The following is a 72,089-nucleotide window of genomic DNA, read 5'->3' as shown; positions in this document are numbered from 1 at the left end:
TATACGTTTCAAGGCAAAAAATCACGAATTATTCCGAATCATTCAAACATTCGTAAGTATTATACGTGTTGCCCTTCAAAAAGTCAATTCGCGAATAATTTGGCGAATTGCTAACAAGGCTCTATATATAAAGAGAGTGATTTTGAGGAATGCAAAGTGCATTCTACGTGAAATCAATTGGATCAATGGTTTCGAAAAACACAAATGGCATACCATTTGAAGTGGCGCAGAAAAACAACAATATGTCATTTGGCGCCATTTAAAGTGGAGTAGTATTGTTTGTGTCCCCACCAAATTTGGAAGTATCAAACTACTCCAATTGGAGTGGAGTAGTATGTTTCACACCATTGGTTGAACAATTAGTACTTTGTATCCTCATAACACTGTTTTTTAGAGGAATGTGGATAGGGAGTTCTTAACCATTGGACTCAGCCTAATGTGTGATTCAATTCTTCTAGTATGATTTGGCTTTTTCGTGAGCTTTGATGTTGGATGCATGGTCATATGTGAACTGAAGCCTTATTTTTTTTAACTTTCAGAAGTTGGAGAGCATGCTATTTGTAAATTGTGCCACTGCACAAGTTTATGCCAAGCAACTTCCTCTGCCTAAGTTAAACTCCAGTAGGCAACAATACATACCAAATTTTATAAAGTTAATTTCAGAATTGAGTACACTATCTATACAAAGTTACAATGGTGTAGTCCAAAGTTTTACTTACACACATTGTACGTGAAATAGTATTATTAGATTAATAATTTAACTCTTATGAGTTATGATAATCAAAAAAAAAAAAAACTAGATGGTTGGAATGTAGGAATGTTGGATGTTGGAATAAGTATCCAATTAGTGCGATTCCTTTTTTTCAAAATGGTACTAGACATGGATAGCGGGTTATGATTTCCCTATTAAGATATCAAACAGATTTTAGTCTTTTGGTTTGCAGAAAGTTACAAGAAGCAATTAAACTCTGTCTAACTACTTTAAAGATGGAGAATGGTTTTGTGAATAGTGCTCATTTCCTATTATATTCTATCCGGTTTCAAATATTATCATCATTGTTCAACATATAATTGTGTAATAATATATGTGAAAGAGGGGTAAAATTGTCTATTTATATAGTAAAATTCAGACGCGGCTCTTTTGATTTATCATATTGCTCTCAATTTTACAAGCAATTACAAGATTGCCACTGACCGAAAGTTAGATTTTTGTGTTGCCTGGGTCAATCTAACTGACCGTACATGTGGCGTAGACACATGCCAGTTAACTAGTTCGGGTAAAGTACAAACACCTGGTCAGCGAAACTACAAAAGGGATGAACAACTATACTAGAATATTAGACGCACATGCATTGCATTCCTCTAACAACTTGACGGCTAAGTATCAGAGCGATTCCTTTTTTCAAAATGATACTAGACATTGATAGCTGCTCGTGATTTCCATATCAAGATATCAAACAAATTTTATTCTTTTGGTTTGCAGAAAGTCACAAGAAGCAATTAAACCCCATTCGTAAAGTACAAACACTTGGTCAGCAAAACTACAAAAGTGGTGAACAACTGTACTAGAGTATTAGACACACATTGGCACATGCATTGCATTCCTCTAACAACTAGACAGCTAAGTAAAAAAATTCTTTTGATAACACAAGTTAGAAATATCTCAATTTAATTTGATAAATGTACTCATTTACTTGTTGGGATATTATTTGGTCTTTACAAAGCCAATGAACATTTATTATTTATACATAATGATTAAATACACAAATCCTATTATTATGCAAATTGGTGAACTAATATCATATGATGAAACCATAAGTTTCATATGTAATAGAATTAGAACAATTAAGCATATGAAGAGTCATATGTTGGAGATTTGATTGTATCTATTTACCTAAAATGCTCACAATTATGGGTGAAGTCGGATGCTTCACTTATACGACTGTAATATACATAACTGTTATATGATAGGATGATGATATCTCTATCATTTGAGTATGACTCTAAGTTTGTATATTGGTGTAGTCACATGACTGACACTGAGGGGATCGAAGTGAGAACACACTATAAATTCGTTATTAAGGTTAGTGTGCAAATCTCACCTCTACCAATTAATCCCTAGACTTGAGGAATTGTGAAAATTCATTGTCTCAAATTTATTACTTTGAGACGTTAAAAAGTAATATCTATTCATAGACTAGACTTGACGTTTTGGGTAATGAATGTAGGATGTCTTGAATCACGAATTCTAATAAAAGATTCACCACTCTACGGAGTTATGTATTAGGAAATTGTGACATAACTAATTGAGCTCAAACCCGGCCGGAATCAGAAATAGTTTCTTAATACTCAATTAATGTTGAATGTCACAATGGGTCATTTAGATATGATGGGTGTGACAATGAAAAACATATTCCCAGTGGTCTAATTGTGAATACAGGTGAGGTAGAGGGACTTAAATTTAAATAATGGTAGGAAAAGACTTTCTTGATAGTTCCATGGGCCTTATTATAAATATGGATTTGTTAATATGCATTTTCCATATTAAAGAGATATATATTAAAAGGGACTTTTAAATAATTATATATTTCTTCATAATTAGGCAAGTAGGCAACAGTTTCACCAATCAAAAATAGTAAACACTATTTCCCCTAAATTATTTTACTTTCATTAACACTATACATTTATTCACGAAAAAATAGGGAAAATGGTGAAAAGATAATTGCACAAATACGAATTGAATACAATCAACTCAAAATCAAAACTTAAAGTGTACCTTCCACTACAGATGCAAATCGGGAATACAAATTTGTTTTCAATTTAGGGTTTGAGTCTGGTGTTTCATTATGGGGTTTCAATTTAGGGTTCTGGAAAATTGATGAGAGAAAGCCTCATATTAGGGTTTTACGGTTGGAGAGAGAAAAGGTCATTTCGGACATTACACTTTCGAGAGAGAATATGCTATTCAAATTTACAAAATTTTAAGAATTTTTGAATTTATTGGGTCCCACAATAATAGATGTTTTCATCAATTGGCATTATGATAAGTGCTCAAAAAGTGCATTTTAACCCTCGATTATACCTCTTATTTAGCCATCTTAGTGAACTAACAGTGCTTGTAAGTCATGTTTTATGATTCTACAGGTGAAAAAGAGAGTTTTGTAGAATATTATAGAAAAAGGGGCAAAACAGAGCAATTTGGAGCATTAAGGATCATATGGGAAGCCCGTGGACAATCATGGAGAAAGCCAAGGAATTGAAACTATGAAAGATATGACTTGGACCTGTTTTAAAGCCTATTTGGAAGCCCAAAGCAAAAGGATTCGTTGCTTGGACCAAATCCGTAAAAGAGGAAAGAAAAATGGAGCAAAAGAGGAAACACAGACTCTTGCGTCTGGGACACAAGGATAGTGCGTCCAGACGCATGTACCGACACTGTAGCCACCTCTTTTATAGTTTTGGAAACAAAGTTGGAATCAGAAAGAAGTTAATTTGTAATAGGAAACAAGCCACGGTTTGAGATGCTTCTAAAGCTCATTGTAACCCCTATAAATAGAACACCTCAATGCCAGTTGTAATTTGCCAATTCATAATATTCTTGTCTCCATAACTTGAGGCAGAGAGATTAATAATAAAAGATTCGGTTTTCACTAGTCAAGTCTTAATAAATTAGTCTTTCTAGTCTTATGTTCTTCGACTCTTCTTCGTCTCGCTCTTCGTGTTCTTCCTTCTTCATGGAAGGCTAATCTTCTCCTTCAAGGGAGAAGATGAAGTCGGTGCTTAGGGTTCGATAATTCTTCTGGTTCATGGTATCCAATCAAGTTAGTTCTTTATATTTTTAGTTATTAGTTTCATTGCCCACACCAGGGGATGGAAGTATAGAATAGGATTTATGTTTTGCAATATTAATATCGTGATAGTGTTCTTTACTTGTCTTCTACACTACTACATAATGACACTTATACCACTGTTTTTAAGTGTGGTATAAATATATTTACCACTGTTATATAACCGTGACAATAGGTGGTGTGGTATATAATAATAGCAAAACTGTGGTATATATGTTTAACGGATACCACGGTTTTTCAAAGAACCGTGGTTTGTAATTCCCATTATATACCACGATTGTCAACATAACCGTGGCATATAAGCTATTGAAACCGTGGTTTATATTAGTGTATGTGGTATATAATTATACTAAACACTACGGTTTATGCCAAACCGTGGTATATATATATATATATTTTAAATAATAATTCTAGTAACAGTCTTCCACTTAAAAACCGAACCTGCATAACAAAATTTACACAGCCTACCTACATACAACATTTCCATCTTCCCAACAAATTCCAAAATGTACAATAAACTATCAAACATTGCAAAAAAAGATAATAATAATCAAAAAAAACTTCCATTTATTTTTTGAGTGCACTAAGAAAACAAACTTCAAATTCCTTTTCATAAATTAAAAAGGTAAGACTCATAAATTGAACTGGAGGGGTCCGAACATAGCTAAAACTCATCCTCATTCGCCTTCGAATTTGAAACACCCCATTTTCCCGGATGAATTGAATAATATCGAAGTCGAACACCGTCAAGTTCATCTTATGTGTATGTATGTCTCCTTCAGTTCTAAATTTGTTATCTAGATGAGTCAAAACACAACATGTGGAGTTACTATATAAGAATAAAGGCTAAGTCGTTGAGCCAAATAAAGTGTTTTTCAAAACTTTCAATACCTTATTTTCAAATGATCCAAATTGAACAAGCTTCTACTATTTCCCTCATAAACTTCATTGTATAATACCCACACTGTACCCACCGGTTGATATAGGCCCTAACATATAGACTCACAACATATGTAAACATATATTTTTCAAAGAAAAAGACAATAATGTGTAGGATTTGTTTACCTTGATCTTGTCCCACTTCAGCAGAACTTGTTTCCCATCAACCCTTTGCAATGTGAGGACCGCACTTCACAATAAGATAAATGCAAAATATTTAATTCACAAGGTTTAGAGACAACCAATAGAAACTAAGCTACGCTCTATTAAGCGAAACATGATTCACTCCCACATAGTTTGTACATACGTGTTTTCACCTCACACATGGTCGCCAAGAGGTTTGAGAATAGATGAATTGAAAGAGAATCAAGAAACTATAAAGATTAAAGCAAAACACCACCGGGGTAAAACAAGTAGGTCCCTCATCGACGATTTACTCCATCCATAAATTAACATTTTTTATGGTAAGGATGATCAATGATAATCATCAACTTGACACATTATGAAACAAAAGGAATAAGGTGGTTCGCAGATCTTCAAAACCAAATTAATATGAATGGAAAACCAAGAAAAAATATATCAATCATTTACTTCCTAAGTTGCACCGCAATAAAAAAAATAATATCGTAGGGGTGTCCTTACCGAGAGTTGATGTAGCTTGCCCCTTGCCCAAAAGATCCCCGATGAGTGAGTGTGGAAATTCAATTACCCGTATTTACAACAACTCTTTAAATCCCAAAAGACCATTGAAATGTAATAATACACGAACTTTGACCCGATTGAACCTGCAAAGAACCTCTTTTCTACCATGACCCTTCACAGATCCTTTGCTATCACCCTATCGAAATTGCATTTCCTCAGATAAATTAAATATCGTGTAGAAAATTAAGCTACAATTGACAACCCATACCAAGCATCCCCAACAAACATAAATGCCAGGCCGATGGATGTGCAATATCTGTTGCATTCCAACTTCCCACCAAAAGAACTGTCAAACATATACCACCATCAATGTCAAGTCACCAAATAGAGAGTCAGCAACCTGCCCATTCTCAAGTACTGGCACTTACTAATGTGGAGGACTAAACTATTTCACCAATTTAAGACTTTTAGATAGCATACTTTCCATAAGCAATCCCATTTCTATGTTAATCCAGTGCTACCACATACCAAGCAAATGACACAAAAAGAGGACTGAATTGTATTACCATAAATAGTACTTCTAAAATTTTAACAAAATCGGGTAAAAGCACTGACCTCACCACAATAAAAATTGATGAGTTAACCACTGAAAAACATAATTTGGCTACAGAAAAAAAAAATGCAACATCAAATACCAACATGAGCCTGGATACTTGCACGGTATTTGAATATAAAAGAACCCTATGCGACAGGGCAACAACATCAACTACCAAAACTAATCAACAGAGACAAGGCAAGTTTGAACGGCCAACTACCCAAACTTGTAACAATATGAATAGCTTCTAACACATGTTTACAAAAGCATCACATGTTAATAAGATTGTGCCAATTTTAATAGTTACCTCACCCTTCCTTGATATCACACAATGATAGTCACCAAAGATTTGCAACAACAACACATTTGTTCTAACAATTGCAATACAAGTTGTGCTTCTAGAAGTTGGCCCGAGAAATCTGAGTGGGAACCTGCAAAGTTTATTAAAAAGCCTAGTAATTAAAGAACAAAGGTGTGGCAACCAAGGAATAAAAACCTCGCAGATCTCACTTCAACAAGTTTAATAGTTACCTCACCTTTCACTACCCCACATACCCCACTGAACTGCCATTGCCAATGCATGTGACATACTCCACCAATTCATCAAAATATAGACACTAAATGACCATATGGCACATCTACACATTAGCAAAAAAAAACTAGCATAACATTGCTTCTACATTCAAAAAAAAAATGACAAGCATCATCAAATTTAATACCACCATTACCTTGATGTATTAACCACAAGCCCAACATGTTGTATACACATATATACTTTGTTTAGAAAGAGACGCCCAAGAGACCCCCTCCTTCCTCCTTTGTTTGGGCTTTAAACCGGCAATGCAAAAACTTTCTTACGCTTTGCATTGGCAAGAGAGTAAGATAGGGGTAAATATACTCACAACCCTTGTCAATGAAAATAACATTTTCTCAAGCACAAGGATATTCATTCAATAATTTTATATTTCCTAGATAAACAAATAAGAAATTAGGTATGCGAGGTGTAACACATTACGCTTTTAAATCATAAAGGAAGACGAGATAGAATTGGAAATTAACAACATGTAGAAGCCAATTTGAAGTAACTAAGTGGTAAACAAGCCAATGAAAAATAAGCCTTGAACCATCCGATCCAAATTGGTAAGTGATAGGCAACAAGGCAAATAAAACAACAAAGATGAGACTAAAAGCTAAAATCGAAGCTACAAGATGCATATGTCCGCAATCATGCTATACTATATATATTATTACTACTATCTATCCACTTCCAAGATGTCAACCAACTATTTAGTAAAGACCATAAACCGACCAAACAAAGGCATACCGCAAAACAAAAATCGCTCCAAACAAAGCAATCGAAGAAGTTCTAACATAAAAGACTAATCTAACACAAATCATATAACCATGAATGGCATAGCTTCTATTAATGATGACTAAGAAATAAAAATGCTACTTATAGAAGGCCAACTATGTTCCAAACTTATTTAGTTACCAATTCCCAACCCATAGTTGCACACAGAAAATGGGAACTAATAGTAAGCCCCTCCATAGAAAGAAACAAATTTGTGAATCACTCCTCACATGGCCCATTCTCCTTTGTATAGTTGAATATAAAAAAGTTGAGTATATGAAATGACCAGTTAGCATAAACCATTTTTCTATTAGCATAAACCAATTTTTTGTTGAATCAGTTTGTATATGTGAGCGGGCACCCAAGTCTTATCAAGTTGCAATGGTCTAATGGATCACTTCAAACCATAGTTGAAAAGAAAAGGCATTCTCAATTTTTACGCAACAAGAATCGCCAGTAAAGATGAAGTAAATCATGATTTTCCGACTTCAAACAACCATAAGTTTGAAATGCCCATCCTAAGGGAGAAATATCAAAGCAACCATTGTTTTCGGACCAAAATAAAAGTAGGCTTACTACCTTTTATACAAATGCACCGAGGTTCACTATGAGCACCTCCTAGCTTACTTACCGTTAACAAAGCCTCCTCATTTGTTTCCCGCTTCTTAATTTAGCAAGAGTTAAATAAATAAACTATCTTGACAATGACACTTATAACTCTACCCATTACCCCTATAACTACCCTCTATAATATGCTCGGCCGTTGCTTTTCGAAAACATTACTATTCGAACAAACGGAATGAACACTTCACTCTCCTCAAATACAATTGAGAAATACAAAACATCATGAAAAGACATGAGAAAAGGGGATAGGATTCTAATAAAAACATTTACATATAAAAGAGTACCTTTGCAATTTCCATCCATCTCGAGAGGCATTCAAGTTAATCTCGAATCAACTTGACTATCCGCTACATCGATGGGTATGCAACTTTCGATTTGGGAGAGATATTAACGCTTTTCCACAAAAGTCGGGACCACCCAAATGCAACTTTAGTACAAAAGTCGATATCAAAAAAAAAAATTTATCAAAGTGAATAAACTAATGTCTTAAATTTTTCACTGCAATTCTACCACACTCCTTCACTTCTAACTTTACCAACAAATTTTGACATTGCAAAATTTAGAAATCAAGACAAAAAGGGCATTCATTTAGTCATGGCTACATGGGACAAGAAAACTTTAGGTTTGAAACCTCGCCAATTGGGGCTTCAAGGTAGGCCATGAATTAACAAGAAAAGAAAAAATCAAACCCTACAATTCCCACACATTAATATACCTCAACAAATTGCTATAAATCAACAAGAGATAAAATAGAGTTCAAATACTTTACATATTTCCATAAACAAAAAAGATAAATCAAGAAAGTTATTTTCCTTGCCCTATATAATCCTAAAGTTTGGAGTGACGTAAAAATGGAAATTTGCATGAAAGGGGTAAAATTAAACTAACCTAAAAAAATAACCCAAACCTTAAAAAAAAAAAAAAAAAAAAATAGTCCTCATTTTAACTTTTACAAACAATATTATCAAAAACCAAAATCCCTAATTTATCAAAATCAAGCAATAAAACAATGTCAATCAGAAATAGAACTCCCGTGAAGGGGGATAATTAGGAGTCAGATAGAACCATGACTCAAAGAAATATATCTTATTAATCACTTAATTGAAAAGGGAGAAATCGAGGAAGAAATCGAGAGAGAAGATGATTACTTACCGTGGCGGTCGCAAGGGCAACCCTTTCCTTCTTTTTGTTTATGTTTTCTCTTAGATAAGGTAACGGAATGCTAATTGTCATTAATTTACTAACGGCCGAGTAAGTGTTACAAATGAAAAAATGCAATTGTTAGAAATTGCTTCATCCGTGTAGTGGTTCCAAAGCCCGAAATACACCGAGGAATGTAAGACAATATCATAAAGTGCATAATCATTACTTCATTAGAAATGAGTCGATGAGTGTGACATCAAACGATTGAAAAGACTCAATACATCTAAATCTCAAAAGCTATATACCTCGTAGACAAGGGATCGGCCTTGATAGCGACATGGGTCGCGATCAATTTTGCGTAACGAGTTAGCAATCTATCAATTCCCTATTCAAAACGCATAACAACTAGAAACATAATATACCGTCCGTGATTTCAACATCTTCGCCAAACAATAATTGAGTAGCGCACCACACGGCAACCACCGGTTGCAAAACCCGGTTTCAACTCTAAAGAAGTTTGCCACCGCATACTCAAATCCCAATGAGTTCCATAACGTAAGAGCGCTTATACTAAATAACATCACCGTAAAAGCCATTGCAAGATAGAAATACCTTGAATGTGCCACGCGGTACCTACAAAGACGACAAAGACAAGATCAAAGACCCTCGCCAGATAGGGTAATCTCTTAGTCCCCATGACGGCCGATATAGCCTGGTAAAAACAATAAAATTTAAAACTCAATCAACAAGAAATTTATAAACCCTAGAAAACGAATTCAAGAATTACAAAACCAAAATAGCGAAAGACTAGTAGTGTAATTCTTTAAAGTTAGGAAAGTATTCTTTGTGTTGCCCTTGTAAAGTCCCTCAATTATTCTTAAGGGTATTTTTGTAAATTTCATATCAACTCTAGGGCGCTTTCAGAATTGGTCGTCGGGTTTTTTTTTCACCCATAATGTAACTTATCGAACTTAACTCCGACTCATAAGTCACGCTAGGTAAGCGATCCATATACCTAAAATTTGACAAAAGGCCTAAGGTTAATGTTTTCGCCGTAAGGCGGTACGAAGTTAACGTACTTTACGCCAGATGAAGTTATTATTATAGCCTGGAGAGATAGATAGAATATGGAAGATTAAATTTAGCGGGATGAGCCGAGAAATAATTACGACGCCAAAATTCGTTAGTGGTTAGAGTCTAAGTAGGGCGTTAAGTCTAATCAGATATATTGGGCTTGGGCCTAAATATATCGCGCCCAAAAATAGAAAAACCCGAAATCGCGAAAACACAAAAATCGCACTTCATCTTCCCCAATTTTCGCCCTTTCTAAAACCTAGGAGAGAGAAAACAAAGTTCTCTCAATTCCCCATCGATTTTACTTCAATTCTTCACACTCCCAACCTAGAAACAATAAACTAAAGTAATCTCCATCGAAATTCGAAATAACTGCCGAAAACCGGTGGAATCGCGGCGGCAGTTGGGGTAGTTCCTCTTCAATCGATTCAAACCAAGAATTAGAGCATCCAATCCTTAGAAACTATAAACCCAAGTGTGCAGCTTCGAAAATTGAGTGGAATTTCACCGTAGTTCCGCGAAAGGTAAGTTAAATTCGTTTCAAATTAATGTTTAGATTCAAATTCAATAGCTTGAGGTTGTATTTGATGAGAGATATTGAATGGGGTTGTATAATTCGACAAGAGCTATTTGGAGAGGAATGGCTTAACGAAATCAAATCGAAAATTATTGATTAAGGTCAGATCGCTACTTTAAGTTTTTAATTTGCTTCAATCGATAGTTTAAACTCATTGCAATGGAATTGATGTGTTACTTGAAAATATTGAACTGGTGGTGTGTGTTTCTTTAAAGAGCTTCGGTTTGGAGAAGGAGAGTCGCGATTTGGTGGAAGCCGTTAAGCTAGAGTGATTTTGTGGTCGACTTGGTAAGAATTTGATTATTCAATCCATTTCGAAAGCAATTCATGTTGATTTATAACCGCTTAAGACTTGAATGAGTAATGAGTGAGGGATAAAGAACACCCGATATTATTGTTAGAGTTAATATGAATCGGGCGGCTGGATTGGTCAGGTTGAAGTTGAAATTTGAGACCGGAAAGTAGGATGGAATAGGATTGGCGCCGATATGAGGGGCCCGCGAATGGCCTAAATAGTCGTAGAGACCGCGTCAGTGAGAGCGACAAATGGCCCTGTAAATGGCCTCAGAGTAATCCTAAACCAGTAGTTAGATGGAAAGTTATCCTAAACCAAATTCTTAACGCCGAGAATTCTTCTCGACTTTACACTAGATAAGAATTCCTCGTTGTTCGATCAATTCTAATAATCGACGATTTGTATATGCTATTATAGGAATGAATTCGGTGGATCAAAGCGGGATTGATTCAGCTTTATAGAGGGAGAACGGAGCTTGCTAAGGTAGGAACCTACATACCAATATATAGTTTCATGCTTTTGATTTTCATGTTATGATTTGAGTTGTTTAAAATGTTAAGAAATAGTTTTTGCATTGATCAACCATGCATGTATATATGCTATTCATGTTTTGCATCAGAAGTTTTCCTCTATATGAATTAAGTATATGGATAGCTTTCGCGGAAATGGTTTTCCTCAGAAAATCGGGTAGCGAGGGATTGTTTTCTCAAAAAGTGAAAACCGGTTTTGGGGAAAGGTTCGCCTCTTTCGTGTCTCGAAGGAGACAGAGAGATGGATTTTGTAACGCGGGTATATTACCCGGTTGTTTGTAACTAGGTGCGAAGTTCGATAGATGGTCGAAGTTATTTACGATGATTCACCGCTTGGGAATCATCTATTGTTATTTACTATGACCGCCCGCTTGGGAGTCATAGGTTGTTCGCCGCCGATTTCGAAATCCGTGAACTCACACCTATATAATCAACAGCTTTAAAGGAAAAACTAGATATGTAACTAGAGTATTTGAAAATAATCGGAATAATGGTATATATATATAGATATTACTATGTTTATCACGAGGAGATTTAGAAAAGGAACCGTAATTCCTATAAAGAAGGAACCGCTGTCGTTTTATCGAGACGGGGCAGCAGCTTCATTTCAGATTCCAACCGTAGTGTACACCTTTCGAGGTGGTGGCCACCTTTAAAGGGATGCATCAATCGATGTAGTCCGAATTCCTTTCTACTTTTCTAGATAACCATGCTTGAAGATCACCGTTTGATGGTGATTAGCTTGAGTGGGGTTACATGTTACCCTCGATGAGGTTTAGGCGAGTGAGAGTTTAGTCCACTCGATGTGTGTCGATCCCGGCGAAACGGTTGACCACCGTAAGTTAGGTGACAAACATCGTATGGGGGGGTCGTGGTCCACCAGGCCCACCGAGCCCTAAAAGCTTTGGGGATTTTGTGTGTAACGAACACAACAACGCATTTCAAAAACAACTGCATGGTTCACACCGGAAGTATCGAACCGAGATTGATCGTGGATCAATGACCGTGAATAACCTCACCATTCTAATAGGATGCAAAGCCACAATAGTTGTATGATGATTGTGAAAACTCTATTTTATATATCAATGAAGCATGTCGAGATGATTTCATCGCTAATTCTGATGTATATATACATAGTCACAATATTTGAATACCATTATAGAAACCCCCGCATGTTTTAAAAGTTTTCTATAAGTAAACTATTTATCGCTATGCGCTTCTTCATCGGCATAGTTGTTTGCTTCATCCTACTTAACATTTCGCGAGCCCCTGGAGGAGGAGGGTTTCCTAACCCTAGTGATGACGGGTATGGTGATTTGGGAGGATTTCCCACGCCGATTTGACGGCAGGCGAGTCAAGTTTATATTTTGACTTATTCTTTTGTTGTCAGATATAATGAGCCTAGCTCTTTTTCTTTGGTCAGATAGAAAGAGACTAGTTTCTTTTGTCAGATATATAATCATTTTGATGTAATAATCGATTTGGCAAATCCGCTTCTCCTTGTTTTGTAGTTATATCGCCATATCCCCGTAGTAGTTAGAGTTAAGTGTAGTATATATGGTTGTTGGATGTATGTATGGTCGAGGAATGAATTATAAGATGTCCGTGGTTTATAGACAAAGTTATGACACAGTTTTGTGGTTTACTTAACGCCGATCAAACAAAGGAAACTCACAAATTTCTAACCTGATAGGTGTCTCCGCCTCGAGATTCATTCCACGCCCCTGATGTGTGTTTGGTCTCTGGCTGACATTGTTCTAGATGGGTAGCTCAGGGAGGGCTACCTAGGGAAAGTATTCTTTGTGGTTTGCCTTAAGTGGTGATTCATCAATGACCGCCTATTAGGAAGACCCTCGATGCTACTCTCAAGAATACATCAATGGTCATTACATAAAAGGAAGGAAAGATATTAATAACATAAACATAGGAACAACCTTTTAGAGTTATTCGTTAACGATATTTTCAAGAGGCATCACTCGATTGCTTTAATCAGAGTCTACTTGTGAGAACAACCATAAAGCGTAAGGTCGCAGATCAAAGGTATCGGTGGATTCTAATCTCTTGAATTCCCTCTCTTATAAATTATCAATAATTTAGTTAATTTAGTTTAGTTTAGCATTAGAATCTACAATCTCTACAATCATAGTTTTTAATCCTTCAACCCCTTTCCAAATCCTCGCCCTTCGTGATAATAAAGCACTTAAAAGAGGAATAATATCCTACTCATCCTTTACTCATTAAGAGATAATTAGGTTTTGATACGCTTCTATTTTGTTCAACGATCATAATCCATCATCCATCTACATCATCCATATACAATCTCATACACACAAAACGAACGCATGTCAAATGGCGTGGCTACCGTTTTAAGTTGATTTTACTTAAGTTTTCTTTCAAGACTAGAACTTTGGATCTTGAAGTAATTTTAGCCGCATCATCCATCCTTTTGAGAAAGAGAGAAGTTTGAAGGACATCTCGAATACATGATCTACCATCCAAGTTAGTCGAATCTTTATTCTTTTTATTTCATTCTTAGTATAGTTGCATCATAGTTTAGTTTTATTGTTTTCTAGTATAATTGTATTTAGGACCTTTTCAACAATTGAAGTTGCAAGCCAACACAGTGAAACATCGAACTCTAGTGTTTCTTGTTTGTTTCTTGACAAACGGACTATCGTCTGTGGGAAGTGGTATTTAAGCAATCCTTGTGATTCACCATAACCCTAAAAGAGGCAGCTTTAGACAACGGGCGAGATACCAGCTGCAAAGCCCAACCCAGTTAAAGGAAAGTAGTTTTATTTTATTTTTTAAAATTGAAAAAAAAAATTAGTATAATTGCATTTTAGTATAATTTAGAATAGTTGCATATTAGTTTAATTGCATTCAAGCATAGTATGATAGTTTTTCGTCATTTCGATAAAGATTTTCTAGTGTATGCCCCCGTCAGTCCCAATCGTCGTCCCAGAACACAACAACAAACACAAGGTTCAATAACCAACTCACAAGAATACTAGATGAGATTGATACAATGGCCACACGAATGATGGAGGTGTTGTGGATCCCAACAATGGTGAAGTTATCCCATATGTGCAATGAGGGAAGAAGTCGAAATGATTTCTATTCGCCAATCATCGAGACCCACCCAAAGAAAGATTGTTTTTCCAGAGATGCATCTAAACCCGGTTTGAACTTAGAGCATCGCGAATCTCTATGCTTCCAAAGTTCAATGGTTCGCATAATGTTCACCAGATATTCACATGAACAAATTTCTATCAATTTTGAGGACTTTCAAGAACCAGAATATCAAAGATGAGAGCATCAAGTTGATTCTCTTTCCACTCTCACTCGAAGGTAAAACCTCCGAATGGTTAACTGCATAGCTGATCAATTAAATAAACAACTGGGAGAAGTTGAGAACGAAGTTTATGAACAAGTTCTACCCACCCCAGAAGATAGATGTCATGCAGCAAGCCATCAGCAATTTCAAAGGGAAGGTGATTGAATAATATCATCAAAGCTGGGAGAAATTTAATAATCTGCTAGTCTCATGTCCACATCATGGTTATGATAAGAAATAAGACCGCTCTCATTTTTTCTTTCGAGGACTTTCTACTATGAACAAGCAGATGATTCAGTCGATGTATCAAGGTAAGTTTACATCATTGGATGGAGAGGAAGCCTACAACTTTCTTGAGAATTTAGCTGAAGACACTCAACAATGGAGTACTAGTAACAAAGGCGTAGCTAGAGTGGAAGGGGTCCCGGCAATTTGGTAACCAAGTTCGTGGAAGACCCGTGATCGCTTTGCTATCAATTATGGCAAGCCCGGCTCGACATGACTTGAAATGTCAACAAGAAGTTTGATCAGCCTCTATGAATCCTCCAAAAGAAAACAATTTCCAAGCTAAACCTCAGCCATCCAAGCCTTGTTATGTCATCTGTGAGCTATGTTCTGATGATGGCCACACCACTGAAGAGTGTTCGTACTATCTGGATACTAATGCAGAGGCATGTAGTATCAACTCTTTTGGAAGAAATAACTAGTTCAATCGAGATGTAATTATTGGAAGCCACAAAATACAAATCGGGAAGAATTTTCCTCCGTGATTCCGTATCAACCAATATCGGTTCCAAGATCGCCAAAGAACCATACGTAAATCGCCAGTCATATCAGAACTAGCAATACCAAGCCAACACAAACAGAGAGTTAGTACTAGATCTTATGAGTGGATACATTGCCCCTATGCCTCAGTCGAGCAAAGCAGTTATCCTACATCTGGAAGAAGCTATCACCACCATTGTCAATGAGTTGAAACAGACAAATCAAAGAACCCAGAAGTTGGAGGATAACTTTAGTGTCATTCAAGGCGAGATAGGGCAAATCACTGTCGCCTTGACAGAGAGATCGAAAGGAGCATTACCAAGCCAGCCGAAGCCAAATTTGAAAGGAAGAGGTGTTTTGCAGGTGGATAACCTGGAGATTACTCAGTCGAATGATCAAGTTAATGTTGTCACCACTCTGAGGTCAGGCAAGAAGGTTGATAACAAGATTGTCTATGAACCAGGGAAAGATTCTATGGAGCTTGAGGTAACTTATGTTCCCACTATCCCACCCAATTCTAACATTCCAAATATATCTAGTGTTGTACCACTTGCTGAAAAACCTGTTGCAAAATAAGTTGAAGGAACTACTGTGGAAGTAAGTAAGAAGAAGCCATCACGAGTGACTCCACCTGTCACTCCACTATCTGTTACCAAGCCAACCAAAGTCGAAAGAAAAGAACCGATATTGAAGAATCCGCCAGTACCGTTTCCTTTTAAACTAGTGAATACCAAAAAGGATGACCAGTACAAGGAGATTTGCGATGTCTTTCAGAATTTACAGATTATTATCCCATTTCTGACCGCCATCAAGCAAGTTCCCTCGTATGCCAAGTTCGTGAAAAATCTAGTGAAGAAGAAGACCAACATTTCAAAAGAAGCTTTTATCGCTCAAAGATGTTCATCGTACCTATAGAATCTAGAGGTTGTGAAACTGAAAGATCCTGGAAGTCCCACTGTTACATGCAAAATTGGAGATTCTTAGGAGAAGCAAGCTTTATTAGATTTGGGTGCCAATGTGAATCTTCTACCATATTTTGTCTACGAAAGTCATTTGAAGGATCTTAAACCGAATCGATGTTACTTTATAGTCAAGCGATAGATCGCTGAAGATACTTAGAGGAATCATTGAAGAAGTCATAGTCAAGATCGAAGATTTCTATTATTCGGTTGATTTCATAGTACTCTCTTTACCGTAACCTACATCCGGTAGGCGATACCAATCATTCCGTGTTCTTGGCCACCGCAAATGCACTCATCAACCATCGAAACAATAATATGACGTTATCCTTTGGTAATACGAGAGTCGAGACCAAGATTGTTCACATGTTACGCAAACCACGAGGTGTGTGGCCGTGAACGAGGTATGCATGATCAAGCATTAGCATAGATTATCCGACTCATTCATATCCCATCGACGAATTGTTGAAAGCTCGACGCACTCAAACCGTGGAGGAACTTAGTGTCCAGGCAATCCATGCGATTTTGGATTCATCACCTGTCATGGATGACAGCAAATTCAAAGAAAATTTTGAATTACCTATGCCTGATGGACCATCTAAATAGCTTAAGAAGGAGTCACCTAAGCTAGAATTGAAGCATTTGCCGTCTACACTCAAGTATGTTTTCTTGGGAGATTTGGGAACCTACCCAGTAGTCATTGTATCAGATTTGACTGAGGAGTATGAATCCAAGTTAGTAGCACTTTTAAAGGAATAAAAGACAGTTATAGGTTGGACAATTGATGATATCAAGGGGATCAGCCCTATGATAGTTCAACATAGGATTCATTTGGAAGAGGATTCCAAGACTTCTAAGCAACCACGAGGAGGCTTAATCCAAGATGAAGGAAGTAGTTCGAGAAGAGGTTGTCAAACTCCTTGACGCCGGCATTATCTACCCTATTTCTGATAGTCAATGGGTTAGTCCAGTTCAAGTTGTGCCGAAGAAGTCCGGAACCATAGTGATCGAGAACGATAACAATGAGTTAATTCCAACCAGGATTCAGACTAGATGGAGAGTTTGTATCGATTACAGGAAGCTGAATAACACATCGAGGAAAGATCATTTTCCATTGCCTTTCATCGATCATATGTTAGAAAGATTAGCTGGACAAGCTTACTACTAATTTCTTGATGGTTACTCAGGATATTTTCATATCCATATTCACCCTAAGGACCAAGAGAAGCCCGCATTCACATGTCTATTCGGAACATTTGCCTACCGTCGTATGCCTTTTGGTCTATGCAATGCACCGGCCACTTTTCAGTAATGCATGATGAGTATTTTTGACGACATGGTGGAGAAATACATGAAAGTTTTTATGGATGATTTTTCCATTTTTGGATCATCTTTTGAGGATTGCCTCCACCATCTCTCCTTAGTCTTTAAACGTTGTTGCGATACCAACTTAGTTCCGAACCGGAAAAGTGTCACTTCATAGTAAAGGAAGGGATAGTCTTTGGTCACCAAGTTTCAAAGGAAGGAATTCTAGTAGATCGAGCTTAAGATTGATATTATAAAGGATCTACCCAAGCCGAAATTGTCAAAGATATCCGTGCCTTCCTAGGTCACGCTGGATTCTACCGGCAATTTATCAAAGATTTTAGCGTAATTACAAAGACTACCGTCACATCCGTTAGGGAAAGATGTTGTTTTTATTTTGATGAATCATGTGTCAAGCTTTTATGAAGTCAAGGAAGCACTCACTTCAAATATCATCATTCGTATACCGATTGAGTCACCGCTTGAGATCATGTGTGATGCATCCGACTATGCCGGGTGAGCAGCTTCTAGGACAAAGAGATAAGAAAGTGTCGTACGTGATCTACTATGCAAGCAAGACTCTAAATGGAGCTCATATTAATTATTCGACCACTTAGAAGGAGCTCTTGGCCGTTGTGTATTCTCTTGACAAATTTCGACAATATCTTATAGGTTCAAAGGTGATTGTCTATACTGACCATGCTGCCTTGCGTCATTTACTCGCTAAGCAGGATGCCAAGCCAAGATTGATCCGATAGATACTACTTTTACAAGAATTTGATTTGGAGATACGTGACAAGAAAGAAACATAGAATGTCATTGCTGATCACCTTTCTAGATTGCTAGTGGAGAATGAGGAAGACAACTTACAAATCTGTGAGACTTTTCCTAATGAACAGTTGTTCAAGATATCGGCACCCATGGTACGCCCACATCGCGAACTATCTTGTGACCGATGTGGTACCGCTTGATCGAGGAAGCAAGAAAAAAGTTATTCTACTTAAAGGCCAGATATTATTTTTGGGATGATCCATACTTATTCAAGAAGTGTTCGGATCAGATTATTCGAAGATGCATCCCAGAATCGGAACAGGAATCCATTCTATCATTCTGTCACGATCAGCCTTGTGGAGAACCCTTTGGCCCACAACGTACTGCAGATAAGTTATTACAAGCTAGATTATATTGACCTACTCTTTTCAAAGATGCAAATGTTTATTGCAAAGCATGTCCGAGATGCCAATTTTTTGGTAAGACCTCAAAAAGGTTCGAGTGGCCTCAACAACCGATCCTTATCTCAGAAATCTTTGATGTATAGGGTACTGATTTTATGGGACCGTTTCCACCTTCTTTGGTTACACCTACATTCTACCGGGTTGTAGACTATGTTTCAAAGTGGATTGAAGTAGTTCCTACAAAGATCGCCGATCATAAAGTCATCGTGGACTTTCTAAAGAGGAACATTCTACCAAGATTTGGAGCACCGGTGAGCCACCATCGCTGATAACGGTTCTCACTTCAGAACCAGATATTTGGGAATCTTATGGCAAAGTATGGAGTAATTCACAAGCTAGCTTTACCATATCATCCTCGACTAATGGTCAAGGAAGTTTCAATAAGGAAATCAAGAGTATTCGAGAAGACAGCTTAATCCTTCTAGGAAAGACCGGTCTCTTAGACTCCAAGATGCACTATGGGCATACATAACAACATTCAAAACACCCATGGGATGTCACCCTATCGCTTGGTATATGGAAAGGCATGTCATCTACCCGCTTGAAGTTAGAATATAAAGCCTATCAAGCGTGCTGAAAGAGATGACTTTCACCTAGATCAAGCAGAGAAAGGAGGAAGCTTCGTCATCGCTGAATTAGAGGAATCGGAAGTGATGCTTCCGATAAGTCAAGGATTTACAAGGATAAGACTAAAGCATTACATGATAGAAGAATTCAAGAGAGAATTTGAACCCGATAGAAGGTTCCCGGTCTATAACTCTCGCCTAGAAATTTTCCCCGAAAGTCGAGATCTAAATGGATCGACCGCTTTGTAGTAAGACATGTCACACCTTTGGAGCTATTGAAGTAGAAGACATAAAGAGAAGGACTTGTTTCAAAGTCAACGCCATCGACCAAGCCTTTTCCTCGAGTTACCTACTAGAGACGCAGGAAGCCATTTTTCTCAAGGATCTAGTTTATCGGACCAATCCAAGCGGAAAATCGGATAAGTTACCTACACACCTTAAAGATTACATTCTATGTCTTGTCAACCCGCACTCGCCTAGTTTAAGTTTTTGCATAAGGAAGTCAAGCGTCGTAAGCTTGACTCCTTAGATCTCATTAGCATAAGTGCCACCGATAGCGGGGCCCCCGATTTTCATAACTTTATCCTTTCGGAGAGGAGTTGCAAGTGACTGAGTCAAAGTCTCATCACTCTAGTAGACCGAAAGTATAAAATGTCTACGAGAAGTTAGCATGTTATTGATGATAGGGGTTATATACTAAAAGCATTACTTTTGTAATAACTCTAATTATTTATATTTTGAATGAGAATCATATGGGCAAATATTATGCATATTATATATGTTATTAGTTATATGCATGTGTCTAATCCTTTATGTTGTAGATGATATGGTGTGTGGTGACACACGTAAGATCATATCATCGCATCTTTATAAAGTATAAGTAAACGCTCACAACCTAGATGGATTTGGACAAACCATTAGTAAGGTTGTAGTATAATCCGGTATTAGTCTATCTTGACTATAGATTACACCAAGACACTTTGTGTATTGAACGTAACCAAGTGAGGTTATTTCTCTTTATATCGACTATATAAGAGAACAAACACCTTTTTGTTATTATGGATGTTTGTCCTCTTAATCCGTGATATAATAACAGCACTTACGCATATCATTGTACATTGCTTTAAATCATTAATGAGTAAGATTCATTTGTGAATCAACAAACTCGATGGATTGGGTAATGACATTGTATGTAAGGTGTGTTATTGATTATAGAAGGAATCGGTCCCAAGAAGAAGCTCGGGCTGATGATGTCCCTTTGAGGAGCTCATAAGAATTGTCATGTAAACCCTGCAGGTGGATTTGATCTGACATGACAATGAGGTTGAGTGGTACTACTTAAGGACATAAGAAGTTAATTAATGTAGTTGTTAATAACTTGACTTAATCAACGGACATTCGATATCTTAAACACGAGGAGATCCACAAGCATATAATATGGAGCCCATAAACGTAACACGTAATTTGGGATTAGGGCGGTAGTGCAACAATGGCCTTTAGTGGAATAAGCCATTTGTTGACGGACTTGGGCCGTATGTTCTGGGCGAACATGGGAAGCCCAATCCCGTCAAGAGACCCAACCCTAATTTCTCCTCATGGTCCCTGTTGTAGCCTATAAATAGAAACCCTTCTCTCCTGGCCGAATTCACTATTCATCTGGATTGAAAAGAGAGACAAGAAAAGATTAATCCAAAATTGGTTCTAGCTTTGTGAGAAAGAAGGGGGTTGGTAGATCGTTGTCCACACAATGTCCAATCTATTGAAAGGAATACAACAGAAGATCAAGAGGTGGCTGCTGATTTCATAGCTATTGGACTCTCGAGTTATCTTAGCCGATTCTAAAGGTAATTTTTTTAACCAAACCGCGGACACCCCTTTATTCCACAAGCAAGCATGGGTGTTTCCCGGTTCGTAGTAAATCATTCGGCGAAACCATAACGGTTCCTACAGTTGAGAGATCAGTTTTGAGATGGAAACCCAAGTGTTCACCACCTGTTAGTTTGTGGGATTTACTCCCCATTGACTTTCAAAGGAAGATAATTTCTATCGCTCGTGTAAGGTTCGGTAAAAGTTCATTTGCACATAAGAGGAGAGTGCGTAAACTACTAGGTTGGTGTAAGAATTGTCATTCTAAAACTTGTCCTGGGTTACAGCCATTAAGAGAAAATTGTTGGTACAAGGTATACTTTTGTCAATCACCTGCTGAAAGAGATCAGAAGAATCCCTACAAAGTGAAACCTAGTGGATGGCAATACTAGTCTTGAGGATCTGACTATAAAGGACTCAAAAGTCTTGAGAATCTGACTTTAAAAGACTCACATTACGTCTTGGGGATCTGACGTAAAAAGACCTACCTCCTTATCATTCTTTTGAAAAACTTTCGTTTCAATTATTCCGATCACTTCATTTCGTGTTTCATCTATTTCAAAAATTGTTGTCACTTCGTGTCAAAAAATTTCAAAATATCCTGAAATTTTGATTAGGAACCCATGCTTGAAAGTCCGGTAGTTTTCAAATTAATGTTAGGATTTCCTTTTCCATTCTGTGTTTATTTATATTAGTGTGTTATTTTTAATCTTAAAAAAAAAATGTTTATATGGGTTTGGGCCAAATCAATTCACATTTCGGCCCAACAACTCTAGGACGTATATGATTGCAGACCGAAGCTTTATCCGTGACGCATCAACTCCCGACCCGATTGAAGGAAAAGAATTACGCTTTTTTTTCCGTTTTGGTTGTCGTTGTTCGTTTTCGTTTGTTTGATCATTATGGAAGCCTTAAGAGAGATACATCCGGAGTTGAAGTTCGGGAATTTGTTCGAGAAAGAGGGTCTCTCGACACACTTTGGGAATGACATCTCGACGTTAAGTTAGGATGTGTTTTTGTATGACGAGAGCGACTCGTATGATGAGGGTCTAGTTAGACAGTTTTTTGGTGTTGTAGACCGTTTCATACCAGAGACGAGTGAGCTTGTGTTGAAGTTTGAGACAGAGGAGCTTAAGTTGATGAGGGAGATGCTCCAGGAGTTCACCCAGATTCTGATGTATGAGGGGGATGAGACACCTGTACTAGGAGGATTGAGGGATTACCATGGACGTCTTGGCCCACATGCAAAGGTTAATCGATTGGGCTAGACGAAGACCACGTCACTGTAGAAGAACCAGCAGCTAGCATACAGATGGCATTGTCACAATGTAGTAAGCACGGTGAGTGAGAACACTTCATACCAGCCCGGCCTACATTTGCTTTGGATGTTGATGACTAGGGACATTAGGATCTGTATGTGTAGATTTATTCTTGGAAGGCTGGGGAATATGAAGACAAAGAGGACGGAGCATTCTAAGATAGCACTCCCGATCATAGCCACCAAGATCATGGTAGGCTTAGGATTTAGATCAGTTGCTCGGATGAGACTCGAGAGCTATGATTGATAAGTGAATAAATGTTATATATTTATGCTCAATTCTATATTAGTTAGTTCGTTTAATTTATTCGTTTGATTTAGTTAGTGTATTTTCAATGATTTTGCAGGAATTGAAGTTAAGTTGATTAAATGTGTCAAAACTAACGAAAATGCATGAGTTCGAGATTTGGTTGGCTAACATTGGTTTTACTGTTCATGGGAGGTGTCTCGAAAGAGGGTGAAATGGATTATTATTTGGATTTGGATCACATTAGGATAGTTGTTCATTGCATTTGGATCGTTGGATGGACCTTTGGTTGGGTTTGGAATATTGGGCCCAACTAAGTAAAAGATGACACAAAAGAATTAAAAGGATTTGGGCCCATGGACTTAAGTAGTCACGTGACTAACTTGATTTATCAAGATTTAGTAGCTTATGATCTAATACCCCTCAAGTTACACTAAAACCAGACCACCGAATCAAAGGATTAGTTTCCTTCCTCCTCCGATCCATTTCACGAACAGACCCAAAACCCATCGAATTCTTGCGACAAAATCAAACCAACCAATCAAACAAAATCAAAGCCCACACTATATTTAATCTAACATCCTTTCAATAAATCTGCACCATCTGATCACCCATTGGATTAAACCCTCAATTCTAATTCCGTTTTGGTATGAAAACAGGACCGATTCTTATGAAGAGTTGTGAGCAAATTAATCTCGAGGTTTCTAATTTGATTGCAAGTCACCACCGAACTCTGAACTTTCTAATTGGAATCAAACTCTTGGGGTTAGTCCAATAAATAAACAGCGGAGACAGAGAGTTGAGGTAGCTCCCACAACACGTAAGAACGTAGAAGTCAAGAGCGAGAAGAAGGAAGGCCAAAAACTTGTCTTTTATTACATGAGTTTTTCTTTACCTTACTTTAATTTTAGTTCTATTATTATCATGTGTAACTAAACTCTGTCTAGGACGTTGATGAAACTTTAGATTATTGTTTGTGTATTGGGATTGATTTTGATGATTTCTAGTTGGTCTAATATCGTTCTATTCTTTTAAGTTCGCAATTTGATAGCAAGAATTTATCTTTCATATAGTATGTCATGCATGCGATATAGTTCGATATTTGTCGTTATTGATTAAGCATGTTTTAATTGTTTGTATCAAGTTTAGATATTACTCATGCCGTAAAAAGATGAGTAATCTTTTGAGTTTGATCATTAGTGCTGAACTTTTAGAAGATACATGTTTAGTTAAGAGTTATCACGATCATATCATCGAGAAAGCAATTGATTCTCATCGATAATGTTACTCGTATTAAATCTGGAATATTAAAATTACTCCTAGAAATATAAACAGAAGTCTATGGTGGATTCAGTAGTCCTAGAATTCTCTCCATTGAATTTCTTAATTTAATTTATTACCTTCGTAGAAATTAGTTAATTTTAGTTAATAGTAATTCAACTTCCATAAAAAGAATATTGTCCGAATTAGTTAAGTATAATTTTAATACTCGTTTGTCCTAAATAGCAATCCCTGTGGGATCGACCCGTTTGCCGCAACTATTTTCAACGATAGTCCGCAACTTGCAGTTTAATTATAGGGTTAGATTAGTCTATTAATTTAGACTGACTAATTTCCTATCAATGATCCTAGGAGTATTTTGGCTACGAGGACCCTAGGAGAGTGGAGCTCTGACTACTTAGAGGCACAGGGACAACCGACGTACCCTGTAGCTGCACCACACCCTGCTGAGTATGATTTTGGAAACATTGCACCCTATCGAGCTATAGAGGATCAGAACATGAGGGCTGCTATGATACATATGCAAAGGGGGATGCAATCATTGTTTAAACAGCAAAGGACTACCGCAGCAGAGACCAGCCATACACTTTCGGGACTGACAAGGTCAATAGGTACCCTGGCTGGTAGTGTTGACGAGATTAGAGAGCGGGTAGTCAGGCTGGAGAGTCGACCGAGAGGTAGACGAGCATATAGAGGACATCGTAACGTCAGAGGCTGCCACGAGTAGTGTTTTTGAGCATCGTTTGCTCAGTAGGATTAGTTTCTTTAATAATCCTGTATTTGTTTTGTTTCTTGAACTAATTGTATTTGATTTTCTCTATTTTGTGAGCTTAACATTTATATGATAGGGAAAGATCAAAATATTGATATTCGGCATCATTGGTAATATCCTACTTTTTTTTTCTCATCCATTTCATTTACTTCTTTATACATTGAGGTCAATGTATACATAAGTAGGGGGAGGGTGTACTTGAGAAATGAATTTCGAAAATTAGTTTTCAAAAACAAAAATATTTTTGTTTCTATATCAGTAGCATGAGAAAAATGAATTTTAATAATGAGTCCGGAATATAGATTCTATACTGCTTAGTGTTGAGTTTGATGGATAGTTGATATTATTGATTTCATTACCGCTTAGACTATTTATTATGCTCGGACATAGTTCTTGTTGATATAATTCTTTATCAAGGCACCACCATAGTACTTGGTCAGTTTTGTATACTTTTGCTAGAAAAGAGATTTAACCCCTAGTAAACTGGAAGTATATTTTTTAGACTTAGCCCGTGAGACTTTAGTTTTATACCCATTCATTGGAGAGTTCTTACGAAAAAACCGAGTCTGCGTGACTTAACATCTTTCAGTTCTTTATTTCGTTATAATATAGTCTCATTATTCATTGATTTGGTTAATCACAAAGTGACATCAACTGGGGAGATAGCCATTAGGTCTTGTAGTCTAGTCGAAACAGAGAATCATACTGATAAGTCAAGTAGGGAACCCATTCAACCTTTATCCCACCTAGTAGGACCATCATGTTAAACCCTTTTGAGTCTTACAATAAGCCATTTTCTTTCATAAAACCCTTTACCCAACTCCAGACAAGGAGTATAGCCAAAAACCTTTATCAGCCATACCCATATGTTTCTGAGAATACAAAGGGTACAAGGAGGAAGAAAGAGCCCAAAAGGAAGATTACAAGAAAAATACCAGAGAGATACAATAAAAACCATAATTCTATTCCAAGTGAAAGAAGCTAGTGGAAAACAAGCATATCCAGTACTAATTAAGGATATACCACTGAGCTAAAAAAATTTAAAAAAAATTTAATTAAAAAAAAAGTTGAACGGAATGAATGGAAAAGCTAAGACAAAGGAAGAATTTTCTCTGCAATACAGAATTTGAAGAAATCTTCCAAAGAAAGAAGCAAAACCTTTAGTGTTTTCAGAAACAACCTTTGAATCTTTTTTACCTTTTCTTCATAAACCAATACCCAAGCCAAGTTAAACAACCCATGACTTATAACTACAGTATGGTACGAAGTCTAGAATAGGTGAGAGGATGCTAAAGTGAAGGACCCGACACTTCATATGTGATTGACATTTTTTCCATGAGACTACTTTCATTCAGAAGTTCGTTTTTCAAGGTAGTAAGTGGGATGTTCATATTCATTATTCTTTTCTCCACATACATGAGGTAAAAAAGTAAACCATCTTCTGAGAGATTCTTTTCTGAGAGTATGACCGGTGAAGATTGAAAGTCGAGATTATCCGCCTATGGTAAACTAGGGATTTTTTCTTTTGATAGAGAGTATAGGAGATTGACCGAAACACACACATAAGCCTTGATTGAGACTTTTGTCAATTTTACTATCTCCCATCATAATCTATGAGTCTTTTGCAAAGAAATGTAGTTAAATGCAATGGAGACCGCCTGTTGAAGTAAACACTAAGTGGGTAAAGAATTTCTCTCTCCGAAAAATACTATCATTCTTGAACATGCTATTGATTGATTTTGTGGGTATATCACCGAAAACATTCACGAGACTATAACTCGTCCTTTTTGGGGAACTTAAAGGTTTAAAGTCTTGTTTTTCTTTTGTTTTTAAGGTAAATGCAAAGTCAAGAAACACTAAAGTGAAGTTAGGATTTTCTTTTGTTTATTAGGTAGTGATTTCGATAACTTATCTCTTTTTATCTTATTTGCTAAGAGACTAGCAAAATGCTAGTTGGGGGTTCTTTGTGATAAGTGCTCAAAAAGTACATTTTAACCCTCGATTATACCTCTTGTTTAGTCATCTTAGTAGACTAACAATGCTTGTAAGTCATGTTTTAGGATTCTACAGGTGAAAAAGAGAGTTTTGTAGAATATTAGATAAAAAGGGGCAAAACAGAGCAATTTGGAGAATTAAGGATCACATGGGAAGCCCGTGGACAATCATGAAGAAGACCAAGGAATTAAAGCTATGAAAGATGCGACTTGGACCTGTTTTAAAACCTATTTGAAAGTCCAAGGCAAAAGAATTTGTTGCTTGGACCAAAGCCCGCAAAAGAGGAAACCCAGACTCTTGTGTCTGGGACGCAAGGCCCATGTGTCCAGATGCATGAACCGACACTGTAGCCCACCTCTTTTACAGTTTTGAAAATGAAGTTGGAATCAGAAAGAAGTTGATTTGTAATATGAAACAAGCCACGGTTTGAGATGCTTCTAGAGCTCATTGTAACCCCTATAAATAGAGCACCTCAGTGCCAGTTGTAATTTGCCAATTCACAATATTCTTGTCTCCAGAACTTGAGGCAGAGAGATTAATAATAAAATATTCGGTTTTCATTAGTCGAGTCTTAATAAATTAGTCTTTCTAGTCTTATGTTCTTCGACTCTTCTTCGTCTCGTTCTTCGTGTTCTTCCTTCTTCATGGAAGGCTAATCTTCTCCTTCAAGGAAGAAGATGAAGCCGGTGCTTAGGGTTAGGTGATTCTTCTGGTTCATGGTCTTCAATCAGATTAGTTCTTTATATTTTTAGTTATTAGTTCAATTGCCCACACCAGGGGATAATGGAAGTATAGAATAGGGTTTATGTTTTGCAATATTAATATCATGCTAGTGTTCTTTACTTTTCTTCTAGTAGTGTAGTTATTTAGAGTTATGGAAGTATTCTTTGTGATCGATCAAAAAATATTTGTAGAAGTATTTCTAATTGCATTTGGTAAAATTGGTGAAATTCTAAGTTAAAAGGATTCATGCAAATTTTTCCGTGTCCTATTGGCCATAAAGAAACACCACTTCTAGAATCGATGAGTGTTCACTGTTATTTACACTATTGGTATACATACATACTAATCAACTTGAACTTTATCAATGAATCCAGTGTATGTAGTTTAACGTTTACATCCTCGCACCTTTTGAAAGCATACTTCAAAATGGGTATCAAAGAAGACAAAATTTGAAATAAGTAGCAGGTAGACGTCAAAGTAAATTGAATGAATAATTCGAACTTTAACTTGAAGAATATGAAGCCTTAGATGAAAACAAAAAAAAATCAATAGAAGAGAAAGATTGTTCATTCATTTGTACACAGAGTGTGAATTAGATGGACTGAACTCTCTATTTTAGTGATAGGATGATATTGCTCTCTATTAAGATGTAATTATTGTATAATGCGTATTCCAACTTTAACATAAAAAAATGTTAGAAGTACCAAGCAGAGTACGTAGTTAATTATTTAAGCAATAGCAAATTGCACGATATTATGACTATTAGAATGACACAACAGTCTAGACATACCAAATTATGCAATACAACTCACTTACCCTTCTATGATGGAAACCCTAAACAACATAATGCAAGCAAGTCCTTCCTTTGATCAAATCAAATGTCAAAATCTAAAAAATTCAAAGATACCCCAAGATCATAATCTAGATTATAATTCACAATACAATAGCAAAATAACAGATTTGCTTCAAAAGAGTTTATAACAAACATAATTCAAAAAATAAGGAAACCAATAATAGAATAATAGAATAATTTACCTTATTGAATAAATCCGAATGATTAGAACCTTAAAATTTGCTCCCTAAGCTGTGAATAAAGTTTAATAAGGATAGATGATATGTTACCTTGAGCACAATACTATAAGAAATTGAATTGGTTGAGATAAGCGTTTACATATTGCTCATCAGAAACTATGTTCTTATTGTTAAAATAAGGTGGTGCTGCAACAGACAGACCCACCCAAGGTAGCATTGAAAGGCAAAGGAAGGAGCCCCCCTGAACCCATCATCTAGCCATCGAACTTCACCCACATACTCCGGAACGAAAAAAGCTGATGGAAAGCGATGCCACACACTTCCAACACATACCACGGAAGCTGCAAAACATATATTTGGTCGGAAACAGTTAATATTGGTACTTCCAAATTTTATCTGGTAGCAAAAGCTTTAACTTTCATAGCTAACAGGGTACTAACCAACTCCAACATCTTCATGGTGCTCTAAATGCTTGTAAGCCTCCAAAGGTGCAGAGTAATCATGGATCAATGAGAAAGTCCGGCAATGGGAGGCAGCTAGTATGAGACCAAGAACAACATGTCTGACGACCTTAGCAGCCTGTTTCCACAAAGAGTGAAACAATAAGCAACTATATATTGGGTTCAAAAGAAATATCTTAAAAATCTAGGAAAACCTCACCGTCATAGTCAGGGATGTCAAATTTGGAGCATACTTATCCCGAGAGAAATCAGGAAAAGACTCAATGACAGCTGCAGCAGCCACACAAATGAGCAGGTATATGGGATAGAGAAACCTGCAATATGAATGAATGCAAAAATAGTAAACTATAAATCATTTTTGTTTCTCACATCTTGCCTATCAAATGTCACAGGCACGGTTCAAGGATCACTTAAACATTGCAGTCATCGGATGCAGGCTGCACCACTATTCTCACTTTGATATACGATTAACAAATGGCTGTCTGTCTGTCTGTCTCAATTTTCCAACAAATGGAGCCTGTTAATTAACAAATGGCTGGCTGTCTGAAAGCTACCTGAGCTTTTACTTTTGAGACACTATATAAATCCCCTCTTCATCGAGTCAGGCTGAAAAGGCCTCGTTCTTCCTTCCTGGAAAAAGGAGTGTACTGTCCTATTCTCCCGTTTCGGATGCCTCAGCTGCTTTGTATGATTCATATGAAGCAATCGGATAGATCCAGATTCCTCTGCTTCTACGGGGGATTCAGATGTGGATTCTGAAGAGATAAGTCTGCATCGCTGAAGGTTAGTTTTGCTCAGTGTTAGATCTTCTGAAAACCATCTTTCTATAGGAGCCTTGACAGCTTCTGTCGCCTTGGCTCTTGATTCAGCTGGTGACTCTTTTATAGTAACACTATTGAATGATTTACAGTAAAAGGTCCTGTGCCATGAAGAGGGTAAAGGAGATTGTATATTCAGGTTGTACCAAGACCTCCTATGCCACAAATCATCCTTGAACTCAATTTTCCAAATTGAGCGCCAACTTCCATTGTTGTGGAGTGCACAAAAGGGTTAGAATCCGAGTAAATCGTTGAATCTATAATATGCAAGGATGAATTTTTACTGCAATAGTAAGTGATGGCCTAGACAGACCTTAGAACAAAATGACATATTGGACCAAAATATGTCTCCAAAGCTGGTATTCTTAAAAGAAAAATTGGTATAAACACTGGTAAGGAAAGATTTGATAACTCTTATTTTAGGGTTGCCGAGAATCTATCTAATAAGATAGGGTTTTTTTTCCCGCTATAGGACAAAATTATAATAAAGGACGGTACAGATCATTTCTAGCATGATCTAACAGTCGATATGTGCACTAATTTTAATTGTTAGAATCGGGATTGTTAGAATTGGAAAACTGACAGGAACAACTCCTACTTGGTTTTTCTGGGATTTGTTTCCATTAGGTCACCATATCAATTGATCTCCGAAGAAACACAAATCTTCCGATTTTACATTCTCATCAGTTCAATCGATGACGGGAACAACTCCCACTTGGTGTTATTGGGTTTTTGTTCACGTCAGGTCGCGGGTTCAACTCACGTATCGCGATTTTTATATTTTTATTTTTTTGGAGAATTAACTCTACCAGCTCAACCAATTACCTTTCCTAAAAACCCTAACCTTCGTCACTTCTAAAGAAATAGTTTTAAACCATCAGTTCTTCCCAAATTGGCGCTGCCCCAAATCTCATCTCTTGAAAATTAAACGATATAATCTCATCTCTCTCGAAAATCAAAAGGAAAGCACTTGAAACCATTATTTTAATTTTGATTTTAACCTTGGTCAGATTCAAATTGTTTAACGCACTTTAATTTCATTGTTTAAGAAATAGGGTTGTGTCAAATTATGATTTGTATGTGTCTTTTGTGTAGTTGGGTTCCATTGCAATTGGTTTGAAGAAGGTGTTGTGCTTGCTGTCGAAAAACGCATTATTTCGCCATTACTAGTAAAGTTAATTCATTGGAATGGTTTTCCTTCCTTATTGAGCTATAAGGTTAAATTATATAATTTTAAGTGAGATTGGGGATCTCTGTGTATGTATGATATGGTTATGGACTAATAAGTTTGGAAAGTTTTTTAGTATAAAAATAAGTTGATTGTTTCATTCAAAAAGCACGAAGATTGAATTTGTTTCATCAGTCTGGTCTTATGGGAATCCCCATGATTCTAGGAGTTACTGTTGTTTGCCACACCCTTTAATAGTGAAGAAATAGTCGAGTCCTACCACACCTAGGACTCACTGATCTTATAAGCTTTAAGCTTTATGTGATTTAACCACGGGTTGGGAGATTGCAGTCCAAATTTTATTTTGCTGAGATTTCCATTAAAATTTATGATAAAACATCACTTTTATTATTTGTGTAAGTTGATTTATAGTCTTCTTCAGATCATTGGTGTTGAATATATTGTATTTTATCCCAAGCGCTTTAATAAGTTGATTTATAGTATTGGTGTTGAATATATTGTGTTGATTATATTGAGTTTTATCCCAAGTGATTGATGTCATTGAATGTTTTCTTTTCTACCTTTTTAGTAAGCTTGAGAGTGATGTATTGAGAGAATGTATCACCCAGATCGTGACTGCTTTAAAGGAAAAAAAAAATGAAAATTTGTGGAAACAGTTGAACTTCAGGTTGGACTGAAGAACTATAACCCACAGAAAGACAAGCGTTTCAATGGTTCTGTAAGCTTCCCCATATCCCTCGGCGTAAGATGAAGGTCTGTATGCTTGGTGATGCTCAACACGTTGAAGAAGTAAGTATTGGTGTACTTGAACAGATAATTTTTTATACAGAAGTAAATTGCTCATGTGTGTGTTATGACTTATGACAAATTGTTTGAGATGCGGTTCCATTAATTATATGTTCGAGACAATTTTATTTTTTTTGCTTTTTTTTTAAGGACAACTGCTCTAAGGTGAAATTTTTGTGTAGAACTAGAATTGTGCCAATATATGTTCTATGGATATATGCTATGCACACATTTCTATCGCATAAATCACATTTGTTGTAGTTTTGGTTTGGGAATGACGGTACTGGGTTAGGTATGTTAAAGAGGATGTGAAGCCTCATTTTATTTTTGGTTTGTGATTGAGGTTGAACTAAATAAGGCGTGGGAGGCTCACATGTAATATGCAGAAAATTTAGAATTTTGTTAAAGTTATTTGACTTGGGGCCACGTATACTTTTGATTCACAAAATGGGTTGGATACGAAGGTGGAGAAGTCAAGAACGCAATTGAAGGAGAGGAAGAGCAGAGCTAAGGAGTTGTGGAGTTATTGTAATTTCAAATATGTGGTTGTACAAGACTCCCTATTTCACCTTTGGCATAATTCTTATGTCTTTTCCTGTTTTGCTGACCAAGGCTGAGGATGTTGCCAAGAAGAAGTAAAGGGGATGATCAAGATGTGTCTATGGCGCCTGTTTTTGTTGCATTTGGTTTCATTTTCTTTATGAATAGGAAAGACACGAAATTATAGTTTTGGTAGTAGAGCCCATCTGTTAATTCTTAATTTTAAGGTTTTGCATAACCATACCATCTCAATATTTCCAAGTAAGTTTACTCTTTTGAATTCCATTTTGAATCGCATTATTTTTTAACTTCAATAAGAATTCAGTTATGTTTGTTTTAATTCACTGGGTTTGATTGATTGAAATTTGTACGTAATTGATTGGAGATGAGGTTTTGTTTGAAGGTGTAGGTAGTAGAGATCGTGTACAATGAATATAAGTAAATGAAATGTTCATGGAAGCTACATTTGAAAACCTCATTACATATTTGTATATTACTATAATTTTTTCTATTGTTGTCAAGTTTCAAGTGAAACCTAAATTGAGGTCTAAAACTAGAGTTTCCTTTTGTTGTCAGGTTTCTTCTGATTGCAACTCAAGAGTGTAGTGTTATCGTCTAATATAGATATTAGATACCCAGTCAGGTTTGGATATAGTAGGCTTGCATGAGATGGAAACTGGTCTAAGCCTACGTGACATTCTAAAAGACACGATTAATATCAACCTGATGAAACCTGATGGACTAGATTGTATGTTCACAAGACCTATGCGCCACAATTTGGCTCCTGCTTTAATCTTGAGCTGCCAATACCTTATAACTGGAAGGTGCCTTAAAGCGAACGACAATGCTCATAATGCATTTTAGGAAAAAAAATTATATTTATACATTTATTTGACACGTACTTACTATATGTCCTCACTTTATCATACAACAAATGCAAATACTGGACAATGCAATTGCACAAAAATGTGTCGAACTGTTAACCACTTAACATAATACAACACTCCCTATACTAAAATCGACCATAAGGGAGAAAATTAATTAGTTTTATTGGAGCTTAAAACCGAAAGAAACCCTACTCAATATACATATGATTAAGTGAAAAAACCATAACAACCATGCGATCCAAGCTTGATAGGATCTGTTATTTCATTGAAATTGGGTCCCGGCAATCCTTCAAGTGCGAAATCCATTGTCAAAATTAAGAATTGGGATATTTTCCTTTTAAGAACTAGCCCTTTTGTAAACAAAATGCTAAAGGTACTAAGTCTGGAAAAATCATATTTATGTGGTTTGCTTTCATGTACCAAGTTAAATTGCTAAAAGTTTTCAACAACACGTTAGGAAGTTCGTATAGTCATTGTTATGTGTTATGTGGCGCATTTATCCATAGGGGAGGACAATAGTGTGTAATCATATGAAGTTGTTCTAGGACTTCCATATCAATATCAAGTTAGTATCAAGTGAGACGCATGAAATGATTATGAAATATAAAACTATTAGAAATGGTTATACCATTGATCCATTGCTATATGGAGATAGTCTTTTGAAGAGTTATTTAAACGCAATGTATCTTGAGTGCCGACTGGCACGGGCATCAACTAGTATTGCAATATGCTAAGGTTTCACATGGAGAAGAAAAAATAATATTTTATGCAAAATACTTTTTCAATAATCAACACTCGCTTTGTTGGTGATCCAATTGGACTCAGAAACTTAGACAAATCATTAACGTTGATATTTGTTCGAAAATCTCACTTGGATTATGGGTTTGGTAATCTTTGGCCTTGTGGTGTTTGTACTTCCGGTATGGAAAGCCAGTATTGGCATTAGCTCCGTGTCTGGTTTCATACATCTCCCATTCACTCACTCAAGTGTGAAAATCAAGTTTACTGCCTTAATTGGATCTCATTTAAAATAAGGAAAGGCAACCTCGTCTTCTTCCTCGACTGCCCAATCGAATTTTTTTTATTATTAGCGGAGGTTTTCTACTTGTTGCACCAATTCATTGCAATTTGCCTTGGCAAAGAAGTGTGTTTAATAAAGACTCCCAACTTTCCTCACAAAGCTAAAGATGGATATTATCAATGAAGAGAATTATTATTGCTCAGTTACTTACAAATCGTTAATCTTGTCACAATGGCCTAATCCAATTTCAAATTATAATTGAAAAATCTATAAACGATTGATGTAACTCAGAAAAACCATAACTGTTTTTCATACCTGATGAAGGGATTGCTAGAGCATGTTGGATTTTTTTTTTTTCCTTTGAATAATAGGGGTGGGTAATTGGAGTTGGCTCCGTGAATTGAAGAGTGAAGAGGGTAGGGTTGTGGAGAGAGACTTATTTTTAAGAATTGGCAGAGATATTTCGGACAAAGCCAAACATAAGGGTTCGGAGAAGACGAAGGGAAGACGGAGTAAACCCAAAAGATAGTTTGTTCGCCTTTATTTCCGCTTTAGTATGCTGATTTATCGTAATTAGTTTCCTCAATTGAGGAGAGAGAGAGTTGTATTTTTCATATTAAAATCCTATTTTTCTGTTGATTTGGATTTCATCCAGAAAATAAGCTATCTTGCATGTATACTGAAAGATTGTTTTCTCAAGCTGATTTGTTATTTGAGATATTTGAAAATTCTGGATTTTCTCAATATTTGAGATGGTTTGTTTAGTAGTGGTGAAAGTCGTGACTGTTTTTGGGCTACCATTGCTGTTCGAGTCAAAGACTAAGAGAGACAACCATGGCTGGTACAAGATGAATTCGTTTTTTTTTTTTTTTTTTTTTTTTTTTTTTTAAAACTAAAATGTGAATTAGACTGAGTGAGTAGCAAGTTTCTCTTGTGTGATGTGGCATTAGCCTATTGGGCTGTTAGCCAGATACAAGACAGTAGCTGTCCCGCTACCACTACTCCAAGATTTTTCATGATGAAATTCTTTCATGATTCTCTACTCCGTTGTCTGTTTTTCCATCAAAATGGTTCTCGAGGGTGAGAAAGAATTTTCCTTTCTTTCCTGACTTTCCTCTAAGAAAATTCTCTATGTGCAGTTAGCATGATTTACACTTCAGATGGTTGTGCTGTAAAACACTAAGCACAAGCAAGCTGTTGTCCAGAAATTCAAATACATTCTATGAGACGTGTACTTAGTACTTTGACAGCAAATTGCATAAATAAGAAAATAAAAAATAAGCAAATTATTTGCCTACAGATTCTAATCCATTGAAAATAGGAAACTTTGAGCTCTGGTCAGCATAAACCAAGGATCAAACACAATATTACCTCGTATAATGTTCAAAGCCCGTACCCAGCTTTCCCGCCTGCTGAAGATTTGATTCCAGTACTAGGGGTTGAAATCCAAATTCAACAGCCTCAGGATCATATATGAAGCAACACTCCCACATCATCATGGCGTTCATTATGTCTTTCTTGTGTTTTCCAGTCATTCAACAGTTCGATTTATTTGGTGTCACCCAGATAGGCTGATACTTAAGAGGAAGAAAATCATCAGAAGTAAAGAACGACTCAATGCCCCCATCATCCAAGTAGAAAACACCATTGTCTGTGCAAGAATCGAGATTTGGGCCATATCCAAACCAAAAGTACGACCAAAAATCTTCATTGAAATAGATGGAATTCCCTTCAAATCCTGAAACACTATTCGCAGAGATAGACATGCCAGAGTTTCTGCCCCAAAATAACATTTGATCACCCAAGCTTTCCACCTGAACCCACTGGAGAATACCATTTAAGTCTTGAAGTTTATAAACTAAGAACAGTTTAGTGGCGAATTTTGCTGGACCTTTAGCGAAGACAATGTTGCGAAATCTATAGACCAGCAATAAGTCTCCAGTCTCCACATGATTCCACCAAGTAGTTGGTGATAAGTTCAGCCATACGTTCATTCCTTTCCATAGGCAAAATGTCCAATACCTTAGGACAAAACGGTTCTGATTCAGATAACTCGAAACAAAATAACTTGTTCTGCTTGGTTAAACCATACAGCCTTCCCTTATGGAACAAAAGATCTTGAAAATGCACTTCATCTTCTTCTTCATCAGGATCCCTAACTATCCAGTCTTTAAAATAAATATGTTTATCTTTCTCCTTGTCAATACCAAAAGAACACCATTCCGCGTCATGAGGTCTACACACCTCAATAACCTTACTACAGCTGCCTCTTGCTGCAACTACATACTGAGAAGTGCCTGGCACTGATGATACAATAGCTTTTTGGAAATAGTAACGATAATCCTGACTCTCCCTAAAATATGATCTGAGGTATGATGCCGCGCGGTACATATTGTTGTGGAAGACTGATATGAGTTTGGGACAAGGAATTGAAGAGGAAATTACTCTCTTTATTGGCCATTACCAAGAATCCCTGTGAAGAACCGCTGCGGTGACTCTCGCTTGCTAAGGTGGAAAACTTAAGATTGTAAAGTTTGGATTCTGATACAATAAAGAATGTTGGGGCAGTCTGGGTTTTCTCATCTACGGAGATCATCAACCATGGAATTCTATGCAGGTGATCCGGATTCTCCACTGCAATACTTCACCATGATTGGCAAACTGCGCTGAATCGAATGTAATCCCCAAGGCCTAATCTGGGTAATATCGAGAGAGCAACACATGATTGGGGAGTTTAGAACGCCAATCAGTCATGATCGATCACTACCCACAATTTTACAGATTAGATTTTGTCAAGCAATAACTGAATACTAGTTCTAAGTTCATGCAATAACTTTAAATACTTACCTCAAAAACCACCACCCAAGAACCCAAAAGAAACAGAGAACAGAGACTGGAGAGGAGGGCGATGTGGCGTTAGAGAATTTTCAATAAGAATTAAGAAGTGAGGATTTTTCTTTCCTTTTATACGGAGGGAGTTAGTTTCTTTTTCTGAATCTGGAAAATAAGTCCTAATTACCTTTATACACCCTTTTTTGTAGTTGTCAGCACGTTTGCCGTGCAATATTTTCTCCATCACACTGTTCAGTTGCCTTCAATGTGTAGTTTATTGCAAAACCTTACCATTAAAAAACCTTAAGCAACATCTAAGAATACAGGGGCAATCAAAAAAAGAAAATACAAGGAAAAAAAAGAAGAAGATACAAGGGCAGCTGAAGCTAGCATATAGCAAACTGTACAATGGAACTAGTACAATCCTCATCCCCATCATCTTTAGATAACATCACCAGCACTTTAGTGTTCTACCTTAGCGAAACGCCCTCTTACCCTTGATCTGCCTTCTGCCCGAGCTTTACGAGATTCATAGCGAATGTGATGATCATATCTGTAGTAAGAATTAACAGGATCACTTCATGCGTGCACATATTACAGCCTGAATGAACCTACTAATCCTATAATTACAGCCATCTTAAATAGCAAAATGGTTTATACAGCTAGGGCTTATCATGTAACTTGAACTTAGAAAACCAAGTAGAACAGTACATACACGGTATTCAACGGCCCATCAATAAGTTGCCAACTGACCAAACAATCTTGGATTACAAGGTTGCATGACCAGAATTAATCTATTTTTTTCTTAGCATCACAAACCTTGATGGTGCCATGAAACGCATTTGGTGATTTCGCTTTAACTACAAGTTGAGAGAAGTCTATTTGTGGAAGTAGCCAAGTAGGTGAGTACAATAATTACCTCCTTGTTTTCTTCTTCTCCTTGTACCTTGAGAGCAAGGAGTCTCTATTATGGCCGATTGTCTTGTGTAGAGCAACTTTAGGAAGGACCACAGGAGTTTCTCCAATAGCAGGGTATTGTGGTACTTGGACGTCAAGATCGCCTTTGGCCTCTGATCCATCGTCACCAATTAAAACATCGCTTTTGTCAAAAGTCGAAGAATCTTGATCGGTGTAACTTCCTGTGTATGCATAAGGAAAGGGAACCTGAACTGACTCCTCAGAACTGCGTATCCATTTGTTCTCACTTTCCTGCAAGATAAGCATGTTTTATAAGACTACCTTCCTTTCGGATATCAGATCAGATCTGATGAAGCTTGCAACCGAGTGTCTAGTAAAAGTAGCTTTGTTTATATCACATATTAAATGAGAACGAAAATGCAGTACATATAGCTGTGACGAAGGGTCAAGGCATGATCACTCAAAGCTGCTTGAATCTTCTAATGACAAACTTATTTTCAACTTAAAATTGATTTGAGCATCGCTTGAACGTGCAATTTACTGCAAAAGCCTTACCATTGGAAAACCTTAAGCAACATCCAAGATCACAGGGAAAAAGAAAGAAGCAAAAAAGGGAAGAAATTAAAGAAACAAGATATCTCCTACAGAAAACTTGGCCTTGTTTGGTTGTTTGTAAACATTATTGGCTATTCCAGTCAGTATCCGCATTTTCTATCTAAGGAAGTCAAACAGAAGGAGGCAAATAAAAAAATGTAGTAATACAAAATAAAGTATTTCTGGCATCATAAATCTCCAAAATAAGCCTCTCATGCCTTTTAGTGCATTTACAGTCTTCTGAACGACAGTCATCAAGTTTAGGCCGTTTAGGAAGTGAATTACTACAACCTGATCAGAGAACAAGTGATGATTCTAAAGGTGGAAAACAACTAGCCATGATTATATCCAATACACCTTTAGATACAACTTTATGTTTGCATAACTACAGATCCATCACAAGGTGGGGGGGAAATACAGGCCCCGCAGTATCTGATCAGAGCAGCAATAGCTCCATGGTTCCCTTAAAGAATGCTAGGAAAGAAAGATATTGATCACAAAACCAGATACTGCAACACCAAATTTCTGAGCAGCAAGCATCTATGAGGACAGAGACCACTTTTGCTTAATCAATTGCAGCCAATTGAAAAATCACTTCACTGCAGGTCATTAACAAGTTCTTACTTAAAAACGATAGGAGTGCACATTAGTAGTGATTGGACTGTTCATTTGCTCGCTCTTAGGTTTCACACACAAAAACTTGAAGGAAAATAACATTGGATATCCGTCATGATAACTCGTGAAGTGTCCTAGAGATAGAATAACCTATGAATTTGGACGCATCCAAAGACCAAACTGTTGAAACACGTACAACCATTTGTTAAATGTAACTGTATACAGTTTCCTGGTTTCAAACCTCTTCTCTTCCATTTTTATGGAGCAAAAACCAAAAGGTGAGGCTCCTCTGCGACTTCCACAATGCGAGTTTCCATGTGCCAAACAAAAGAATCTTCTCAAAACCAATAGATCTCAATTATTTGCCTACTTTTTTTTTAAGTAAGCAAATTGTAAAAGTGTGAAAAAAATAAGAAAAGAAAAAGGAGCAAATTATTTGCCTACTCTAATCCATTGAAAATCGGAGACTTCAAGCTCTCAGTAACAAGTAAAACTTTGAATATATTGACATCAAGAGAATATTCATTAGTATATCCTAAAACGATTCAAGTATCGAGGATAACACAGTATTACCTTGCATACTGGAAAAGGGATAGGCTCTGCATCTGCAAAATGTTCAAATCCTGTACCCAGCTTTCCCTGCTGAAGATTTGATTCCGGTACTAGGGGTTGAAATCCAAATTCAACATCTTCAGGATCATTTATAAAGCAATTTTCCAACTCCATCATGTCACCAAGCTGGCTCATTATGTCTTCCTTGTGTTTTCCACAAGCAGTGTTTCGGTTCTACAATGACAACATCTCAAGACAGTTAGAACCAAAATAAACCTTCAGAAATTCTTTTTACTGAAAAGGCATATCCAAACTCGAGATCCAAAATACAAAACTACGCACGACAGAATGACCACAAACAAAATTGGTAGCAAGCTAAAAATGGCCCTTTTAGTGCCAGGACATCCATGTTGTGGACTTCAAGCAGTTAGTGAGCTACATTTACAATATCATCAATGAATCCAACAATTTCCTTACAACTTCATCAATAAATCGACTAATTTCAAATCCAACATTTCTAAACTTGGCAAAATACAAGAAGATTTGAGTATTGAAAGAATTACATCCCCCTCTTCCCTTCATCTAAAATTTAAGTACAGACTCAATATTAGCAAATCCAACCCCAACACAGAAATACAGAAATCAAACAGCAAACACAATTTTCTTTCTCTACTAAAAAAAAAGGCTCAATTACAACCAAATCTAGGAATAACCTATTAACATAAACAAAAATTCAAACAAAAACAATTCGAAAAATTACCCTTTTCACACTAAACAAAAACTAGCAAAATTTGAAGGAAAAAGGTCGACCTTTGGAAGGGGTGGATTACCCATAGCTTGAAAACTCTGAGTAGAATCAGTAGAACCAATTAAATCATCAATACTAAAGATAGGTGGAGTTTCCCAAACCAAAAAATCATCAAACCCATCAACAAAGGGAACACCAGAATCCATAAAAAGCCCATCACTACCCACATCAATTAAAAAAGACTTCTTCTTTCCCAAATCTTCAAACCCAAAAATAGTACACAGCTCATTCACAGAAGGACAACCAGTAAAGCCTTCAAGTGGTCTTCTATCATGAGACTTGTTATTACTATTACCATGTGACTCCCAGTCACAGTTTTGACATAAAACTAAGTTATCAGTTGAACAAAAGATAGAAGCAGGGTTTGAGTTACAAACATCACAGAGCTGTGAACGTGTGTGTTTACAAAATAGTTGGTTAGTTGAGTGTACTTGTTTGTCACACTTGAAACATAGCTTTGCTGAGTCTGCTTTGCAGTATAGTAAAGCTTTTGTTTCTCCACAGAAGTCACAGAGACGTTGTTGTTGGGCTGTCTTGTTTATTTCTTCTTCATTGTTTTGAGAAGCAACCATTTTTTATTTTTTTCTCTCTCTTGCAAGAAGATAAGAAATGAAAGGGTTTCGAGGTGGTGTATATGTTCACGTTCAAAGAAAAGGGTAGAGATATATACTTTAATGGATGGCCGTGGTGAAGACGAGAAAAGTTTCGTGTGTAAATTAACAGTGATGCTGATATGGACAAGTGATGCAAGCAAACTGCGATAATTTGAGATTGGCATCAATATATCGTAGGTCTTGTGGAAACTGGAAAATTCGTAAGGGACCTTTGAAATAATACACGTGCAAAGACTCAGTGTCAAAGTTTCAAGAAGCATCGTCATAATTTGTCACTATGTCGTATGTCCCATGCACGCTCGGGATTTGATTCCATATTGATTAATGAAGTGTGAAAGGAATATTTATGTTCTTTTGAGCTGTGGAATACAGAATACTTGAATTGACTATTTGACTGTCAAGGTCGATCTGTAAAGTATGGGAGTCAACTAGCAAATGCAAATCCCAATCAATTTCCAGTCATTAAGTTTCTTGAAACTTCCGGTTAATGCTTGATTACTAAATGCTTAAAAGTCTATATATAGCCAAGGTATGTTGATAAAATGAAAACTAGTAAATAAATAAACAAAATTATATTTTCGATAAAAAGAAATTATTTTTTAATGTAAAGAATGTAATTTAAGATACATGGCGAACAACTTCAACTGATCAATGGATGTAAAAGTCCTTCACGTCGCTAGGGATACATCTCGGCAAGTAATTGTTTCTTTAGGCACAAGGAATTTTAAGGGTCTAGTCTTTTAAAGGCCAAGTCTCATGTGGCATACTTTTCTGGAATTATTTATTGGATCTTGAAAGTCTCGGGTGGTATTCTTTGTTTTGGATTATACTCGTTTTCACATAATTTTCTACTAATGAAAGTATGACATCGTCCTTGTAATGAGTTATCACAAATACCAAGAGTATGATAGCGTTTGCAAATTGTAACATGAAGAACTCCAAAAAAATTTGAGCTTCAAATGCCCCTCAACATTGCAAATGATGTATACAACCTGCGTCTTTTAATAACATGAATTTTTTTTCACAGTAAAAATTGTTTTTTTTTTCACGGTAACAATGGGAATTTGGAATCATAATGCTATTTTCCCTTTCTTTATTTCTTCTTGTATCGTCTAGATGTACTCTGATGCTGTATCCGTCTCTGCCTAGGAGGGTAGGCATCCAAGCGACCAGGCCAGGAGGACCGCCCACCAATTAGCAACAAAGTCTGGTAACTTTAACACCAACCAGAAACAAAATTAAGCCTTTCTGTAAAAAATAAGGTTATAGTACTGTACGTGTAATATACAATGTTTCAATTTTCAAATAAGTCCCTAAAATCTTACTTTACCATTACTTTTATTGGTAATCATATCGATCACATGGTAATCACAGGTCGGTTCACAACAGTGCTACCTACCTTAGATTGACAAACTTGATGGAGAGGAAGAACTGGGGAAACAGGTGCACTGGCTTGGTGTCGAGTGTCGACACAATTAAAGTGCGGTGAGTATCTGGTCACCTTCTTCTTATGACTGTTGCCCATATGTCTCATGGAGTCATGCCCACGGCCCCATTGTTCATTTCATCTAGTGGATCTTTGTAAGTTTGTTTTATTCATTTATCGTGATATAAATGAGCTAAAAATACAAAAAGGTGCATGACCTTAGCTTTGTAGTTGATTAATTAACTCTATTTCTATGGGTGATTCAAAATGATCCACGGGTGTGGTGTCCCTGGTTCAGTGGTTCGTGATGATAAGTATAATATGTGGGAATGTGGAAGTGAAATTTAATACAATTCATTACTCAAAATCTCAAATGCGACTTCATAAGAAAGACAATTGTACTAGATTTTGAGTGAAATAGGGGGTGGGTCATTGGATTAGTTATGGAGTAGGGGTGATAATTCGGCCCTCAACCCGATCCAGACTTGAAAAATACTTGCAAAAGCCTTCAAAAGCTGGCCCTCATAAATTTGAGGGGCAGGCTGGCCCGACTCTCATGCCTGTTCTCCGGGCTAGGGCTTAGGTTCTGGAACATGAGCCCAACCCTCATTAGGCCCTCACCAGCCTTCACTTGGCTCTCATAATTTTTGTTATTGTTTTACATTGCATATATGTTTTCTAATTTAATTATCTAGGTTATATCAACTTTTTTCGCTACAATTAGTATTCAATAAAGAGTAGATTAGAACATAACATATACATTTTTAATAATTAAATGAAATATACGTTATTATATAAAACAAAGTTAAAATGCCCTTTATCAACGTAGGGCCAACATAGTTCATATATTAAATTGTTGAGGCTCTCATCTCCTCTACCATCTTTATATCTCTATTTTCTAAATATATAAAAATAAGTTTTATATTCCTTAACCACCAAAATTGATTCCAATGGTAATCAAAAGTATAATAAAAATATTAAAACTAATAAAAAAAATAAGTAAATTAGTAATGTATAATTTGATTAGCAGCCTACCATAATAATTTGTTTTGAGAAATTGAGGGCATAGTTTATAAGGGCTTGGTGTATTTATGTCTTGACCCTAAAACTTTTACCGCTCAACACACATTTTAATTAAATGACTGACCCGACCCTCAGTCATAAGGCCTTGATTGTATTAATTGATTGTTGTCTTTTTGTCCCAAGCACCGCTATATTGAGTAAAAGTGTGAAACCCTTTATCAACCTGGGCCAATGGGCTATATATGGCATTGTTGAGCGGACCTCGACATGAGAAACCAAAATTTTCAGACGGAGGGGAATGGCCAAAAAATACCAATATTAGTCTATTGGGCAAACTCCAAATTCAAGTCTTATATTGATTCTTGACAATGGTGTGGCAAAATATATATCCTTAACCAACAAAATTCGTGTTCACTCCAAAATGGGGCTGAAAGGCGTTTGTAAATTTGGCCGAACATGAACATAAACCATGCCCGGTTAAGACATTTACTAGCATACTAAGGCACTAATAAGTTTTGAAGAATACGGGCGTTTTTGCCTCTTATAAGACCTTGGTGTCTTATAACTCTTATAAAGACGTACGCCCACCGCCCACATTTATTTGGTTTTGTTTTTTAATTAAATGGCCGGAATGTCAAAAACTCGTCAATTCTATATATAAGCATCTAAAAAAAAGAGAATTCTATGTTTTAACTCTGCCTCGGACTATATACCCCTTTCATTTATCTCTTCTTTCCATTTTCATTATCTTATTTTCCAAAAACTCTTACCGAACCAGTATTCCGATTTTACCACAACCACCACTAAAAGTTCCATTGGACATCACCACCACTACCATTTTCACCACCAAATTTAACTGGGGCTACTAAAAAGTCTATTATAGCACCTTTTAGCAGCCCATTATAGCCAACCCTCTATTGGACTTGCTCGTAGATATCTTGAAATATCCAAGCATCTTGTTCTATGTCCAGTATTTATTGGGAACGAGTTGCACAACAAACACCAATGAGGTACAAATATCATTGGGCAAACTGAAAATTCAAGTCTTGACTCTTGATTCTTGACACATGGTGTGGCTAAAATACTTGTTGTATGGTATTCCAACAAATTTCGTGAAATTCACTCCAAAATATTAGCTGAAGCTCGTTTGTATTGAGATGTTAGCCGAACATGAACATATGTCATGCCCGGTGCCCCCTTGAGAAACCAAGCATACTAAGGCACTAATAAGCTGGTGAAGCAATACTAAGTAGTTGAAAACTTGAAATACTATCCGAGCTATTTGTACTCAAAAGACTTTTTTTCTTTGGAAGTTTGTTCGTGTTGCAATATTCAGCTGTGGGTAAATGTGGGCACGCTCTACTCATCCCCAGTATCAGCCTAGTTTCACTTGCGCAGCCTCTGAGTCAACAAAATCCAACTACATTCCTATTCTTAAGAAACACAAACCTAACGTTTCTCCACTTCTCTCTAACTTCTTCACACTCCTAACTTCCTTCTAACCTTTCACTCTCAAATGGCCAACCCCATTTCAGAGCCCATTGTCGATGGCAATCAGCTAATAGCTCGATCACTAGCTGCAGCAGGTGTCAAGTACATGTTTGGTGTAGTAGGAATACCAGTAACATCATTAGCAAACAGAGCAGTTCAAGCTGGAATACGTTTCATTGCATTTCATAATGAACAATCTGCTGGTTACGCTGCTTCAGCTTACGGTTACTTAACTGGTCGTCCAGGTATACTTCTAACTGTTTCTGGTCCTGGTTGTGTTCATGGTCTTGCTGGTCTTTCAAATGCAGCTATTAATACTTGGCCTATGGTTATGATATCTGGTTCTTGTGATCAGAAAGATTTTGGTAGGGGTGATTTTCAAGAACTTGATCAGGTAGAAGTTGTTAAGCCATTTGTAAAGTTTTCTGTTAAAGTTAAGGATGTTTCTCAAATACCCAAGTGTGTTTTTGAAGTTATTAATCATTCTGTTAATGCTAGGCCTGGTGGCTGTTATTTAGATGTTCCGACTGATGCTTTGCACCAAACTGTTCTTGAATCTGTTGCTGTTAAACTTTTGGATGATGCTGAAAAGTCTAGTAATGGAGTTGTTGAGGGTGGAGAGTTTGAGGGGGTTCAAAAGGCAGTTGAATTACTTAAAGGGGCTGAAAGGCCATTGATTGTGTTTGGAAAAGGGGCGGGGTTTAGTCGAGCGGAGGATGAGTTAAGGAATTTGATTGAGAAGACTGGAATTCCATTCTTGCCTACTCCAATGGGAAAAGGGTTGTTGCCTGATACACATGAATTGGCTGCTACAGCTGCGCGTTCTCTAGCAATTGGTCGTTGTGATGTTGCACTTGTTGTTGGTGCTAGGCTTAATTGGTTGTTGCATTTTGGTGAGCCACCAAAATGGTCAAAGGATGTGAAGTTTATTCTGGTTGATGTTTCAAAGGATGAAATTGAGCTTAGGAAACCGTATGTGGGTTTAGTTGGCGATGCTAAGATGGTTTTGAATAAGATAAATAAGGAGATTAAGAATGATCCATTCTGTTTGGGGAGATCACATCCCTGGGTTGAAGCGATATCTAAGAAGGCTAAGGAGAATGTGTCGAAAATGGAAATGCAGTTGGCTAAGGATGTTGTACCATTTAATTTTTTCACTCCAATGAGAATTATAAGGGATGCTATTCTTGCACAGGGAAGCCCTGCCCCTATTTTGGTTTCGGAGGGTGCTAATACCATGGATATTGGTCGTGCGGTACTTGTTCAGACGGAGCCGAGGACTAGATTGGATGCAGGGACTTGGGGGACCATGGGAGTTGGTCTTGGTTATTGCATTGCTGCTGCAGTAGCATCACCTAATTGCCTTGTTGTTGCTGTTGAAGGGGATTCTGGATTTGGATTCAGTGCCATGGAAGTCGAGGTGTGCTTCCTTCCACACCTATAATTAACTCATATATCAAGTGTTCATTCAATGTGTTATGCCCCACATTATATTACAGATAGATATCATGCCTACATGCTGATAAATACTGTATTTGGGGTGTGATATTCTTCTTATAAGCTGCTTCTCTGCTAGGATCTTGCTTAATCCTGATTATAGAATCATAGGAACACATGTATAGGAGAGGCCTACAGCCAAGTTCCTTAAGTCATCGATTGTAGGCTGTTAGAGAAGAGTGTACTTGATCAACTCCATCTTTAGATGAAAACATGTCAGTAGTCTGTTAGAGATGAGTGTACTTGATCAATCTCATTTACTTGATAACATGAAAACATGCTTCGGGGATTTAAGAAAAGCAGAAAAACATAAGAAACTAGTCCATAGCTACAGGTTAAGCTTTTGATATCTGGTCATTGTTTTTTTTTAATGGTAAATATCTGGTCATTGTCATCCCTGAAGAGTCCTACATTTCCAATTTCTAGGGGATATAAAGAATAGACTTCCCCCTTATATATGCATCACAACAGTAGTCAATTTACGGTTTATCAATATATGCATTTTTCCATCCAGCTTATAGTAAATGTTTTTCTTCTGGTAAGATGGATTTGAATTATATTATGTGATTCCACATATAGTGATGTTTAACAGTCTAGTGGAACTAGTAAGTAGTTCATGTTGTGTTGATTTCTTTGTTACAAAATCATATTTGGTAATGTGATCTTACGAAGAACTTTTCAAATGCTCATAATTCCTTTTTTAAAGTTCCTGCAGACATTAGTACGATATCAGTTGTCAGTGGTTGTGATTGTTTTTAATAATGGTGGTGTATATGGAGGTGATCGTAGGAACCCTGAAGAAATTACTGGGCCATATAAAGATGATCCTGCCCCTACGTCTTTTGTTCCTGGCGCAGCATATCATACTGTAATAGAAGCTTTTGGAGGCAAAGGTTATCTGGTTCGAACTCCAGATGAGCTCAAGTCTGCCCTTACTGAATCATTTTCTGCACGGAAACCAGCAGTGATAAATGTTACGATTGATCCTTATGCTGGTGCAGAGAGTGGGAGGATGCAACATAAGAACTGAGGTAGAATTTCCCATCAAAGAAAGAATAAAAATCGAGTCCCAAAATCAGTAGATAGGATTGTTGGCAGCAACATAGAAGCCCTTGTCCCAAAGGACCGAAAGGAGGATGCTGACCAAGAACATCTAAGGTTATGTCAGAGCTGATTTTTCACAACTGGTATCGTAATGATTGCGTAATTATATGTTATTATAGGCAATAGTCGTCATAAGATAAGATGAGTGAATGTTGTGTTAAACTTAAGCTTCCATTTGTAACCTGTAAACTGATCAAGTTTGTTTTTCCTGCTAAAGAGCGTGCCTTTAATGGAAGTATGTCCAATATGCTGACATGAATTCCGTTGTTCAAGAGTCGCAGACTTGGGGCTAATTTAAGTTTAAACTGTTATTGTAGTACAAATGACTGATGGCATTTTATAATCCGAAGTTCGCTGATTTTTTTTCAGTTAGACACAAACCTTGCGCAGAGGGAGCAGTAGTGAAATATTTTTCACAATAATGTTATGTTCTGTATGAATGAAGTGCAAATTTCTTTTTGAAAATGCCTCACGAGATTCAGGCAGTTAAGTTTTAATTAGTGCCTGATTACACAATCATTGCTAGAATGGAACATAAAATAGAACAATTGTTCTATGGAAATGGACATTTCGTGTGACATTCTGTACCAAGAGATGTTCAAATCAGGTAGTTCAAGTTGGGAGGGGAACATCAAATTTCAGTGTCAAGAGTAGGCAGAATTCTGATATGATATTTCAATCATAATAGCATTTATAAATAAGATCAGATCGAGAACATGATCAACTGATGAATTGTGAAGTACTTCTTTCCTATCTAGTCTAGCTAACAAAGCGACAGGCACCATTCTATAATGAAGAAGTTAAGATAGATGTGCTTTATTAGATATATTGTTGGCCAAGTTATCCTATGCAATGAATTAAGTGGGAAATCGAGTATGCGTGCAAAACGGAAACACATTAAAGTCTGCTACCTCGGTCACTCTTCACAATTGTTCTAAACCTCCTCAGGGATATGAATATTTTGGTTTTATAGCACCCGGAAAAACCATGAAAAGCAGCAGTAATTTCTTAGGAAGTAGGGGAGATGACATATTTGCTTGAAATACGAACTGGGAGCGAAAACCTACTAGTTCTTTAGTGCAAGAATGTTGACATTGAAAATTGGGACTCCAGATTCTCTGCATGAAGTTAGTCAAAAAACTTTTGCCACTTGTTCCTAGGAAATTTCTCGTTGAATTGTTCTATTGGCTGGCTGCTTCGCCGCATGATTTACCACTGAAATCTCATATGACCAGATAGCTCGCACATACAAGTATACAACGATGCAAAGGCAGACTTGGAATCTTGGACAGTTGGAGTTGGACAGTTGGACTCCTATTTTCCGACATATCTAAAATACTTTAAAGAACGCGGCTGTTATCTACAGTCCCGCAACAGTATTTTAATATTTTTTTATGTAACTCTTGGCCTCTTCAACCATTTTATTTGGACGGAATTGCCCATATCCATTTGATTAAATTACAAAACACCCAATCAAAATATTAAAGTAAATTTGTAATAATAATAAAGACAATTATGTCATTTAAACTCAACACACTTTTTCCACACCAAATAACAACTACTAAACATCATGTGCGGAGCACATGCATCATGCTAGTATGACTGATATATTGAGCCCAAGAAAAGAGTCCATAAGACCAATTTTGGAAAAAAGTAACTAGAGGACACAATTTTTTCTAGTAACTCAGAAGAACAAATGCCAGCTTTAAGTAACCAACGAACTCTCCTCAAGGACAAAATAAATTAAGTTAGCTCAGATTTTTTATTTTTTTTAGAATACCAATTTTACCCCTCCGTATTATTATAAATATAAAACATAGATTTTTTTTTTAAATACCAGTTTCACTCTTCTGTGGTATGTTTATAATGCAAAGAAATTTGGTGATTATTCGTATCCAAATAGGTGAACATATCTCATACACTATGTTGTTGTATAAACAATAGTTGTTCATATTTTAAATATGTATGAATATTGATTGTTCATACTCCAATATATGTTCTTACTAATCATACATTGTGTTGAGGTATGAACAATGATTGTTCATAGCTCATGTTGAGGCATAAACAGTGATTATGCATAGCTCATGTTGAAGTACAAACAATGATTGTCCATACCTCATGTTTAAGGTATGAACAGTGGTGATAATAGGTATGAACAATCATACTCCAATAGGTGTTCTTACTGATCATACATTATGTTGAGGTATTGTTCATACGATATACACCGGGTCGTTTCGGTTGGGCCAAGTCGTTTATTATTTCGCGTCAGGGATATACCTGACCTTTTATCTACCCGAGCCGTTTTTTATTTCACGTCAAAAGTATACTTAATCTTTCATCTACTCGGTCCTTGTGAGTGATTAAAAAAACAAGAAATAAGCCAAAAAAACCCAATTTCCAATTTTAATCATAGTCTACGATAGCTGGATTTTGAAACCATTGATAAGGACATTTTTTGCTTTATAACTACTAGAGAAACTAGATTTCACATTTTAATTATTAATAAGGACAGACTTGACTTTTTTATTTTTTACTCTTTCCAATTTTACCCTTCTATGTTTTGTATGCACTGACGTCTGTGCATACTTCGCATACCAAGAGATAGTATGCACTGACACGTGTGCATACCATTTTCTTTGTGATGGTTGGTATGCACTGATATCTATGCATACCTCGCATACCAAGAGGTGGTATGCACTGACACTTATGCATACCATTTTCTTTGTGATGTTTGGTATGCACTGACGTTTCGTGTATACCTCACATACCAAGAGGTTGTACCATTTTCTTTGTGATGTTTGGTATGCACTAACGTCTGTGCATACCTTGCATACCAAGAGGTGGTATGCACTGACACTTGTGCATACCATTTTTTGTGATATGATGCTTGGTATGCACTAACGTCTGTTCATACCTAAAGTGGTATACACTGGCACCTGTGCATATCAGGATACTATTGTCTTTTTCGGACAAAAAACAATTATTGTCCTTGAGAGTATTTTTGAAATGAGTGTGGATTTTTTGTTTCGTTATTTCGGAATTTTGTCCTTTTCTGTTTTGTCCCCTATGCGTTGAGAGTATTTCTTTTGGCCGTTTTGTTCTTCGAGAGTCAAGCAAAACTCATAAGATTAAAGAAATACGAAAACGTTAAATACATGTCAAAAATAACACCCTATTTTGCCAATATATATCACGATGTTTTGCCCCACGTCTACATAAATGATCCACGAAGTGTGTCGTGTTGCATGACAGCTTAATGAGCCCCCTAAAATTTAAAGAGGGATGTCGCTTTTGCAAATATTCTTACTTGTTTCTATTCAACCTAGTCGTGTTTGTTCTTATTCAATGTACTTAAATGAAAGCTAAGAGCATCTTTAGGAGAGAAACCAAGAAAACACCAAATATTTGAACCAAACTAAATACCAAACCAAAAAAACACCAACCAACTTCAAAAGCGATATCAAATAGTTGACATCAAATGACGCGGTTTTGATAGCCCACGCAGCTTTCGCAAAACCGTGCCACAGAAGCCCAAACCCACGCGATTTTCCAGAAACCGCACGATATGTTGCACATCAACTTTCTTCTTTCTTCTCTTTTCAAATATCTCATGCGGTTTTCGCAAAACCGCGTGATTGAAGCCCACACTCTAGCCCAAGCCCATGCGGTGTTCAAAAAATCACGCGGTTTTCCAAAACTGCGAGAGAGATTTGATACAACACCAATTTGGTGTTTGCTTTGGTATTTTTTTTATGTTTTCATCAACATGTGTCTCTCCTGAAGATGAAAAAACACCAAATTATTGGTGAAAATTTTAGTGTTTGATGCGAGGATAGTGTCTCACCTAAAGATGCTCTAAAGGTCCTAAACGAACCACCAACACCAAGTACACAACAAACTGCAGCTAAGAGCAAGTCCAATGGGGAGCAGCTATAATGGGCTGCTAAAAGGTGCCACATAGGCCCTTTAGTAGCCCCAGCCAAATTTAGCAGCCCAAATTCGAAAAACAAATCTAATGGGGACTTTTAGCAGCTGGTAAGTTTGGGATATGGACTGTAGAGTTTCTGCCGTCACTACATTAAATTGCAACATACGGCATAAACTCTGTCGTCTGTATACTACAGACGCTTTAACGCACGAATCTCTTCTTCTCAATTCACTTCTTCAATTCCTCACTCTTCTTCACTCCCAAAAACCAAAAACAAAAACAATTCGATTTTAGAAATTCAATTTTAGAAACAATTCCTCACTCCTCTTCCTTTTCAATCGTAAGTTTTACTCTCTCCTATTGAAATTCAATTTTAGAAATGTTAATTGAATTGATTTTAGAATTGAATTAGAATTGCAAATTCAATTTTAGAATTGAATTGAATGAATGTTAGTTTGAATTGCATTGAATGTTAGTTTGAATTAGAATTGAATTGAATGAATGTTAGTTTGATTTTAGAATTGAATTGAATGAATGTTAGAATTGAATTGAATGAATATTAGTTAGAATGTTGGAATTGATGAATGTTAGTTTGAAATTGTGCATTTTGTTTAAATTGAAGTTATAAATAAGAAATTGTTGATTGAATTGCAGGTGTCACGCAAAATGAGTAACAAGGGTAAACGATTTTTCGGTCGAAAATCAGTTAGTAGATTGACAGAAGAGTCGACATCAGCGCTAAACGTCGATGACGATAAAAACGTCGATGAAGGCTATAATTTGCAAAACCCTCCAGTAATTGAATTTTCAAACCCAATCTATCCACTAACACATGCTACATTGGCTAGAAACCCGGAAACTCACATCTCTCGTCATGTAAATATGGTAAGCATTTGATCGTTAAATTTGATTTCTTTAACATCATAATTTGTATTTTTTTTAATTTTAATGAATAAATGTTTAGGGAGGGAAGGGGGAGATGAAATTGCAGTGTTGTTGGCAATCCGTGAACAATTGGTGGAAGATAATGGTTGCCAAAGGAGATTGTTTTGAAGGTATAAGAAATGAAATTTTACAATCTCCGTTTAGGTCATTGTTTCGATGTGGTTATCAAAACGCCAACCGTGGTTTGATATGCGCTTTGATCGAGCGGTGGTGGGACACAACTCACACTTTCCACTTTTCACAAGACGAGATAGGCATCACTCCAATGGATGTTACTATGCTCACGGGAATGAGCGTAGGAGGGGGAAAGGCCGTTACGTTTGGAGAAGGTCGGTTTGCGACTTTTGATTATGCACAGCAAAAATGGCCGAATATAAGGCCGGAGTATTGGGCTAAAGGGGGTATCAAACCCTCTTTTTTTGTGAATGAGTTCATAGAGAAGAGGAAAGATAGTGACGAAGGTTGGTGCCCGACGGGTACAGATCATGAGAGATATTTGAGGGCATTCTATTTTTACTTAATCACGCAGTATTTCTTCCCAACGGGTGATAGTTCACTGAGATTAGGTTGAATAGAGTGTTTGGTTTGGTTAGAATACATGCATCAGTATGATTGGGGTGGTGCTATATTTGGAGCTTTGATTTACGCGTTGGATCAAGCGTGCCGAGTCACAGCTAATGTTGCGGATGGTCAATGTGGTGGCTTCACCCCTCTTTTACAAGTAAGTTTTTAATTTTTAGTATTATAACTTTATGATAGTATTATAATTTTTAAATTACGTACAAGTTTGATTTTGATATTTGTTTTTATGATAGTATTGGTGGCATGAGTACGTACCGACCATGACTCCTCTTATGAGACCGAGCATGGACCGTGATATCGTCCCACGGATTAGAGCATGGATGAATGACTTTAAAGATCGCCGAAGTGGTTAAAAACGCCACAACATTCACTTAGATCGTAACCAACTCGAGACTAGGTCGGCATTGGCGATACAGTGGACACCATGGTTTCATACTCGATATATGCAATTAAATGTTGATGATGTGGAGGGAGATACCATGGATGATGTTTGGTTACTGAGGCGCATTCACCGCGGTAATGCGTCGTTCATATAATCTTACAATGCGCCGAATCGTCTTTGAGTTTGGAGGTATCATCATGTGGTACCTGGGCGATAGGTGTTGGCACCAAATCGTTGGGACACCTTTCATCCCACACCCTCCTCCGGAGAATATGTGCTCATTGGGAAGAGTTAGTCAATGGAGGTCCTATCTTAGAATGCATGAAGACTTGTGGCCACAAGTTTCTCTATATTTAGATGTGAATGGTGACTACGATAGTTACTGGGATCGCGTCTCAAGGGGTCCTATATTGCCTGCTAACATGTACAGAGCTGCTAATATAGACTTTGTGGGACATAAGGCTATTAGAAGTGATTTGCATATCCCACACCCTGCTGAGCCCTACTCTTCATCTCAAGGTCCTTACAAGGCTTTTGTTTCAGCTCCTTCCGATCCGGATAATCCATGGAGCTATGGCATAGTTATATCTTAGGGAATGTATGTTGTCATACCTATACCTCATGTTGATCAAAGTTATCTTCCGAACCTTGTCCCAGATTTTGACACTCTAGATGAGTTAGTATTTGGTTTATATTTTGAAACTTGAATTATATTTGGTTTATAGTGATGATTTTTCTTAAAGTTATTGATTTTTTTTGTAGGCTACACTTAGAGCGCGATATGCATGGGATGTGTGATTCGGTTATGACTACGATCGACGAATACTATCATTATATGGTGGCCGAGCGAGAAGAGAAGCAAAAGTCACATGATAAAGTCGCAGAGTTAGAAGCGCAGATGATAGAAATGACATTGCGAGAATCACGGTGAGAGAGTAAATCAAAGAAAATGGTAACTTTGCGAGGGTTCGAGTCAAAATTAGTTTAGAATTTGTTTTTATGTGTGTTTTAATTTACTTCTATAGATTTTGTTTAGTTGAATGAATTGAATCATATTTGTTTAATGAATGAATTTTGGTTAGTTGAATGGATGTGTGGATTGTTGAGTTGTAGAATGAATGGTAATTGATTGTGGAGTGAGTGGAATGGAATAAATGGAATAGAATGAATATGAATTTGTATATGAAAAGAAGAACAAGATTTCTTAGTTTTTGCGTCTGCCAAGTACAGACGGCTGAGTTTATGCTGTCCGTATCCCGAAACTTATTATGGCAGCTGCTAGCGAAAGTCTTAACTTTGGGCTGGATTTTTGGCTCCTTCTAAATCTAAGACCCTTTTAGCAGTCCTATTGAAATTATGTTTTTGTGGTTGGGGTGTTATATTTGTCTTTAAAGCCCATATAGCCCTCCATTGGACTTGCTATAAGATAACAGCAAACCCAAGACTGAACTCAGCTACAAATTGATTATTTTCGAGAGAAAAAGTTCTGCCCTGTCACGACTCGAACTTTCCTCGAAAGTGCTAAATATGCGTATTGCATCATCAATGAGATCATATTCCATCTTTCCCTTTCACTACAGAGACGCCAGTCACAAATCACTGATACAACTATAGAAGCGTCATATTCTTAGCACAATGACCAATAACATACTCTTTTATATGATCATATCTCCAATTATTTCAACTGATGATTTTTGAGATGACTTTGATATTATATCAGGGCGTCATGAACTTAAATGGAAGACAAATTGGAGTAAGTGAACGAGTGCAAACCAACTTCTCGCGTCTGTTTCTACGTCTTTGAGTTCATTAAGAGCAAGTGCCTTCGATCACTTTTACTCCAAGTTGTTGCCACTCAAAAACTACTCCTCCGAGTATACAAAAAAAAAAAAAAAAAACTTGGGTTGACCGTATTTTTTTTGTGTGTACTAGGAAGAGAACCAAATTTTTTGGGGAGGGAGAAATCCTAATTAGCTCATCTAGTGGGGTTAATACTAGTTAACCCAAAGTTTATTTTCTCGAACCAGGCTCCCGTCTTTGATTTAGTAAACTATTGATTGAAGTATGCAGAAAGATTGGTGTGTTGTCTGCCGATTTACTCATGGGGAAAAAATGCAAAATAACCATTTCACAGTCCACATTGATTGGTTGATGTCCACAATGATTAGTTGATGCAGCTCAAGACAATATTTTTATTTTGTAGTTTCAGCTCAAGACAATATTTTTATTTTGTAGTTTCAGTAGGTTGCAATAACAACACAATTTTGAATGAGTGAAATGATAGGAGATAATTATATATTGGAGATGATGTTGTGGTTAAAGGAGAAGAAAGGATAGTTTAAACTTTAAACATAGGGGTATATTGTGTATTTTAATTTTGAGGCAGGGACATTATCAGTTGTAGGGATGAGAATATTGACACCCTAAAATGATGCTGATATCAATGTTCCTACCCTCTTCAGATATTTCAATCCTTCAAACTCGCTGAGATATTAGAAATGTATCATCGTGCAAAAAAGAGTAGAATTCTACATTCAAAACGAAAATTTACCGAATGTGGCTAAAGTTTAACAAAACAAAACTATATTATTTAAATAGGAAAGATAATTACCACCTAAGAATATGTATGTTAGGCAACCCCCAACATGTTCTCATCTACAAAGCTATCGTCGTCATTATCACTACTATGGATCCTCCAAGACACGGGAGGCCATTCTAATTTACAAGTTGTTCTCTTCGCTTCAGCTGACAAACTTGGACCTATAGCAGCACCATTCTCCATAATAACACCCATCTTCCATGCCTGCCATTGCAGAGTAAAAAACTGCAAGTAGCACCTCTTCTACCTCATCGGTACCTCCTTCAAACGTTGAAGGAGCGCTGTCTGAGAACAGTGTTCCAGATTTATGAGGAAGCAATAAATAGATATGGTATGAGCCAGCACGATTGAAGAATTAAATACAGAATTTTACAAGAATCGTAGGTTGACATCTCTCCATCCCAAACCAGCCTCGAGCATCTACACGAGAGCAAAAAGATATTACCTCAGCATCTTTTATGATTTTATCCCTTAAACACGTGTTAATTTAGAGACTGAAATACAATTCCTTAGGACTCTGTTTCGGCAAACAAATGATTCACTGACAAGTCTTTTAAAGGAAATCAAAGTCCTCAGAAATGATATATATAATTTTATGACAGGAGGCGGAGGCTTCTTAATAGGATCAACGAAGTGGTGCATACCTCCACAGTCCTCCAAAGTATTATCTGCTCTGTACCACTCTGTAACTGAGAACCAAATCATCGGGCTTCTTCCATATATAAGCTCGAACTGTGGCTAAGCTCATTTCTGGGGACAAGACCTGGAGAAGCAAAATGAGACACATATGACCTTCAGCTTACAGACAGTGAATGTCCAGATACACGGCAGCTAGATAATATTTACTAGCAACAAACAAACCTAAAACTGTCTATCAATACTGAAGTCTGCTTTCAACAGTTACCTATTAAAGTAAACTCAAAGGTTTTCTGCAGCAGCTTAACTACTTAAAATTTTCATTTAGACATTAAAAATCAGAAATGAAGTCTCATACACATCATATAGCACACAAAAAGGTGAACTCATATACAAGAGGTCAACTGTTTTTTCCGATCCCACCCTACATTGCTCTCAGTCTTTACCCATAGAAACATTTTGCAACAAACATTGGTGCAGCTTCAGCACACCCTGCACCATATGCACATGAGTATGTCACTTCAGCATGGCTCTGGCATGTATATTCGTATTTTAGATTATGGTAGTAAGGTCTCAACCGCACACTACGTATCTGCAGTCTATGGGAGTGGGCGAGTGAGCACAACCACAAAGTTTTAAGATCACAGTTTTTTCTTCGAGAATCTAACCCTATTTCGTGCATATCAATTTCGATTTACTCCTTTACCTCAGCTGTAAACAACCTTCAGCAAAATTGTGCCCTTCCTTCCTTGACTTCACTATTGATTTTTTTTTCAAGTGTAGCTCTGAGTGTTTTATATTTCTACAACTCCTCAGATTCCTTCTGTTGGAGTATTAGACACTCATACAGCGAACATACAAAAAAAAAGGTGGTGTGGATTGAACACAATTAGGTTTTGATGTTCAATCTTCGGTGACGTACAAATATAGCTAGTAATCAAATTTTCTATCACGCAACAAGCCACATTTACACTGAGAAACAAAACAAGGGGGGAAAGAAGCATTCAGAGTACCACAGTTTGTGTGTTACAAATGAGAAGACGGAACAACAGGCACAGTTTACTTTTAACCTTTACGATTTATAAACTAGCAAGATAACATGAAATAAAGTATCAAAATGTCCACTAGTACCCACACCACAATCTCTACAATTCCCAGCGCTTAAACCACGCCGACCAAAGATTGAGACAGGTAAAACACCATTTCTTAGATGTTCATGACAATCAAATTTTAGTTGACAATTAATTTTAGTTGAAAAAGTTGTACATTTTAAGTTTCTGCGAGTATCTCATAATTTCAACTGTAACCCACTTGCCTGATTATTGCATAATATCTCTATAGTAGGCTTCAGCTTTTGGGGCTTTGACCCTAACCGAAAAGCACCATCGCCTACTGTAACTGGAAATTGTGATTGTCCTGCCAGTCCAGGAGCAAACGTTCCATCTGAACTCCGAGCATCAGATGCTTTCTCAAGAACCATTTTTTCAATAACATAGTTAACAACCTGCAAAAAGACATTGACAATATCTTTAACTTTTAAAGCACAGTAAGGTGACATACTATCGTCTGTACCCATTGTTGTAGAATATTAAAAGATAGGGGATGGTTATATGAACTCCACTAAAACAAACTCCAAATAAGCTAGAAGCTGATTTTTGGTGGAGATGTTCTCCACACAATAGAGATCATCCTCACACAAAAAAAACAGCTCATTTGAAGATGAAAAACCTCGTCAAAAATTGTTTAGAATGTTATGAGATTATCTAACGGCCCAGATTTTTTTAATTTCGATATAATGATACAGAGTAAATCCACGGCACTAACAACTAACAGATAATTTGCATCCCCCCAGAATATATCAATAAGCCATGCTACTAGACGTTTGACCTAAGAATTATTGCCAATATTGATTTCCAAAAAACTGCATCCTTATGCTATATAGCACTTAGGTGAAAATAACTTAGTCTCCAATCTTATCACAGGTATGCGAAGCCTTCTCTACTAGAAAGTAGAAACCAGGACCAAATATTTGATCCCCTACAACTTTCACTAGAAACAAATTGCTGTGAAAAAAAAAAGAATTATCACCAACACTGGCAATAAATCTACAGTACAGAAATTTTATAAAAAACAGGTTTTCAAGTGTTTAGTGACAGAAGCGACACCAATTAAAGATAAAAAGAATAAAAGGAGCGTAAGAAAAGTATTTACTTTGTGTATTCGCAATATACGCGGTGCACTCAGTTTCCCTTGAGTGAGGACTTGGATGGTTGAGCCTTCACATGGATGTAAATAGAAACTACACCTGCACAAAAGCCACGAAAATAGTGCGCTTCTTGAGAGAGAGAGAGAGAGAGAGCACAGTCCTTAACTCCTTATAGTATTACACTATTATATATACAGCAACAACCCATAGCTTTAACAGCTCATAGTGACTGCGTGGTTATAATAGTTGGCATCTTAAGAATACTGAGGAGGCATATAACCTGAAGGTATATAACCTGAATACCAAATTCAGAAAATCCCAAAAAGGAGTGTTTGAATGTGAGATAATAATTAGTTGGCATCTTAAGAAAAGTGCACGAGAATATAACCATATATACCAGATTCACAAAATCCCAAGCCGGATTAAATACCTACATATTATACTCTTGCTACAATATCTGCAACTGTTAGAAGTACTCGGAAACTATTGTAAGTGATTTGGTTCATCCTAGCCTAGGACCTGAATATGGGGAAGAGATGGACTTATCTTTTCCACACTGAACACAGACCAGGATATAACTCTTCATTCCCTTAAATCGGCAGTAAGTTTCTTTTTTATTTCTTTTCCTTTTTTTGATACGGGCAGGTTAGGAATTTAGGATGATGAGCTATTGTTTATAATTAGCTTCATAAGTCATCTTACGTTAATATAATAACAACGGTCACATAAGAAAGTTTCTATGTTTTTATAGTAGTGTGTAACTAAATGTTAAAAAGTGAAAATTTGTTTTAGCATTATGAATGAACTACAATGTACAACAGATCATTAGGAAGTACTGCTTATTTGAGGACAACAACAACTCAGTGCATCGATTTTCTCTGTTTTACCAAATATATTATGTATAGCTATCTTTTCCTAGTAGTCACTGCGTGATAAAGCTTATTGAACTTCACTATTTCGCAAGATATCCCCATGACCACTTATATCTCAGTCAGAATAAGGGTTCACCAAAATATGTTCTGAACCTCTGATATTCCCTTCAAAAACCCATTACCAAACATCACCCTAACCTTTAAAAAAATGTGGCAGGGCAATATGTGCAGCGTTCATCACTTTTATTTTTCGCTAGTCGTCTTACTGCAAGTCTAAATATAAAATAATTGACTTAAATAATATCAAGGAAAGAATATTACTTTGTGATGTCCTTGGCTGGAAGTCCTTTATCTAAAACACAATCCAGACACCACCTAGGAATATCCTTCTCATCTTCTGTGCCATCAAGGTCAGTAATTTTCTTTCTCCATGGGCCTCCATGAGAGCCCTCAGTAATTATTGACGGTGGGGATATTGTTGAAAACTCAAATGCATGACGGACCACAGAGCTGAGGTTCTCAGCATTATCATCAACTTCAACTCTTGAGTGGGAATGACTTCTGGCAGAAACATCCTTCCCTGATGGAACATCACCATTAACTGGAGCCTGTAATCCAGACTTCGTCCTTCTTTTGGCCAACCAATGAGCAAACAAGCCCTTGAGGGTCTCTTCAGCAAGACCAATCTGCAGAATTGTAAACAATTTAGCAACACATACACATAGTTCTAGAGCTCATATAAAAAGTACAAACTTCGTATCTACATTCCTGCAGGCCGGCATATGTTACAGCGCATAGAAACATTTCGATAAATCTAGACATCTAGTATCTACAAAGGAAAATAATAAAATATATAGCAAATAACAAAAAATTGCAGCCTGTCGAGAAGAACATGCAGATGTCTGACATCGTAACCAAGAAAAACCCATGTAATGAGCAATGTGCAAAGAAAGTGATTAAAAGCCCATCAATTTAACCAACATGTATTTTAAGCACAATATGCACATACTTTAAGCATACAATAAAAGATTTTGGCCACTCATATACACTACACAGGATTCAACGGAACCAAGAGCAACAATCACATATAGAAAAGTAACCAGTATCGCCTCTACATTTTCTAAAGACATACATAAAAATGCAAGACATATCTAACAACAAGATGAACAGAAAAAATATAAATCCAGGTGACATGTTTTACAAAAAGAATGAGTTGTTTGACATTGTCGAATAAGTTAAGAGTCCTATGTTTCCCCTAGACAGAAGAAAACAACAATAATCATATTTTGTCCTTTGTGATTGAGGTATGGGGAGTCCGTTAATCATCTTTTTCTGCTGTCCTTTTTCTTGGAGATTTTTGGTGTTTTCTTTTATCTAGAATCCAGTTTTTCTTGGGTTTGTCAAGGGTGGGTGAAGAAGCTATTAGCCTCGAGTCCATTCACTGAAGGGTCGCCGTCTTTGGGACATTCTTCATTTTTGCAATCCTATGGGGTATATGGTTGGAGGGGAATAACAGACACTTTGTCACCTATGGAGATAGTGATTAAGGCCATCAAAGTGCTTTTGTTGTTCTGGTTGAAAGTGCACTACGAGTTTCGAGACATTACTTTTGAAACTTTCATATGCAGATGTGAGTCCATTATAAGTTTGATGAGAGGATTTTGCTGTTCTAGTTCTTTTTTTCGTGTTCTTCTATATAAACCATACTTTACCGATCAAACTATATAAATAAAACACTAATCACTCCCCAGAAATTTAAGCCAACTAGATGTAGTAGTGTAGTACATAAAGTGAGATATAACATTGATATTAGATAAATATTTTTTTGCATGCAAGTCGGGGAAAAAAAAAATTTAGAAAGGATTAATGAGTGTTTATGACTGTTACAAGTCTACAACCAAGTTACAGACCACACTCAAAACCTTTAGTAGGTTTGGCATGGATTTTCCACTTCAGTAACAAAAGATGGCCGATTTACACTCCAAAGAGCCTCCCCTCTATTTAGACAAATGCTTCATTGCTAAAGATCATTTCCACCAGATTAATGAAGGCTAATAAGTAAACCACTTTAGCATAGATACCAAAAAAAATCACTGTAAATTTTACCTTGTGATCTTCCGATACCCGACAATGTTAAGATCAGCAGAATACATCTCTGCGGCAAAGCATTGTGGAGTATCCAAATGGATAGACAAGCTTCCAAGCCTTGTATCTGTGGTAAACCATGCAGGAAAACTGACCTGTAAATGTCACAAAGGGAGGGGATGGAGGAAAGGTTATTTGCTTTGGTTTCTAATTAACAGATGTAATTTCACTCGAGATTATTGCAGGACAAAGACTTCTGCAAACAAGTAAAAAATCAGTACCATCTCAAACAGTTCTTCCTTCCTCTCCTCGAAAGAAACCTGCAAGAGAGCCATTACATGCATGAACAGAAATAGCATCAACCAGGTAAACTAACATTTTGTAATAGTTCCAGTCCCAAAGCAACAAACAGGGAACAATTTTTCTCAACATACCTTGCCATAGTCCTCAACCACGACTCCTCTGGTGACATCCCATAATTTTACTGAACCTGCAGTATCCTATGAAAGAAAAGTAAAATGTTATTTATAAAACTCCAATTGCAAAAAGAAGCACAACTATTGGCATTGAAATATAAAACCAGAAGAAACAAAGAGATAGACAAGAAGCACTCTGATAAAAGGCTATCAATTTATGTGAACAAAATGCCGTATACGGTAAACAAAGTGGCAAGCACCGTGATCACCTTGGTAAGGACCTGTCTTCTGTTATTTAAGATTTCGTGCTGCACAATCCCGGATGTCCCGGGGATAGTTGAAGCGGGATTTTGGTAAACGGGAACCTGGAACAATGTATAACCTTCAGCATGTGCGCAATCCAAGTAAGTATAGAATACAGACGCCCACTCGAAAGTACAACCAAGTAATGAGGCTCAAAAGAAAATGGCATGATAGCACATTAACAGTGGAGAATGCTTATAAATTCAATGTGTAGAGATGGCAAAATAATTTGATACTTACAAGAACATTAAAGAATTGAAAATACACGGCATATCCAACATATAACCACAATTCCCATATATCACCATGAATATGAAATTTCATGACTACCAAATTCTCATGAAAAAAATTAAAGGGTCAAAGACGACCCTTGCCTTGAAACCAAACGCAAAATATGTTGTAAAGACCCAACGGTCTCCATTAGAAACACTTTCAAACTTTATTTTCAATTTTATAAGTAGAAATCCTTTCACTTTCAAAGAATGCTTACTTTTATAAGTATAACTCAGCCCTCTTTCTACTAATGTCTAATACTAAGTGGATAGCCGATCATTTACCAAAAGCAATTTTTTTTTGATTGGCAAGTCTGTTTTTTAAACGAGATCAGTAACTCAATGATGCGGTGGGGTTCGAACCCCAGACCTCTGGTATCATCACCCAAAAGCAATTATTTCAGTGTATGCAAAAGCGAAAATGGAGGATCTTTTAGCAAAACACTAAGGGTGCATACATTGTTACGATGGAAGTCAAAGAAACCTAATTTGATTGGTTTAGGGGAGCTGGTTCTCTTAAAAATTTGAGGTTTCATCATTGTATGTTTTTAAACTATAGGAGCATCAAACTCAAAACAGGTGATGAGTGGAGCAGCTCGAGAACTTTTATTCTATAATGCTTTAAGAATCCCATGTGAGACTACTAAACATCCCAAAACGCTCATTCACGTGTGGTGTTACTTGTGCCTAACACATAGACAACATACTACTAGGTGACATGGACTAAACCGCCCCTTTGGGTAAATACAATAGCATGCTCTGATACTATCTTAAGTTTTAGGAGCACCCAACAAAAAACCAATTGGTGGTGAGTGGAGCGGTTCAGGAACTTTATACTATAATGCAAGGCATTAAACATCCCCTATGGGACTATACTAAACATCTCAACATATGTAATTGGGATATCGTTGTGTTGTAATTTTTTCTGCTTTCAGTTTGGGGTGGTAGGTGGCCTAGGTGCTCAAATCTAATATCTAACTAAGGTAGTCCTATTACTCCTATCAATAACTGTTGATTGCAATCATTTTTTTGGGAAAGAAATATACCATTTACTGATAAAGAAAACTAAATAATGTTAAGAGTTCTAAGAGGACATCTCCCGAGGGGATTTTAAGGACTAGACCGCAGGCCCAGTTTGTCATTACCCACATATGATAGCATATGAGCCCTTCAACAGAGGCACAAAGTATTACATTATTCGCATTAGAATAAACATTACATTAAAACTTACAGGAGAAGATCCCTCTAAGCAGGCCCTCGCTCTGGAGAAGGATAAGTTGCCAGCCAAGAATGATCCACCTTTTTGAAAAACCTTCTGTGGGTTTCGTCCTTCAGCTGGCCATTTGTGTACTAAAGAATCTGTTGTTGCAACCCATATGCTATCATCATGCAAAGCCAGTTGAGATATGGGGTGCTCTTCTGTGCAAAGTAAGAGGCTCTCTCTTGTCGCCAAGTCTGTAACGTATAGCTGATATAGCACCACAAGGATATCAGAGCAAGTCAAGCAGTGAAAGTTGAGAACACAAAAATAAAAGTTGAGAAGATTCCATTGCTTCAAGTTTAAAATGGTGCTCACCGAAAGGTCTCTTCCACCACTATAGACATGGCTGAATGTCGGAGTACTGGCGAGTGCCCAAACAGAGTCAGTATGTACAGCATAGGAATGCACACAACGCTGTTGACTGAGATCCCATAGTCTACAATAGTAGGACACTGAACTCAATCAGGACATAATACATTGTGTAATTTTTTCTACGAAAACTTACCTAGTAACAAATAGGAAACAAAATCTACGGGAATTCATGGAATGTAAGGATTTTAGATCAACCTCATTTTTGTAAATGTAGTAGCTGGATCAGTGAACAAACGAAAGAGGAAAAAGAAACTGTATTAAGATAAAATAAGAATTCATGGTGCTATCTGGATTGAACAAAAATCTTACCATTAGATTGGGTATAAAATAACTCTCTCTTTCTGATACAAGATTGCATTTAGCGTATATTCACTATGTTGTAATTTTCTAGTCAATACTCAATAGAGACTGAAATCCTGTTGAAGTTTATAAATATGCTAGAAAAGGTTTGGGTTGGCACTCCCCACAAAGTCATAACCATATATCCCTCAACTGGGACGAAGGCCACAATCCCATCGATTGTACTCATGGAAGTATATCTTTTACAAATGGTGATTGAAGCCAAAAGAACACAAACTTGAGTGTTAGGTTCTGCGACATATGAGACCAAAGAAAACGTTTGTACTCCTTGGACTCACTTTCCATTTGGAAGGTAGTTTAAGGTGCTTATATGATAGACAGGCACACTCATTCGAGAATTTCAATATTCATCCTTGGTCTCATTTGATAGTTCTCTATGGTAGCTTTCCTGCTTTCCATAATACCAAATTAATTGAAAACTATTTTTGTTAAAAATATGCATGCGTTCATGAAACTGTTGATGATAAAGATTACAACATTTTTTTCTTTACACCAGGTGTCAGCAGTCTCTTCCACTTTTGGTTCTAATAGTTGTTCAACCTCAACCATTTAGGTGCTAATTACATTTTACAATGCCAATGAGTGGGAGAGTGAATCCCATTCTCTCATCAATCCAAAGAAGTCCATTATACATTTATACATGGAAGCATGTTGTGGAGACCCACAAGTTTGTGACACTTCTGTATGTTACTGGCATTCATCCTGTAGGCTTTGGTATTTACCTTTGTGTCACAAGTCTTTTAAGGCAAGGTACACCATTGGATGGGCCGGCGTCCAAGGAGCCGACTAGTAATATTAATATTACCAATTAAAAAAGAGCATTCCTCAAGAGTGTGAAAATCAGTCTATACCACTACTTATATCCATCACTTATCCTATCAACACTAGTGGTTGCTCATCCAATCGTGTCAATGCCACATCCATCAAATTAATCCCACATACAAAATGACACATTTTAAATCGTTATCTCCACATTCAATTTCAATATAATGGTCATATTCACACCACCATCTTTCCTTAGTACTTAGAACTTGCCCCTTCATCATCATCTTCTTCTTCTTCTTTCCTTTTTTGCTCAACCCTTTCATCCTCGCCAACAATTCACAATTTGATGAATTTCGTTTATATGTAGTGTTTGTTTGTCACGTGCCCCTTCATTTTTTTTATTAAGCTTCTTCATTAATCGATCTCCGCAACTAAACTCCAAATCCTTGCAAACTTTCAACAATGGCTTCAGTTGATAAAGCAAATACATCTGTATCGATCTGTAATCTAAAATCTAAATTGTTGAATTAGGTATTATTGGTTTAATTGAGACAGCATTTCAGTAAGTAGAGAGATTATCCAAATATACAACGTATCAGCAAATTGAATTCAAACATATGGCGTGCAAATATGAGAACACCAAAATGCAACCACTTACATTTGTTTTAAACATATATCGAAAGAAAAATTACCTGATCATCGAATCCGAGGAACCTGATAAGCAATATCTGCCAAGAAATGAATGAGAAATTAGAAATGATGATAGCTCAACAAAGTAGTAAACTTGGTGCACTCTAGAACTCAAAAGCGGACTAACTTAGGTGAATAAAGTTTTTCCATGTGGATGGATAGCATGACATTTCTAAAATAAATAAATAAGAAAGTTTAGCTAAAATAAAGGAACCAACAAGTACATCAAAGAAACTGCATATTCCATTCAACCTGCCAGTAGAATCCAGAAGCAGAGCCCTGATGTTATCAGTATGCCCTCTTAGCTTCATAGTCTTTGAACCAGTTCGTGGATCCCAAACACGTACAACCTTCAGTACCAATACAAAATTCGAAAATGTTAGCTGTGAATTTGAAGTACTACTTAAATGATTGTCAAGAAACCATAAACAGAATCACAAACAAAATTTAAATGGTACACGTTCGAAACTTGGAAATAAGAATCTACTTGTGACCGTGATTGAATACCTTCTCAGTTCCACCAGAAACAAGTATGGTTCCAGTATCATTCATTGCTAATGCGTATACTGACTCTTTATGACCTTTGGCAGCAATTGGACTGTATCCATGAGACTGGGTTGTGTGCTGAGAAATGCTGCTGCTCGAACTAATAGATCGTAAGCTTGTAATAGGAAGCCCAGAATTGCTAGAAGCAACTATACCATTTGGACAGTCATCCTCTTTAATGTCAATAGCCTTCGAGACTGGAGCAACTGCAGCTTCAAGGTCCCATACAAACACCTCCCCACCAAGGCCACCAGAGGCAATTACATTACTCTAAAATTCACGGCACTATAAAAGGATTAGAGACTTGAAAAGGCAGTATCAATGCCACCAAGGATATCTAAAGTCCTCCCTAATAGCCTTAAAAAATAATACTAAACAAATGAACATCCAAATAATAATAGGAAACTATTAAATGCGAAATTACATTTTTTTCGGCTGCAGCAAGACAAGTAACATAATCAGAATGTTGATGGAAAGTTCTGGTACAAATTCCGTCGGACAAGCAATTCCATGTCTGGCATCAACAGGATACTTTCGTTGATTAAAAAAGAACAGACTTTACTAATCTAAAATGTCAAAAAATAGTTTCACTAAACTTAGAACCTTGAGTGTGGTATCTGAGGAACACGAGACAAGGGTATTATTGTCGGTAATCAAAGCATCGTTAACCTGCTCAACAAGAGGGGCCTCTGTCAGTCATAACAAATCAATATGTTGTTATAGATCAAATAAATTAGAACAGATCTGGGACATAGCATCATTAAAATGCCCACCTTCTATTATCATATATGCTCACACAGAATATTATTATTAATAAAAACTGCACTTTCCACAAGGAGAACTTAAAATAGTTGTTAACACTACAGCGATTCTTTTGGACAAAAAGAATAGAAACCTCTTAGGCTCTTACTATTGGGACAACGAGATTCTTCCAAACCACTGATCTAGAATAGATTGAAGATTCATTATAGAGTATATGCTTTATTATTACAAATATTGTTGGTTTTTTATTCTTGTTGTTATTATTAGCAGAAGCAGCAGCATGCAGGTAAACCTAATTTGTATCCTCCTTATGGGAGACATTTTGTTTTCTCAATTACAGTTCATATATTTGATTTTTCGCTTGATCAGTCGTTCGATCACCAAACGTAGGATAAAAGACAAATATAACAACCTTTTAAACCACTCAAAGTTCAAGAAATCATTTGCAAATTGGAAGAAATATTTACCCAATCAACGTGTGACTCGAATGTGGCAGAGCAGGTAGCAGCTTCTTCAGCCAATGCCCACCTTTTCAATGTACCATCCCGGCTTCCAGTAAATAAATAGTCACACACATCAGTGACGGATGATTTCAACAAAGCTAAGCAATTTACCCCAGCACAGTGCTGCAAAATACAACATTCCAGAAGAAATCAACATAATGATATCAAATATTCATCACGTCAGAGATCCACACAATAAATCAATATATAACTATCAACAAAGAGATGCTCTCAAATATACAGAGATCCACACGGAAAGAATAAACAAGAAATAGCTGCGACAGGGGAAGAGAGAGAGCTCTAGTCCCTTAAAAGAAGGATCTAACCAAAAACTTTAAGAATACAACGGCCTTAGATGAAAAAGAATAACCTTTTTATCATCAGCATTGTTGAGCACATATGTTAACCTCTTCTCCTTGCGAGGACGAGTGGAATTTGATGTATTCCCAGCACTACCCACACGGTGCATTGCGAAAATTCCTGAAGAAAAAAAAAAAACAAAATCCATTGGCCTGGAAATACTAGTGATACCCCAAGGGCATATGTCTAGTTAAGTGAGTAATCAGACTATAATTACCACCTGGGCCTTTTATATATGATGATCACTGGGTTAAACGAATCAAGTTTATAGAAAGATAATAAACATTACAATGTTCAGTGATTCACAAAAACAACTTGTTCTTGTAACTTATAATAAATCCAAGACATACCTTTAATTTGAAATTCAATTTTTCTTCTGGTTTTCCATTGAATTGATGGGGCGGCGCCTGGTTTTATCTACCCGTTTTCAAGCAAATCAATTGCCCTTCCCTTTTAACTCGTAAATAATATATCATTTTCTGTTGCTACATGGGACATCAATGTTTTTATGTCACATTGACTATCGCTTCAGGGTAGTTTTGGTATTTTATTGGAGATATACATTTCTTCTGAGTTTGCCTACACGTCAGTTTTTGCTTAAAAAACTAATAAAATACTTCATTTCTAAAAACATTTTGAGGAGAAATAGAAAATTGTTTTCTTTATCAGCCAAAAAATAATGACCAAATGCAAGAGTGACAATAATTTTCATATATAAATTAATTTTAGCCATCAAAATATAAATCTTGTTAAAATTATTCGAGTTTTCGGATGTTCGGGTCGGATTCTAGCCACAAACATAAAAACTATATCCGTTAAAATTGATTCGGATATAGTCGGATTCAGGTCACATCACATACCATTTCCAGCCCTATCTGGGGCTCAAATTCTGCCAGCATCAAAGAGTTACTTATTTCATTTAAAACAGGCTTATCAAATAAATAAATAAATAATATTCGTGTTTTGAGCCTACAGGTAAGAGCAAGTCCAATGGGGATCAGCTATAATGGGCTGCTAAAAGGTGTCATGTAGGCCCTTTAGCAGCTACAACCAAATTTGGCAACCCAAATTCGAAAAACCAGTCCAATTGAGACTTTTAGCAATGGTTAAGTTCGGGATACGGACGACATAAACTCTGACTTATGTACACTCCAGACGCTATAACGCACGAATTTCTTCTCAATTCACTCATTCAATTCCTCAATCCCCCACTTTTATTCTCTCCTCACTCCCAAAAACCAAAACCAAAAACAATTAACTCATTCATTCCTCAATTCACTCTTTTTTGTGTTCAATACTCGTAAGTTTCACTCTCTCCTATTGAAAATCGATTTTAGAAATATTAATTGTGATTGAATTGAATTGTGATTAAAATGATTTTATAATTGAATTGAATTGTGATTGAATTGATTTTAGAATTGAATTAGATTTTGCAAATTCAATTTTAGAATTAAATTAAATTGAATTGAATTGTGATTGAATTAGAATGTTGGAATTGATGAATGTTAGTTTGAAATTGCACGTTTTGTTTAAATTGAAATTATAAATATGATATTGTTGAATGAATAGCATGTGCCACGCAAAATGAGTAATAAGAGTAAACGGTTTTTCAATCGAAAATCAGTTAGTAGATTGACACAAAAGTCGATGTCAGCGCTAAACGTCGATGAGGATGAAAACATCGATGAAGTCTATAATTTGCAAAACCCTCCAGTAATTCAATTTCCATACCCAGTCGATCCACTAACACATGCTACGACATTGGCTAGAAACCCGAAAACTCACATCTCTCATCGTATAAATCTAGTAAATATTTGATCGTTAAATTTGATTTTTTTTAACATCATAATTTGTATTTTCTTTAATTTTAATAAATAAATATTTATGGAGAGGGGTAGATGAAATTGCAGTGTTGTTGGGCATCCGTGAACAATTAGTGGAAGATAATGATTGTCAAGTGAGATTGTTTTGAAGGCATAACAAATAAAATTTGATAATTTCCATTTGGGTCATTATTTCGATGTGGTTATCAAAATGCCGACCGTGGTTTGATATACGTTTTGATCAAGCGGTGGTGGGACACAACTCACACTTTCAACTTTTCACAAGGCGAGATAGGCATCACTCCAATGGATGTTACTATGCTAACGGAAATAAGCGTAAGAAGGGGAAATGTCATTACGTTTGGAGAAGGTCAGTTCACAACTTTTGATTATGCACAACAAAGTTGGCCGAATATAAAGTTTGAGCATTGGGTTAAAGGGGGTATCAAACCCTCATTTTTTGTGAATGAATTCATGGAGAAGATGAAAGAGAGTGACGAAGGTTGGTGCCCGACGGATACAGATCGGGATATATATTTGCAAGCATTATATTTTTATTTAATCACGTAGTGTTTCTTTCCCACGGATGATAGTTCACTAAAATTATGTTGGATAAAGTGTTTGATTTGGTTAGATTACATGCATCAGTATGATTGGGGCAGTGCTATGTTTGGAGTTTTGATTTACGTGTTGGATCAAGCGTGCCGAGTCACAGCTAATGTTGTTAATGGTCAATGTAGTGGCTTTACCCTTATTTTACAAATAAGTTTTAAATTTTTAATATTATAACTTTATGATAATAATATAATTTTTAAATTACGTACAAATTTGATTTTGATATTTATTTTTATGATAATATTGGTGTTATGAGTACGTACCTATCATGTCTCATTTTATAAGACCGAACATGGACGTGATATCGTCCCACGGATTAGAACATGGATGAATGACTTTAAAGATCACAAAAGTGGTCAAAGACGCCACAACATTCACTTAGATCGTAACCAACTTAAGACTAGGTCGGCATTGGCGATATAGTGGACACCATGGTTTCATACTTGATATATGCAATTAAATATTGATGATGTGGAGAGAGATACCATGGATAATGTCTGGTTACGTGAGGTGATTCACCGTGTACGTCGTTCGTTTAATCTTACAATGCGTCGAACCGTCTTTGAGTTTGAAAGTATCATCGTGTGGTACCTAGACAATAGGTGTTGACA

The 72,089-nt window shown here is 36.7% G+C and overlaps 3 protein-coding genes and 2 long non-coding RNA genes across 8 annotated transcripts; 1 reads left to right on the top strand and 4 right to left on the bottom strand.

Annotated features, from left to right (window-relative positions):
• Positions 1 to 28,584: 28,584 nt before the first annotated feature.
• LOC147499080 (uncharacterized) lies at positions 28,585 to 30,686 on the bottom strand. Its single transcript, XR_015195696.1, has 6 exons — positions 29,998 to 30,686; positions 29,680 to 29,794; positions 29,460 to 29,598; positions 29,159 to 29,360; positions 29,023 to 29,071; positions 28,585 to 28,875 (listed from the first exon to the last, which is right to left on the bottom strand). It is a non-coding gene; the product is annotated as an uncharacterized LOC147499080 (long non-coding RNA).
• A 5,230-nt stretch (positions 30,687 to 35,916) lies between these two features.
• Positions 35,917 to 37,714, bottom strand: LOC147499079 (uncharacterized). Its single transcript, XR_015195697.1, has 2 exons — positions 37,569 to 37,714; positions 35,917 to 37,484 (listed from the first exon to the last, which is right to left on the bottom strand). It is a non-coding gene; the product is annotated as an uncharacterized LOC147499079 (long non-coding RNA).
• A 95-nt stretch (positions 37,715 to 37,809) lies between these two features.
• LOC147499078 (B-box type zinc finger protein with CCT domain-containing protein) lies at positions 37,810 to 41,792 on the bottom strand. Of its 2 annotated transcripts, none has more exons than XM_086560900.1 (4): positions 41,043 to 41,792; positions 40,254 to 40,466; positions 38,473 to 38,762; positions 37,810 to 38,106 (listed from the first exon to the last, which is right to left on the bottom strand). In XM_086560900.1, exons 1-4 carry the CDS (start codon positions 41,610 to 41,612, stop codon positions 38,016 to 38,018), a joined length of 1,164 nt encoding a protein of 387 aa, XP_086417026.1. In that variant the 5' UTR covers positions 41,613 to 41,792; the 3' UTR covers positions 37,810 to 38,015. The 2 variants fall into 2 exon arrangements, with proteins under 2 accessions (XP_086417026.1, XP_086417027.1); XM_086560901.1 differs by having other exon boundaries at positions 41,472 to 41,788.
• Positions 41,793 to 45,425: 3,633 nt separating this feature from the next.
• LOC147499077 (2-hydroxyacyl-CoA lyase-like) lies at positions 45,426 to 48,430 on the top strand. 3 transcript variants are annotated; one of them, XM_086560899.1, is made up of 2 exons: positions 45,426 to 47,014; positions 47,881 to 48,430. In XM_086560899.1, the coding sequence occupies exons 1-2, from the start codon at positions 45,620 to 45,622 to the stop codon at positions 47,887 to 47,889; spliced, it is 1,404 nt and encodes a 467-aa protein (XP_086417025.1). In that variant the 5' UTR covers positions 45,426 to 45,619; the 3' UTR covers positions 47,890 to 48,430. The 3 variants fall into 3 exon arrangements, with proteins under 3 accessions (XP_086417025.1, XP_086417023.1, XP_086417024.1); XM_086560897.1 differs by having other exon boundaries at positions 45,427 to 47,014; positions 47,798 to 48,430; XM_086560898.1 differs by having other exon boundaries at positions 45,432 to 47,014; positions 47,807 to 48,430.
• Positions 48,431 to 56,598: 8,168 nt separating this feature from the next.
• LRS1 (Transducin/WD40 repeat-like superfamily protein) lies at positions 56,599 to 69,530 on the bottom strand. The gene is given in 20 exon segments (XM_086560895.1): positions 56,599 to 57,051; positions 57,276 to 57,394; positions 58,583 to 58,771; positions 59,479 to 59,572; positions 60,667 to 61,031; positions 62,452 to 62,468; positions 62,471 to 62,585; positions 62,712 to 62,750; positions 62,865 to 62,930; positions 63,116 to 63,211; positions 64,653 to 64,889; positions 64,998 to 65,118; positions 66,872 to 66,907; positions 67,122 to 67,219; positions 67,377 to 67,685; positions 67,840 to 67,929; positions 68,019 to 68,084; positions 68,645 to 68,803; positions 69,051 to 69,160; positions 69,391 to 69,530. Coding segments are annotated over 18 exon segments (2,295 nt in total). The 5' UTR covers positions 69,150 to 69,160; positions 69,391 to 69,530; the 3' UTR covers positions 56,599 to 57,051; positions 57,276 to 57,295.
• Positions 69,531 to 72,089: the final 2,559 nt, after the last annotated feature.

This window comes from Coptis chinensis, chromosome 5 (assembly GCF_015680905.1).
Source record: "Coptis chinensis isolate HL-2020 chromosome 5, ASM1568090v1, whole genome shotgun sequence".
NCBI classification, from domain to species: Eukaryota; Viridiplantae; Streptophyta; class Magnoliopsida; order Ranunculales; family Ranunculaceae; genus Coptis; species Coptis chinensis.
The sequence above is the reverse complement of the archived record's forward strand: the minus strand, read 5'-3'. Positions and strand labels throughout refer to the sequence as shown.

Bases quoted from the DNA above. Each gene is read 5' to 3' on its own strand.
- LOC147499078 (XM_086560900.1), bottom strand. From the start codon at position 41,612: ATGGTTGCTTCTCAAAACAATGAAGAAGAAATAAACAAGACAGCCCAA. The intron at 38,763-40,253 runs GTAATACTGTGT...CTTATCTTGCAG, and splicing joins TCCCTTTTCCAGTATGCAAG to GAAAGTGAGAACAAATGGAT. The intron at 38,107-38,472 runs GTAATTATTGTA...TTCTTACTACAG, and splicing joins GAGAAGAAGAAAACAAGGAG to ATATGATCATCACATTCGCT.
- LOC147499077 (XM_086560897.1), top strand. From the start codon at position 45,620: ATGGCCAACCCCATTTCAGAGCCCATTGTCGATGGCAATCAGCTAATA. The intron at 47,015-47,797 runs GTGTGCTTCCTT...CCTTTTTTAAAG, and splicing joins TCAGTGCCATGGAAGTCGAG to TTCCTGCAGACATTAGTACG.